Here is a 72,089-nt window from a genome sequence, read left to right on the forward strand (position 1 = left end):
GATCATCAAATCGAAACCCTCTAATTTAGTGCAGGATAGAATGAACTTTCTGTCCAAATTTATATAAAAGTAAAAAATGGTCGAATTTCTAATATTTAAGAGTTAGTTGATTTATAATATTTAAGAGTTAGTTGAGCATAAATATTGTATAATAATCAAGGACTATTTATTGCCTAGGTTTATCAAATAATGACGTGTCACATTACGATTGGCTAAAAACGATTAAGAATAGTCTATGAATAATAACTACTCATTGTGGCTTATTATATTATATAGATATAACTATAAGATGATTTGACCAGATTTGATTTCCCACTCTACTTATATGTGGAAGATTTATTCATCAATTCTAAAAAAAAGATACATATGGCTTTGATTATCGTATTACAATTTTTAGTCACACACGGCAACTTAGCTCATGCTTGCCCTTTGAGTCTTGTTCTTCATCTAAAATCAAGCAATAGTGTTACATTTCAATTTTTGTGCGCACTATACTAGAAAAAGAATTGATCGTAGTGTGTAAATTTGATCGTTGAAATGGAAGATATAGATCTCTAATCATAAGGGAGCTTAGATTGTAGTTTATCGGGGGTTAGATGAGACGGATACTTGAGAGGGAGGGTCTCCAAGTTTGAGTCCTTCTACCTTTATTCATTATAGTCAATTTATTTTTAACATCGAGCATACCCCGCCCCGGATTAGGTGCACTTGGTTACTAATTCTTTGTACCCCGGATTAAGTTTACAAAAACAATGAAAGGGCAAGGGCACTCACAGTCACAATCGGATCACACTATTTTTAAGTATACAACAAAGGGTATAGTTGCCATTTCAATTGTGTATCTGGAAGATATTGTGGTAACATGCATTGACAAGGAAGAGCTGACCGAATCAAGATCTAAGAACCCTCAAATACTTACTAGGCATGGAAGTAGCAAGATAAAAAAAAAGGATTGATAAAACAGATAAAGCTACAGATATCTGAAAGTGATACTCTTGGTTGACAAGTTACGATATCAATGTCTAGTTGGGAAGCTCATATATTTATCTCACATTCGACGAAATATTTATTTTGCATTATGAATCGTCAGTTAATTGATGCATTATCCCTCAGAAGCCCGTCTCCTATCTATTTACATTATTATTCACTATCTCAAGGGACGTCCATGCGAGTGTATCCACTTTACTAACACTGATTGGACATCATACGTTAACGACATCAAGTCTACATCAACATATTACACATTTGTGTGGTGGAATTTGATGACTTGTGTTAGAAATTTTTGCCCACGAGAAATAATGAATATATTATAAATGATTACTAAATAGAATATTGGTTTACTTTATTAGCATCATATGATTAGTGGGTTAAGCTCTGGATATCAGAACCGATACCAACTATCATCCGTAGCCTCCGTATTAAACTAAGTCACGTGTTGGGCACCTGAGTTCGGGCGGTGAGCTAAAACATGATCGATGACTGATACATGCCTGGATAGTTGTATCTAAAGTCATATATGTGGAACACTAGTGAAGGTTGATCACAACGTGTAAGCATTCTGCACTTGTGGTAAGTGCACGATCAGGACAGACTATTGTTGTAGATGTGTCGTTTAAGTACTATTATGACACACTAACCGGGGTCGCTATGATGGTCACAGTGAGATTTGATCTATATCTTGAAGTGATCGTGGACACTGGATCATATTACTACGCTCTTCAACTCATTCGCTAAAAGGCTACTATCATGCTTCACAGCTTATGTCTTGAGAGTTTCGGAGCATGATTCGAGTGAGAAGTGGTTGACAGATACAGAATCCAGCGTTCCTAAAAGAAGATCAATGTTCACTCTCCTTAGGTTTAATTCCAGAACCGATAGATTGCCAACACGTCTGAAGTCTGTACGTTCGGAAGAATCTTTCGCTGGGGAAGCAACAATGCTTAGGGTATATAAGTATCAAGAAAGGTATAACGGATTAATTGACCTTTCTCAATACGGGTTGAACCTGAAGGATCTTGATCACAAACTGACTAGATCAGTGGACACTCGTCACGATGATTAAATATAATTCTAGTATAAAGGAGAGTTCAGTCTTGGCATACATAGGTAGAGTCTGACCAAGATTAGACAAATCGATATGATAAAGAGAAATGAATTTTTTCATCTTTTCATCGGTTTTTTTAAGCTTCTATAACTAGGTCCATAGTCCCCAATTCGTCTTCGATAAGACGAATAAAGAACCTCTAATATAATGTGTTTCATTATTTTTTTTAGGGAGGGCTTTATAAGTAGCCAATGATACAAGATCGGATATTTACAAATATGGGGGGCTGGACAAATATAAGTATATATTTCTAGAACCACACAAACACACCCCAGAAATAATTAAATGTGGGCATTGCGCCCGTCGGGATTCGATCTCGCATCCTCCCCTTGGGAGGAGAGTGGTGTTACCACTTGACCCAAGCAAGCTTGGGTTAATGTGTTTCATTATTATAGATCTCACAAGCTGTAAATGTGATTGACAGCATTAAATTCAGAAAACGGGTATTTGCTGAATTAATGAAGTATTTATAGTAGAATTGTTTGTTTATTGTTTGATCAAGAAAATAATCAATTGACCCATTATTTATTTATTGTTTGATCAAGTAAATAATTATTTAATTACTTATTTGTTTATTGTTGGACCAAGTAAATAAATTATTAATTGGGTTTTGAGCAATTGGGCCTTGCACAAAATGAGGAAGTCGAATTTTTGGGATTTGAGCACAAGGAATTGCGTCACTCCCTCTTGGCCGTGTGTCAAAATTCGTCCATCATAATATTGGTACTTACCAATATTTTCTCTTTAGATGTTTAAATAAAGAAGAGAGAGAAATACTTAAAATGAAATAAGATATTGTATTTTATTCTCTCTCATGAATATTTAGATAAAATAATATTTAAAATGAAATAAGGTATTGTCATTTATTCTCTCTCATGAATATTATGAGAGAATAATATTTAAAAGGAAATAAGATGTTGTCCTTGTTAGTTATAAATACACCTTAAATAACCTATTACTTGCGGAAAAGAATAATTACGCTAACATGAGCTAATTATTAACATGATTATCAAAAAAAATCTAGATTAGTTAATTAATTAATCATAAGAAACTTCATCAAGCAACCATATTAGATAAAAAAAAAAGACAAATTTAAGAAAACTTACTGTTTTTGGCTCATGAACCGAAAGCTTTCACAATCCGTCTTCGTCTTGAACGTACAAGCCTCCACACGATAAGATCTGGAACTCCTCCTTTAAGGACTCAATGTGATGACACCAAACTCTTCCGAAACGTAATCTCCGAGGAAGATAAGACAAAAGAGTGGGCTTCGTTATATCTCACTAGATCTAGAAACGGGGTGTTTCCGATCTTTCTCTCTTATTTCTAAGAATGCAATTGAAGCAATTCCGAGGGGAAGGAGTGTAGGAATTATGTCGGCATTCTCAAGGGAGAGAGGTCACGAAATTACTTGGCAATTAGGTTAAATTTTGTTTTACATCAGCCCTCTATTTATAGCAGTTTAAAAGGTATCTTTATATAATATTCCATAATATTCTAAAAGATATCATTTCTTTTTATTGTGTTCACACTAGTGGATTAAATCTCAGCCATTGGATCTCAAAAAATATTCTCCTAGATTTTATCCTAAATATCCTCCTAATATTTAGCCTAAATATTAGGAGAGAATATAGGAAAATATATCTCTAATTTATTCTCCTATATTTTAGGAACAGAAAAACAAAAGAAATACTGGTTACCACACCAGTGCAAAAAACGTCCAACACCGTAGGGGGGTATGCGATTTTTTTGCTTTGTCAAGGCCCAATAGATTAAGCCCATTAAACACTTATTTACTTGTCCAACAATAAATAATAAGTTTATTTACTTGATCTAGCAACAAATAAACAACATTGCCATAAATATTTATTTAATTCCCAAAGTATTCTTTTCGGAATTTAATGCTGTCAATCGCTATTAAAGTAAGTGAGATTATAATAATAATATATGTTATTATATTAACGTTCTTATCCGCCTTTATCGAAGCCAAATCGGGGACGATGGACCTAGTAGTAGAAGCTTAACAAATCCAATCAGAAAGACGAAAAAAGTTATTTTTTTTTTCGATCGATTCGTCTAATCTTAGTCAATACGCCACCGTGTAAGCTAAGACTGAACTCTCTTTTTATACTAGAATTATATTTACTCATCGTATCAAGTGTCCACTGATTTAGTCAATATGTGATCATGGCCCTCCAGGTTCTGCTCGTATCGAGATAGGTCAATTTGTTCTGTTATACATTTCTCGTTACATATAAGCCCTAAGCATCGTTGCTTCCCCAGCGAAAGATTCAACCGAACGTAAGCAAAATTCGGAAGTGTGCACAATCAATCGGTTCTGGAATCAACTTTTAGGTGAGAGAACATTAACCTTCTTTCAGGAAGGCTGGATTCCGGATATGTAAACCACTTTCTTCTACAAGCATGTCTCGAATTCCCAAAACATCCATTATTTAACTTTCATTGGCCTTTAATGTGATGAATCAAATAACCCGGTAACACGACCTGGAAGCCTATGATCACTTCAGGATTAAGATCAAGCGTCACTGTGACCATCATTTGTCACCTTGGATAGTGTGTCGTAACGGTCCTTAAACGACACATCTACAGACAAGGCCTGTCCGGGTCGTACACTTAGCACAAGTGCAGAATACTCCCACTAAGTGAACAACCTTCACTTGTGTTCCACATATATGACTTTAGATAAGGCTTTCCAGGCACATATTAGTCATCGACCAAGTTTTAGTTCACCGCCCGATCTCGGATGCCCAGCATGCGATTCAGTTTGATACGGAGACTATGGATGATAGTTGTTATTGATTCTGAATGTTGAAGACCTCAACCCACTAATCATATGATGCTAATAAAGTAACTTCTTATCTTATTTAGTAACCATCATCTTCTAGTGGGAATATTCCTAACAATATCCCACTTTGACAAGAGAAGATAAGTTACCATGAGCCAATTTATTCGTAGCCATCGTCAAGATAGTTTCAGAAGTTTTGACCCAGGATTGAGATTCCCATGGGTTCTCAATTTTATCATACTCCACAAGTTATGAGATTCCCATGGGTTCTCAATTTTATCATACTCCACAAGTTATGTCGATTCGACTTATATCCCAAATATATATCCACAGTCCATGTTAACATGCAAGTATTCTTGACTTACCTCTTAAGGTCAAATCATTTTGTTCTTAGTAAATCAATTTACTTTAGAACATTCTAACACTTTGCATCTTTTAGACTATACACCAGACTTCATATATAAAGATACAAAGTTACTCTATTCGTTGGTGTACATCTATTGGTGCCTTCAACAATTTGCACCATTGCATGCTCAGATCTCATCACCACTAACCATAGTGTGATTAAATATGCTTCAATAAGAACTTATTGACTTCTTCCATTACTTAGTTATTTATTGTGCATCCTTGTTGGTCAAGTCATATTAAATATACATGACTTTAAGGATTTACAATTAAATAATTAAGTATCTCACTATTTCCATAATATTAGAGTGTTTTAAAACACTCGTTAATATTCTCGGAAATTTGGCGTTGTCAAAAAGGCTAATTTATAGTCCACTTATTGACAATGTCCTTAGCCTTAACTTTGAGCTCATACCTTATCACAATAAGTATGTTTGAGACATTTATGGAACGAGCTTGTCGTTTCTAAACCTCAAGTTTCATAAATTGTTTTAGCTCAGTCAATCGTGTCATCATTAAGTCTATTACACAACGGTAATACCTTTCTCAATGACACGTGTATAATAATAACACATATCGATCATTCCAAGAATATCGATTATAACAAAAATCCAAGAGTCATCATGATTATTTGTTTGTTTTTAAAGATCTACCTTTAATAAAAGGTAGAGTAGTATCTAACTTCTTAGATCCAAAGTCAACCGAACATGTTCCTCAAAGGACAGTTCATCTTATTTTAAATAAGATCCCAAATGAACTGGTTCGTGGTATCAAACAAAAGAGCTACATCGTTGCCAATGTCTCTTCTCAAGGGCTCAATCCCTTAAGTATCAATCCGCTTGTTCGAACACATTCATTGTTCAATTTATAAATCTCTCAAATCCTTCAAGCTAATAGCTTGACAGGTTGATCTACTAAATAAGGGTTTATTGACTTAAAACAAGTTAGCTTGATCTTCATTATTAAAGATCAATACTTTCATTTAATGAAAGATTTTGCTGAGGATTAAAGACAAGGATCCATTAATGGATGCTTTCTACTTAATGACAAGTAATGCATACTTCCATTTATGTACGATTTAATAGCTTATTAGATTCATTTAAGAATCTCATCATAAATTATGCATAGAATCTTGTGAAGGATTAAGCTATTTTAAATTCGTTCAATAGCGGCAATATTCTAATTAAAGATGCTCCCACTTATTAATTGATTATTTATGGCAAGTCAATAATTAATTACACTTCCATTCATATTATTGTCATGATAGCAATATTAATCCATATCAAAGGATTCCATCATAAATGATGGTAACAGTCCTGTGAAAGACATTGCTTTCATTATATTGTTCAATAATGGTGAGATTCTTATGAAGATGCTCCCATTAAATTCAATGAACAGTCGTGGCTTGGATCCTTTAAAGGATGCTCCCACTCAATAATATGATTCTAGTGACTAGGATCCAACAAATGATGCTCCCACTTAATCAATTCTAGTGACTAGGTTCCATTCAAGGAAGCTCCCACTTAGTTATTGAACTAGAGTGTCTAGGTTCTTATAAAGATCCTCCCACTCAATCGATGTATTATCAACACTAACTTTAAAGTTGTCTTATCTTATTATCTCTTAATCACACAAATCATTTGTCGATATGAGATAATTATTTAAACACTACCAGAGTTCTAACTAGTTCTTATTATTTCATAAAACATATTTATAATAGAAATTTTAATAAAGAAATAAAAACTAATTAAAATTCTAACAGAGATTATTAACTCCGATAATATAATATTGTGCACCTATATAGTTAATGAACGGAAACACGGTCCTTCATATTCTATATTTAATTAAGTCTTAAGCATATATGCATATTCAAATCAATTTTAGGATATCATGAATTTTTCGGCACATTACCAGCATTCTTCTTGTTCTTTTCAAGCTCGGCTATGTACAAAGGACAGTTCCTCTTCCAATGGCCTTCAGTGTTACAGTGGTGGCATTTGCTCACTATTCCACGCTTCTTCTCTTTTCCTTTTTCACTTCTCTTGAAGTTTCTCCTTTCCTTGTTAGCGGGAGCTTTCCCCTTCGAAGTACTAGGATGTACCTTTGATGACCCAGCTCCAGAAGACATGTTCTCCTTGGATTTCGGCAAAGAACTTTTGTCAGCATACAGAGCTGGTCCTTTGTTCTTTCCTTGATGAGTGACAGACTCGAAAGTCTGTAACTCATTCAATAGCTAAGGTAGTCCATACGTCAACTTATTCATGATATAGTTTGACGTGAACTGTATGAAATCACTCGAAAGAGAATTTAGGATAATTCCCACCTGAGTGACCTCATCCATCGAAACCCCATGGAGTTCAGCTTCTGTGAAGTAATTAGTCATTTTCATGACATGATCCCTCACAGGAGTTCCCGCAATCATCCTAGTGCTAGTGCACTTACGGGTGAGTTCAATACGGGCTTGCTCGCTTTGCATCCCAAACATTTCCTGTAGTGAGTCAAGGATCTCCACATCAGTCTCCTTACCTTCCAACTTTGTTTGCAACGCATCAGATATGCTTGCGAGCATGTAGGCTATGGCTTTATTGTTAGCCACAGTCCACCTGTCAAAATCATCCTTCTATGAGCGGGATGCATTTGATGTCGGAAAAGGAGGTCTCTCTTCAGTGAGGATAAAGCAAATGCTTTCACTCACCAACACAATATTGAGGTTAGACTTCCATTTTTGGAAGTTCTCACCAATCAGGACGTCTTTCGACAACAAGGCCATAATAGGGTTCGACATGATTACTAAAATACAAAAGCATATATATATATATATATATATATATATATATATATATATATATATATATATATATTAGCAATATGAAAAGAAACAAGTTATCAATAAGATTTAGGAAAATAAAAACATAACGTCACCAAGCACGGGATAAAATACTAAAGAAAAGAACCTAGTTTTTATATTCCATGGTAATCAACCAATAGCCACAGTCCGTCCCACTATGGTGGCGTAACGGAGTGCACCTAGTGAAAAATCGAGAACCAACTCAGATTAGTGAACAATCGTAGTCCATGACACATCATAACTATGTTCACTAGCTACCAATTACTTAGGAATCTTTGACCACATGAGCAACCACCGGTTGATTCACGCATGAGTCAACCCAACATTTCAGCAGAAAGAGTATCACCCGAATGCAGTGACTTAGCCCTTAGCCAGTACACGCCGAACTCAACTCCCCCACCTATCGCTAGAGACACAACCTTGTTATCGGAATCAGAAAAGCCTGTCCTTAAGAGCAGATCACCATGTCTAAAAGACAGCCGATCAAGCAGGGATCTTTCATCCTCACGGTGTTGTGGAAATGTTGGAGGTCTACGACTCAATATACTTTCAATATTATTTTTTTTATCTCCTAACATTCACTTTCATCTAGGTGATCCACTCGAATTAGGTAATCATATTAAAAACTCGAGTGTTTCTAAGCTACCCTTAAAAACAATTAAGTTTCGATATAGCTTTAGTGATTAGGAGTATCGTGACATCTAGTCTTGATTATCCTAATAGTATTCTTTCACAGAACAAGCTTCCAGCGAGGAGGGAAGACTTAGTCTTTTATTAACCCCCAAGCTTAGCCTCTTATCGGCTTGGTGACAAAGCTTCTCCGATCCGTTCAACTTATTTATTAAAAACTGTCCCAATCATATTAGATAAGTTACATATAATAAATGAAAGCCCATGATAACCCACAAATCAATTTTTCAAGGTATATCATACATCGCTAAACAATTAATTAAACAAGCATGACAAAGCACTAATTGATTCGGATTGATCGTATCCTAATTGATTCTTATAAATCTAACTTGATGAACTCAATCACATTAGTTCATGGATTCTTGTTGAGCGCTTTCTATGTCACAAATGAAAAATAAATCAATGCCAAAGATTATTTATTTTTCCATAGTTGTCAAAAAATAATATAATGATTAAGGCCTAATCCAATTGGCCTTTGAAAAAAATAAATCGATGTCCTTGATAATTTATTTTTCATGTTTTTAATAAAATTTATTAGGGCCCAGCCCACGTAATTAATTTAAGTAAAACATCAAAAAATTAATTTTTTTTATAAAAATCGGTTTGGGCCCAATCGGACTAATGGGCTTTGATCCGGTCGAATCTTTGAGCCCACTTGCCAAGTTAGGGCTCAACAAGTTAACTCGGATCAAGAGCCAAGGGGGCAAAAAATCAGAGACTCCTATCTAAGGGGTAGGCGGAATTTTGTGATAAAGATGTCACAAAATTTGTCTTCTTCGTCAAAGGTGGATCTCTGGAACTCCGATGGGGCTGTGCTTCGGACCATCATCTCATCTCGTAGTGGGTAGCAGCCCTTCGAATTTCACGATGATCGGATTACATCAAGTATTTTAAATAAAATTACAAAATACCTATACCCTTTGAATTTCGGGTTTAACAATAATTTTAGAAAAGCGAGAATCAAAAATCTACGATCAACCACGAATCATAATTCACATATTATATTATACTGAATTGAATGAATAACATATCATAATATAAATTCATAAAAACCATATTAAAATTGTTATAGAATAGAATATTACATAATTATGATAGAATATTATGTAGTTATTAGGATAATATTACGTAGTTATTATAGAATATTTTGTTACCAATTACGTTACTATTTTTGTGCATAAATACCCGTAACTATGAATCAGAAAGTCACAACATTCATTCTCCAATTCTCTCTGATCACATGGTATCAGAGCATTCTCAAAATTCGTAGCCTCACAAACTCAGAGCCTTCTAAATTTCCAAGAAAATTCGAAATTTCTATACCCAATTTCTAGGGTTTCAAAACTCATTTCAAAATCCATTGTTCTCAATTGTTTTTTTGTCTCACCACCCACCCAGAAACATCCCAAACACAATTTCGACCAATTCTGTGCCAAAACCTGTCCATTCCACCGACCCACGCGCCCCCACGTGCCGCCCCAGTCGCTGCAAAAAAAAACTCTTCGACGTTCCGCCTAGCTGCACATGGCTGAGAAAAAGGCTGTTGGTGTACCGGAAATCATGCCCATCCTGTCGAAGATCACCGACCACAAATTGACTTTTTCTAATTACCTCGATTGGAGCAAAACCTTCCGGTTATTTCTCCGGAGTATCAACAAAGATGATCATCTAACCGATACAGCTTCAAGTGACGAGTCAAAGCAAGCATGGCTTCGGGAAGATGCTCGTCTTTTCCTCCAAATCCGTAACTCCATTGGTAGTGAGGTAATTGGTCTTTTTAATCACTACAAGTTCCTCAAAGAATTAATGGACTATTTGGATTTTCTTTATTCTGGAAAAAAGGAATATCTCTCGCATGTTCGATGTATGCAAAGCCTTCTATAGGGCTGAAAAACAGGACCAATCTCTCACCACCTATTTTATGGAGTTCAAGAAGATCTACAAAGAGCTCAACATGTTGTTGTCCTTTAGTGCCGACGTGAAAGTTCAACTACAGCAGGGAGAGCAAATGGCCATTATGAGTTTTCTTGCGGGACTGCCTTCGACCTTTGACACTGCAAGGTCTCAGATAATCTCTGGTTCTGACATTTCCTCTCTCCAAGAGGTGTTCAGCCGCATTCTTCGCACGGAGGGAACCCCGTCTAATCCTGTCAGTGGAGCTCTACTGTCCCGAAACACGCATAGCTCAAGCCGCCCCTCTTATTACAAACCTGGAACTCCAAGGAATTCAGATTTTCGTCCAACAGACACTGCCCCTGTCACTTGTAACTACTGCAAGAAACCAGGTCATACGATCCTAGAGTGCCGAAAGCTTCAGTACAAGAATCAAAAGAACCCATCTGCTCATGCTGCATCCTCTGATAACAATTTGGTCCGTGTCCCTGCTGATGAGTATGCCAAATTTTTCGAGTATCAAGAATCACTAAGGACTTCAAAACCCTCTATCGCTGCCATTGCTGAATCAGGTAATCCGAGTGCATGTCTTCTTTCCTTATCCTCCATATGGGTCATTGATTCTGGTGCCACAAATCCTATGACAGGTAATTCAAAACTCTTCTCCACCCTTACACCTCATGCTTCCGCTTCCACGGTTACCTTAGCCGATGGATCCCCATCCAATGTTATTGGTTCTGGCACTATCACACATACTACTTATTTGTTGCTATCTCAAGTCTTGCACTTACCCAACCTATCATTTAATCTCTTGTATGTTAGCCAACTCACAAAAATGTTAAATTGCTCAATCTCATTTTTCCCCAACTCTTGTGTTTTTCAGGATCTCATGAAGAAACAGACTATTGGTAAAGGACATGAATCTGGAGGCCTCTACATTCTCGACACACCCAAATCCATTGCTTACCCCAACGTCACGTCTGCCCTTGAAGAACATTTTCATTTTGGTCACCCTTCCCTTCCTCTTCTCAAGCTTCTTTGTCCTCAATTTCGCTTAGTTTCTTCTTTAGATTGTGAGTCATGTCAGTTTGCTAAACATCATCGCCTTAGTTCTAGTCCTAGGATCAATAAGCGATCTAGCGCTCCGTTTGAATTAGTTCATTTAGATGTTTGGGGTCCATGTCCTATTATGTCCAAACCAGGTTTTCGATACTTTGTCACTTTTGTGGATGATTTTTCTCGTGTAACTTGGTTATTTTTAATGAAAACGCGTTCTGTATTATTCTCATTATTTTGCTCTTTTTGTGCTGAGATCCGTACTCAATTCAATATCACTATTAGCACCTTCCGTAGTGATAATGCCAAAGAGTACATGTCTAGTCAATTCCAAAATTACATGACCCAACATGGCATGCTTCATGAAACATCATGTGTTGATACTCCGTCCCAAAATGGAGTTGCTGAACGCAAAAATCGACACCTTCTTGAAATTGCACGAGCTTTGTTATTTCAAACAGGTGTTCCAAAGTATTTTAGGGTTCATGCCATATCTACTGCATGTATTCTTATCAACTATATGCCATCATCTGTTCTTCAAGGTGCGATTCCTTACAAAACATTATTCCCTCAAAAGCCTTTGTTTCCCGTTAATCCAAAAATCTTCGGTAGTACATGTTTTGTTCGGGATGTTTGTCCAGGTCTCACAAAATTAGATCCAAAATCCTTAAAATGTGTGTTTTTGGGATACTCTCGTCTTCAAAAAGGGTATCGATGCTAATGTCCTGATCTACAAAGGTATCTTGTGTCTATCGATGTCACATTTCTAGAACACTTACCATACTTTACATCTGAGAAACCAACCTTGCCAACGCTCAAGGACGATGATCTTTTAGTCTATTCCATTACTTCACCAGACGTTCCATCTCCCTCAATGGTACCACCTCCTTTAGCACCTGACTCCACAGATACCATAGCACCTGACTCAACAGACATTATAGCACCTGACTCCATAAACACTACTGAATCTGCTCCTAGTGTTGCACCTTCTACTCCTCCGATCAAGATCTACACTCGTCGTGTCCGTCCGATACCACACACGCTCATTGATCCTCCAGAGACATGTCATACACCGGGTCCTTCGTCATCAGATCCACCTCCGATCGATGATCTTCCCATTGCATTACGCAAAGGTAAACGACAGTGTACTTACCCCATCTCTTCCTCTATCTCATATAATCTTTTGTCATCCTCCTCATATGCCTTTGTTTCATCCCTCGGCTCTATCACCATTCCTAAAACTTTTCGTGAGGCATTAGATCATCCAGGTTGGCAAAAAAACAATGACAGAGGAAATGAATGCCTTAGATGACAATGGTACTTGTGAGTTGGTTACTCTTCCTTCAGGGAAACGAGCAATTGGATGTAAATGGGTCTCTACAGTCAAAATGAATCCAGATGGCACGCTTGCTCGATTGAAGGCCCGCTCAGTCGCTAAAGGCTCTGCCCATACATACGGCGTTGATTATTTTGATACCTTCTCTCTTGTTGCCAAGCTGACATCCGTCCGACTCTTCATCTACTTGGCAGCAACTTATGACTGGCACCTTCACCAACTTGACATAAAAATGCATTTCTACAGGAGACCTACATGAAGAAGTGTATATGGAGCAACCTCTTGGTTTTGTTGCTCAGGGGGAGTGTGGTCATGTCTGTCATCTTCGAAAAGTGTTGTATGGACTGAAACAAAGCCCTCATGCTTGGTTCGGAAGGTTTAGCCATGCCCTTGAAGAGTTTGGGCTTCAAAAGAGCAAATCTGACCATTCTGTATTTTTCAGGAGCACAAAAGATGGTGTCATTCTCCTAGTTATTTATGTTGACGACATAGTAATTACGGGAAGTGATACTACCGACATTTCATCTCTCAAAGCATTCCTCCACACTTAGTTCCAAACAAAAGACTTGGGCACGCTAAAATACTTCTTGGGTGTTGAAGTATCGAGAAGCAAAAAAGGTATATAGTTATCGCAAAGGAAGTATGTACTTGATTTGCTTTCCGAAACAAGAAAATTACGTGTCAGACCATGCAGTGCCCCAATGACTCCCAACTACATCACCGTTACTCGTCCAGAGATTGCATACTCCGTCAGCATAGTAAGTCAATTCTTGGCGTCCCCGACAGTTGATCATTGGGCAGCATTGGAACAAATCTTGTGTTACTTGAAAGGAGCACCAGGACGTGGAATCCTATACTAAAATCATACTCGAATTGAATGCTTCACAGATGCAGACTATGGAGGGTCTAAGATTGACAGAATATCAACTACTGGATATTGCGTATTTTCAGAGGAAACTTAGTCTCATGGAAGAGAAAGAAGCAACATGTCGTATCAAGATCAAGTGCGGAGTCGGAATACAGAGCGATGGCCCAAGGAACATGCGAGATAATGTGGATACATCAGCTATTGACTGAATTAAGCTTAAACGTCACTTTGCCAGCGACATTATGGTGCGACAACCAAGCTGCCATCCATATCGCATCCAATCTAGTTTTCCTCGAGAGAACAAAACATATAGAGATCGACTGTCACTTTGTTCGCGAAAAGATTCAACAAGGCTCGATTTTCACCTCATATGTAAAATAGGTGATCAAATAGGAGACATTTTCACTAAGGCACTTAATGGGGCTCGGGTCGAATATCTTCGTAACAAGCTGGGCCAGATTAACATATTTCCTCCAACTTGAGGGGGAGTTTTATAGAATAGAATATTACATAATTATGATAGAATATTATGTAGTTATTAGGAGATTATTACGTAGTCATTAGAGAATATTTTGTTACCAATTACGTTACTATTTTTGTGTATAAGTACCCGTAACTATGAATGAGAAAGTCACAACCATCATTCTCCACTTCTCTCTAATAAAAAATTAATTACTAGAACGAATCGATTAATTAAGTAATCAACTACTTCTGATACCACATGTTCGTGATTAATGTAACTTAAATAACCTATTAAATGCGGAAAAGAATAATTACGCTAACATGAGCTAATTATTAACATGGTTATTAAATAAAATCTAGATTACTTAATTAATTAATCATAAGAAACTTCATCAAGCAATTATATCAGATAAAAGACAAGTTTAAGAAAACTTACAGTTTTTGGCTCACGAACCGAAAGCTTTCACAATCCGTCATCGTATTGAACGTACAAGCCTCCACATGATCAGATCTGGAAGTCCTCCTACGTAATCTCCGAGGAAGATAAGACAAAATAGTGGGATTCGTTATATCTCACTATATCTGGAAACGGGGTGTTTTTGATCTTTCTCTCTTATTTCTAAGAATGGAATTGAAGCAATTCCGAGGGGAAGGAGTAGAGGAATTAGGTCGGCACACTCAAGGGAGACAGGCCACGAAATTCCTTGGCAATTAGGTTAAATTTTGTTTCACATCAACCCTCTATTTATAGCAGTTTAAAAGGTATCTTTATAGAATATTCCAGAATATTCTAAAAGATATTATTTCCTTTTATTATGTTCCGCTAGTGGATTAAATCTCAACCATTGGATCTCAACAAGTGAATCCTATTTTTTCTCTCATCCTTCGGATCAGTATCTAGGATTTTATTTTATACAACAGTATAAAATATTTTGCTGTTGAGAAAATCTAGGAAAAAATATTCTCCTAGATTTTCTCCTAAATATTCTCCTAATATTTAGCCTAACTATTAGGAGAGAATATAGGAAAATATATCTCATATTTATTCTCCTATATTTTAGGAACAGAAAAACAGAAAAAATACCGGTTACCACACCAGTGCAAAAAACATCCACACCGTATGGGGGTAGGCGTTTTTTTTTTGCTTTTTCAAGGCCCAATAGATTTAAGCCCATTAAACACTTATTTACTCGTCCAACAATAAATAATAAGTTTATTTACTTGATCTAGCAACAAATAAACAGCATTGACATAAATACTTATTTAATTCCCAAAGTACTCTTTTTGGAATTCAATGATGTTCATCACTATTACAGCAAGTGAGATGATAATAATAATACATGCTATTATATTAACGTTCTTATCCGCCTTTATCGAAGCTGAATCGGGGACGATGGACCTAGTAGTAGAAGCTTAACAAATCCGATCAAAAAGACGAAAGAAGTCATTTCTTTTTTTCGATCGATTCGTCTAATCTTAGTCAATACTCCACTGTGTAAGCTAAGACTGAACTCTCCTTTAATACTAGAATTATATTTACTCATCGTAACGAGTGTCCACTGATTTAGTCAATACGTGATCATGACCCTCCAGGTTCTGCCAGTATCGAGATAGGTCAATTTGTTCCGTTATACCTTTCTCGTTATATATAAGCGCCCTAAGCATCGTTGCTTCCCCAGTGAAAGATTCAACCGAACGTAAGCCAACTTCGGAAGTGTGCACAATCAATCGGTTCTGGAATCAACCTTTAGGTGAGAGAACATTAACCTTCTTTCAGGAAGTCTAGATTCCATATCTGTAAACCACTTTCTTCTACAATCATGTTCCGAGTTCCAAAAACATCAATTTATTCAACCTTCATTGGCCTTTAACGTGATGAATCAAAGAACCCGATAACACGACCTAGAAGACCATGATCACTTCAGGATTAAGATCAAGCGTCACTGTGACAATCATTTGTGACCTTGGCTAGTGTGTCGTAACGATCCTTAAACGACACATCTACATGCAAGGTCTGTCTAGGTCGTACACTTACCACAAGTGCATAATGCTCCCACTAAGTGATCAACCTTCACTTGTGTTCCACATATATGACTTTAGATAACGCTTTCCAGTCACATATCAGTCATCGACCAAGTTTTAGTTCACCACCCGATCTCGGATGCCGAACATGCGATTCAGTTTGGTACGGAGACTATGGATGATAGTTGTTATTGATTCTGAATGTTATCAGACCTCAACCCACTAATCATATGATGCTAATAAAAGTAACTTCTTATCTTATTTAGTAATCATCATCTTCTAGTGGGCAATATTCCTAACAGTCCTTTATAATCTCTCATGAATATTAGGAGAGAATAATATTTGAAAGGAAATAAGATATTTCCTTTATTCTCTCATAATTAAATATTCTCTATTTAAACAGAAAATAAAATCTCATAGATATTGATCTGATGGCTAAGAGAGAAAGTGAGATTCATGAGATGAGATCCAATGGTTAGGCTTTTATTCACTAGTGTGAACATAATAAAAGGAAATAATATATTTTGGAAACTATCAAGAATATATCTTTTGCACTACTATAAATAGGGGTTCATAAGAAGATAAAAACAAGTCTTTGGAAGAGCAAATTTTTGTCCATCTCTCTAGCTGTGGCTGTCCCCCCCCCCCACTTGGAATTACTCAATTCCATTTCCATTCTTAGAATATAAGAGTGAGATCTTTAAATAACATTGTTTCTTGATCGAGTGAGATTAAATAATGTGGTCACAAGCCATTTTTCTATATTCGTCCGGAGATTACGTCTCGGAAGACTACGGTGTCATCAAGAGGAGTATAAGGATCTGAAAACTTGAAGAAGAAGCTCAAGGCGTTTGAAGATGGATTGTGAAAGCTTGAAGTTTCAGTTCGTGAGCCCAATCCATAAGTGCTCTTCGAAATTTATTCTATGTTCTTATTGGTTGCTTGACATGTTTGAATGCTTTCATTATTTCATTAATAAGTAAATCTAGATCTCGTTTGATAACCATAATATTAATTAGCTCTTATTAGTGTAATTAATTAATTCTACAACTTATATGGTTATCAAGGTGAGCACATCACTATACAAGTGTTTTGAGAACGATTGTTCGTGTCTCATACTTGCTTCGTTTACCAAACAAATAGTGTCGGAGCGATTGTTCGTGTCCGATACTAACTGTGATTAACCAACAAGTGGTATGAGAGCGATTGTTCGTGTCTGATACCCTACGTGTTTCACCAACAAGTGGTATTAGAGCGATTGTTCGTGTCTAATACCTACTTACTTTTTCCAACAAGGACTTTTGAGGTCCTTCTAGTTTTTCGGTGGTAGGTGAAGTAGACATATCTCCATATCGCTCAAGGTTAGCCCCAAAGATCACAACAGAAATTTTGAGCTGGGCTCGAAGAAATCCGAAAAAAGCCTGGGTAGAACTCGAGGTATTGTATCCCCAGGTCAAATTGACAACAAACTCAAAGAAATCTAGAGAGATAAGCTCTGACAAACGAGAGAGAGAGAGAGAGAGAGAGAGAGAGAGAGAGAGAGAGAGAGAATGAAAAGTTGCCTTTGAGATTTGTCTTCGAAACCGTCTACAATTGAAGAGTGGAAGAATGAGAAAACTAACTGGCTATTTATTGACATTGAATGAATAACTAATCAAATCAGTCAGTTTGAATTCCCCGCTAGAGGGGGAATCTCAACAGTTTCGTTGAGAAAGCCGAAAAGTTGGGCCAACAACCCTCCTTCAATACGCGTTCAACACAACACGTGTCCTAATGTTCTCAAGTACCTAGCGTTAGTTCGAAATTCAAAATTGGTAAACTCATTTTTTATTCCGAAAATCATATATATATATATATATATATATATATATATATTTTAGAATTGACTAAAATTTACTTAAGTTGATTAAATAAATATATTTATTAAATACACTGAGGGACTAATTGTGGGTGTATGATTTAAATTATTGTATTATTTTCATATTGTTGAGCTCGTCAACTCCTAGTTAGTGATTGAGCTCGACCCCAGTTGTAATCAATCTTTATTTCGTTTATTCTTTATTTTCAATCTTTCATTTTCAATTTCTAGTTTATTTCAATTCTTATGCGACGAATTCTTGAGATCCACACTAATATAAATAAATACGATACATTAATATATTATATAGTTTCGTGATTGTTGAGGGACCAGATCCGACATCAACAACCCAAGTAAATGGAAAATAATGGTGGAGAGTTACACGTTAAATAGGATAACAACCCAAAAGTCACAACAAGAAAAGGGAAATAAATTACTAAAATAACAAAAAATAGTCTATTGGTCTTTCCACTTCACCAAGCTAGTGTGATGGTAGAGATGTACTCATCATTCCCTTCGAGTTGAGAATGATTTGTCTTCAAATCAATTTTTTTTTTCACCTTTTAGCACATTTGCTTTTGGTCTTGGAGAACTCCATTTGGGGACAATGGTGACAAAGTGATGTCGCGGTGATTGTGGCGAAAAATGTACTCGTTGGTGAAGCCGTTGTGAGATACCTTTCGATCGAATTGCCATGGTCGTCGTCCAAGTAGTAAATGTCCCACCTCCATCGGAACTACGTCGCAAAGAATCTTGTCTTCATACATTTCGATTTTAAGCGGAACGAGAACTTGTTGAATAACTTTCACACCTCTGTTTATCGTTAAGCCAATGGAGCTTGTATGGTCGTGGGTGGTTGGTCATCGGAAAATCGAGCTTGTCAACCAATGTAGCAGTATCCACGTTGGTACAACTACCGTTATCAATGATCAAACTACGTACCTCGTCCTTGATGAAGCACCTATTTAAAAGATTGTTTTTCATTGAGCGTCGTCGTCTTCCTTAGCGAGCACGCTTAGGACCGACGATCACAAGTGTGAGAATTTTTTGGGGATTTCATCGGCCGGGTCTTCTTAGTTCTCTTCTTGTTCTTCCATCGACTCTTTATTGGTGGCATACTCTCCATTTTCTGTCAAGATCATGGTGCGCTTGTTTGGACATTGGATAGCGATGTGCCCTCGGCCTTGGCATTTGAAGCACCTCATGTTACTATTTTTTGACATGTCGACGCCGTTCTTGTCTTATACATCATGAGTGAGCGGCGTGGACGGTGGTGGAACCACTATTTTGGAGGAGCTTGATCATTTATCTTATCGCTGTTGGTAGGGCATCTTCCAAGGAGTCTTTTCGGCAATCTTGAAGGATCGGTTGTTTCCTCTTCTTAATTGTTTCTCGATGGTATTTGTCATGTGGACCGTTTCTTCAAGCTCTACGTAGTGGTGGAGCTTTACTTCGTTCGCGATGTTGATATTGAGCTTGGCTAGAAATCGAGTCATTGTTTGCTCTCGGTCCTCCTTGAAGTTTTGTATAAATTTCTCGGTGGTAATGGCTTGACACAAATATTTTTCTCATGATTGACTTCATTTGGTCCCATGCGTCGATGGTGGGCTCACGATTCTTCCTTCTATATAAGATCATTTGATCCCACCAAACCAAAGCATAGTCATAAAACTCAAGGGACGCGAGTTTGACTTTGCTTATCTCGGAACAACGTCGTTCGTCAAAAATCACATCGACTTTTCTCTCCCAATCAAGGTAGGAGTCGAGATCATTCTTCCCATGGAAGGGAGGAACCTTCACTCGGATGTAGGATGGCTTCTTCGAGGATGGTGAATCTCATATTCATATCTAGAATCAAGCCTTGGAGCAAATCAAAATTCCTTAGCTCTTTGTTGTTGTTTCCGTCGTGAGACATTCTTTTTTTTTCTGCTATTTTTTCTTCTTTTTTTCTATTCTCTTTTTTTTTTCTATTCTCTTTTAATCTATTAGCTTGATATAAAATGAAGAAGAAGAAGAAGAAAAGAAAGGTCAAAACTAAAATAAAATAAATAAAAATAGAACCAAAATTAAACCTTGATAGAACTAAGCTCTGATAGCACTTGATGTGAACTCGTCGGAGGAATTCGTCGGAGTTCCAATTTGAGCAGACCATCTATCGGAAGGTTCGGATATAGACAAAGTTTTCGTGGTCGAAACCTTCGAATTAAGATGGATCGAATGATGCTACAATGGATTCCGGATTTCTCGTCGATAAATTGGACGAACTTCACAAGAACTCAAGCATAAATTCTTGATAAGTTCTAAAATTAAGAGAATCCTCTCTAAACCACACACTTTTTTTTATATCTTTTTATAATCTCTACAAAATTGGAGCTTGCAATCCTATTTATAGAGAAGAAATCATTCTCTAAAAAAAAAACCATAAAACCTTTAACATATTCCAATTCAATTGTCATAATTTCAACTGAATGAAAAAAAACCCAAAACCAAAAAAAAAAATGAAAAAGGTAAATGGAAAATAATGGTGGAGGGTTATATTCAATAGGATAACAACTCAAAAGTCACAACAAGAAAAATGAAATAAATTACTAAAATAACAAAAATTAGTCCATTGGTCTTTCCTCTTCACCAAGCTAGTGTGATGGTAGAGATATATACTCATAAGTTCATCATTCCGGAGGAATCGTCGGATTTGTTGCCATTATAGGGTTCCGACCCTATAGGGACATCTCTTTCGAGAGAAAGACAATCGCCCCCGGAGTCATGGCATACGTACTTGGACTCCTCCGCGGTATGTTGCGTCACAAATGTGATGCAAAAAACCGCATCAACAAGAATAATGGAAGACAACTAATCTATCTATAATCCAAACCAAAACACGACAAAATATAAATAAAGTATAAATGACTAAAATAAAAATTGAAAGACTTAAACATAAAAGCAAAAATCAACCACGATTGTCGGAAGAGTTAGAGAGACGAAGATGAAAATCACCATGGGAAGGCAATTATTCACATGCCACACCACAGGCCCAAACACCGCCTCACCATCGACCACTACATAGCCCGCCCGCAATGTCCCACGCCACACACCAACGTGATGTCGATCCTCTCTGCATCAATGACCACAGTGTTGTTCGCCACTCCCCCGTGGCCGACAACGTCTAATTACACTGCCACCTCCACTCCTCTGGTCGCACTGAGGGCGTCATATTTTGTCCTTTAAATCTTTTCCTTTTTCTCCTTTATGGATTTTTTATTAATCTAAATATGCAATGTATAATTTAGTTTTGATATTACATACAGTATTGTATTTTTTTTTTTTTAATTTTGGTAAACTATTGTCTTGTAGAATGAATTTTTTTCATTTACCTTTTGCTCAATTATTGGTCCACTATTCCACTCAAGTTCTCAACACCGTTTGAAAATAAAAGAAAAATCCTTAGTACACATTGAGTACGATATGAACTAATATGTTGTCCATTTGAATTTGTCCAGGGTTTTACGCATCTTATTCATGTGCCCCGCAAAGATGCGACTTGATTTGTATATTCCTTCTACGTTTCTTTCAATTTGTATCTAACATTTTTTTTTCCTCTTTATTACAAATCACACCTACAAAAATTAATTAACAATAATAGTACCTCTTTGGTAGGTTGCAATTCAAATTTACAAAAACAGAAATATAAAAAAATAAAAAAATTACGAACAAGATCTCAGACGTTTTATAAATGAGCAGTGTAACAAAATAGTCAAAATGAAACTATGAAATTTGTTTTTAGTCTATGTTTGATAATTTTTAGGGATATAGTCAAATGGCTTATGTGGAAATAATTAAGGTCTGATTTGCTTTTATTTATTAACAAATTCGTCACTCTCTCTCTTATTTTTTTTCAAATATTTTTTTTTGCATCAAAATTTCAAAAATTCGTATCTTCTCATACGAACTCGAAATTGAGTGATTCCAAATCATACGTATTCGTGACGCCGAGATTTTCAAAAATAGATCCATTGTGTTTGATGAAAAATCATGTTTAATACCATAGATGTAGAAAAATCACGTTACTAACTTAAATATGGAAATAACTGAAATTTATCAAAAAATAAATAAATAGAAACGTAAATATGATGCATTAAACATAATTTTTCATCAAACACAATGAGTCTATTTTTGAAGATCTCGACGCCACGAATTTGTAGGATTTGAAATCAGTCAATTTCGAGTTCGTATGAGAAATATATGAATTTTTGAAGTTTTGATGAGGAAAAAAATTATTTGAAAAAAATAGGAGAGAGAAAATGACGAATTTGTTAATAAATAAGGGCAAATAAGATCTTAATTATTGACACATAAGCCATTTGGCTATATCACTAAAAATTATCAAACGTAGGCTAGATTCAAAATCACTAACCTACTACTCAGTAGTTACAAATCTATTTAAAAGTTGTATCAAGAGTTCTAACGAATCATCTCTTAGTCATTTTTAATGGCCCGTTGTTGACGTAAAAGTGGGTGAGAAATTTCATAATTAGGTGTGATATTGCATAAGATTCAAAATTTATAAGTTGATGGTCTCAATCTGTTTACTATGTGTATTTCTAATGTTTAGGATAAAAATACTTTAAATACACACTATGAAATAAAGTACGAAATAACAAAAAACACTTATTTACCCATAGAAAATACTTCATGAAATATCCCAAAATAGCCAAAACTGATTACAAAAGTTGGTAAAACTTGAGCTAGATGTTCTTGGTTGATGAAACAATGAATTATTTTATTTTATTTTTTAAGTACATGGAGAATAATATAGTTATAGGTCCAGAGAAATGTTGGATAAAAATAAGCTCATATATTAGAGTTAGACATAAATGTCATTGAGTAGTTTTAAAGATATCTTGCTATATACATTAAAGATACACATAAAAAGGAATAGTTGACACTACTTATAAACCTATTTCATATGATAAATATCACACCTAATTTTAATAGCTGCATAAATACTTAATTTTTTTTTTATTTTATACACTTAAATACTACTTCTTTCACGGAAAATATACTGGATGTCACGTTTTAGGACCATCATTAATAAAAATTCCGCTAAATGACACGTGGATACTAAATAAAAAAAATGAGTATTTACGTGTATAAACCCAAAAAAAGAGTATTTATGCCACATTTAATCTAATAATAATAATAAGTATTATTATTTTCAATTGAAAACTGAATATAATTGTGCACATTGAGTTTATGATTGTTTTGTTAATAATGATTATAGATTTTCATTATTACGTTTATGGTTGATATATAATTAATGAACTATTAGTGATCATTTCATTACAAAAATTATTTTGTGAACTTCTTTCTGCATTTATCGTTACCGTTAAAAGCTGCAAAAATATAAATAGGAACTATATACTTATGTTTTTAGATTTATATACCCAATTTTATAAAATTTAGCATCCACGTGTCATATAACAGAATTTCTACTAACAGTAGCCCTAAAACATAATATTCGGTATTTTTCCGTTGACAAAAAAATAGTATTTAAGCTCAAATATATCAACTTAATTTGTAATTATTTGAAACTCTAAGACACAGAGTGTCAAAAAACGACATCATATCGCGTCACAAGTAAACTCGTCAACAAATTTACCATCCCATCCCTCCCTCAACGCAACGGCTAGTTCTCATATGACCGTTTGGAATCTTAAACATGCCCATGAAGATCTCAGAAACTCCGAACCCAAACCCAAAAAAACACCCAAACGCACAAAATCCCATTGAATTTCAGACATCAACTCCAAAACACACAGAAAATCTAGAATCTTCACATCGTTCCAATTCAGCGGATCAGATCATCCAAACACATCAAGGATGGTCAACTCTCACACGGCAACAACAACGTACTACTCGTCGCTCCACGAATCGATTGCCTCGATCTGCAAGAACATCCTTCCCTTCGGCTCTGTGAAGCGGCGATTAACAGCGACAGAGCGGAGGCTCTCGAAGCTTCAGTCAGACAATCTGAAGTGGCAGCAAGATTCTTTCCACCGGATTCTCAATCTGATGGGGCTTCACCGGGAGGGAATCTTGGCCGCCGGCGAGGTCTCGGCTTTCCGGTCGCATCTCCTCGAGACTCTCATTGCTTCTCCGCCGGAGCAAGAGCAGACTGCGATTTTGCGGGACAAGTTGCTATTTTTGCAGGTAGGGGTTTTCTTTTTTCCTTTCTTTCTTATCTGGTGCTTTTTGAGCTGAAGTTTTGAGCTTGGATAAATGTCTGGAATCTTATCTCGGGACTAATTTTCTTGATAGTTTTAGAATTATGGAATATCTGTAATTTAGCACGTTTCCAGGTCACTTTATCGCTTTCTAAGTGGTGATTCGCATATGGGTACTGGTTAATATTTACCAAAATTGTTTTCATGGGAGCTATAAATAAACCATGTAAAATATAAAATTGTATTGATTTTGGGAGTGGAATTTTTTTTAATTTTTTTTACAATTTTTTTACTGAGTTTGGATTAATTTAATATCTGATGTGTTCATAATTATGGATTAAGAACTCAAAGTTTTGTTGTAAGTAGTACATAAGGTAAAATTAAATTCACTTGGTCTTTAGTTATGGTTTTAAGAGCTGAACTCTGCTGAATTAAGCTTGGATTTAAAATCGCAGCACTAATCACTGATGGTTGTAAATTCTAGAATGAGAGTTCAAAGAGCTGTTGTAATTAGCTCATTAGTTCTCAATTTTTTTTTTTTAGTTTTCCTCGACTATATATATATAAGACCTATTGAATCCTTATCCATAATACTTCATTAGGAGCTATTCTATTATCCAAAATATTCATCTCTAAGTGGTCAAATTCCTGTGTCCTGTTTTGTTATCGTTTTGTGAGTTCACATTCTTTATTGAAATGAGCTTTTTGATGACGTAGGAAATCTCAAGATAAATTATTTTTCAAGTTTTTCAAGTTAACTAGAACCGTTTCTAAGTGGTGAAGTGATAACTACTTGATTAAGGAGATATTCTTATGCGATAAAACAAGTTTTTGTAGAGAAGTTTTCGTAGATTTTAGACTGAGTTGTACTTCTGCAGAAACGAGCATAATTTACCAACTAACATAAATGAATTTTTTATTAGGAGCTGTTATATGCGAAATGTATTTCTTTAGAGGAGTACCATTCTTCAAAAAGGCCGTTGCTTCAACGTCTCTCTGTTCAAGGAGCCGAGATCGAAGTGAGGGATGTGATTGTCGGAGATCTACCGAAGGACCCGAAAGAGAATTCGGAAGAGGTATGGTCAGTCATTGACTTGAAGGACGAGAACCTTCCAACGAGCAAAGGAAGCTCTAAGAACAAGTCGTGGAGGCCGAGCTCCGCGATCAAAGGCGCAACCTCGGTTTTAGGGTTCGTCTCGTCTTACAAGCCCGGAAAAATCAGAGAAGAGAAGAGCATATTTGATTTGGAGGCAGCGAGGCTCGCTGCTTCGTCGAATCGCGAGACGGGCTCGTTTCTCATGCCTGAGAGCTTCACTCCGGCGAGGGAGAAGAAGGTGGTAGCAGATAATAATACCTCGGCGGACAAGGGAAAGAGAAAACCTTTCAAGTCGCTCTTCCACAAAGAGCATAATAGTCCGGTCTCTGTTGATTCGGCGGCGAAATCAGCGAAGAGGCATTGGGGGTTCAAGAAATGGAACAAGAACGAATCGGAGGACGAGACCGCTCCGTTGCCTCTCGATGAAAAATCCGACTCCGTTGATTATTTGGCACAAAGTCCGATCGGCGAAGGTCCGGACACAAAGTCGATCAAGAGGAAGCTGCACAACGATGGTGCTCCATCGGATTTCTTCATCGACAAGGTATCTCACTAAATTCCATAGCTTTTATTTTTTTATTTTCTGAGTTGAAAAACTGAATATGTGCTTATTATGTTTGTTTGAATTTCTTTTGACGAGGTTTTGGGTGACAAGATTAAGAAGGAACTGACCCGGATTGAATCGGAACTCAGCACCACAAATCCCAACCTCAAGTTCTCGTACAAAATCTCCCTTTTGATTTTTCGATACTTTATAAATTTTCTTCTGTGTTTTCACACTGACTTTTTTTGTTCTTGGGACAGTGATGACCAAATTGAAGCAATCTCCACCAAGCTTCCGGTGGACAAGACAGAGCTCAATAACTTCTTCCCCAAGTAAACAAACAACTTTATATATTTCAATGTCAACTTTGCATAGAATTTGAGAAGGCGATGATAAGTGTTTTACATTGTGTCTTTCTTTTTTTCTTTTCTTTAAGGTCATGGTGTGACAGATATGGAGATGTGGTTCTTGACGTGGTGAAGAAGGAGTTCAAGGACCATGTTGGAGAAATGGAGAGTCTGAGGAATGAAACGAGAGAAAGGCGAAACAGCAACTCGAAGAGATGGACTACATTCGATGAAGACGATAACGAGAACTTTCACCCGAATCTTTTCTCTAAGAACAACAACGCTCTCTTTGTTGAGCACAGCGACAACAAAAGTCATGGAAGTAGAAAGGTGAGATCTGAATCGACTCTGATTCAGGACCAAAATCCATTTTGGACCCCAAGGCATGCTTAGTAGTCTTTTGGAGAGAAGAAAAACAGTGTTGGTATTGTACAAGAACGATTCAGTTCTTCATGCACTTCGAGTTTTTGTGTCTTTGTGTTGTAAAAAAGCTATCACCAGACTGAGTTTATTGGTCCTAGATAAATGTTAATGGTATATTTTGTCCAAAAGCTAGAGGGTGATAAAACCTTACTCCAGTAGTGGAAGTGAAAATGCTCTACTTATAGTATCCTGCTACTATCGTTTACTTGCAAAAATAATAAATAAACAAAAAAACAACGAGGAAGGGCAGGGGGTAAATAAAACCGAAGACATAGTAACGACTTTTGAACCTTAACTACAACATAATCAATATAGTTTTAAGAATACTATGTATTTCCCTACAGAAATGCTAACCATCCCGAATATTTATTCCGGTTGATTGTACTACTTAACGTGTACTTGCTGACGTGGCTTTTTTTTTGGTGTATTTATTAAAAGAATGCTAAAAGACACCGTTTCAATAATTGTAATATAGATGCTCACCATTCTTTTCTCGTTCCTTCTTCCCAGTTTGTTCATTCTCTCTCTCTATCTCTCTCTGTCTCTCTCTCTCTTTTCTTTTCTTTTTTTACAACATCTCAGTTTGTTCATTCTTAATGAATAAAACTTCACACGAAAAATATTATTGAATCTCTTAAAGAAAAAATTGTTTACTTCAAAAAAATACTCCGATTTTTATATTTTAAGTTTAAACAACGAACCAAATTTTTTTGAAATGTTTACTGGTAATCCTGGCGATAAATTCTGGTTCAAACAAATTGTGCTAGTTTTATTTGGTATAGCCGTGGCGGTTCTATGTTTTGCTATCTTATTTTTATTTTTATTTTTTTTAATCAAAGTGTCTCATAGGCATATCAGCCACGACCAAATCAATAAAGTTGAACATTTAGCCAGTAAACATGAGTCATTAAAGTTTAGAGAACATTTGGCAAGGTTGTGGGCAGCAAAATTACAAACTCTAGGTTGGGAACACAAACAAAATACTGGAAAACTGTGACAAGGTCTGCAATGTCCTCTAAAATAAGCCATGCCCCCCCCGTGTTTGGAGAGGCATTTTTCGTTGAAGAGTTTCATCGCCGTGTAACAGTCCGATTGAATCAGCATGGAGGCCACCGGACAAGATCTTGTCTAGGGCTAATTAGGCCAATATCTCACCATCCTTTTGAAAAATAGTCAAATTTTCATTTCATTAAAAAAAATAACTTACCAGGCCAAGGCAAATTAAATTAACTGAAAAAACTGTCATTTTTTAATAATTTACTTAAAATAACGAATTCATAGTGAGGCTTGCTCCTTAGAAGTAGCTAAGAATTATTGGGCTAATGATGAAAGGTTAAAGATATTAACCTTTTTCGCACTCATATATGACACTTTTATTGCTTCAACTAAGATAACTAATTAGTTCTAATATTTTGTTTCTTTTTTTGTTAGTCAAATAATTAAGGGATTTGTACGTAACTAGCCCGTTGATAAAGGGAAGTTTTAAAAAAATAAGGTTTGTTTTGTTTGTTTATACTGAAAAATCAATTGGAAAAAGATAATATGGGAATTAAGGTATAAATTTGGCTACTACCTTGTTTTTAGATAGTTTGGCAAAAATTATAATTTACCCTTATAAAGGGGTTAGTTAATTACAAATCTCTATTTTAAATGGACATTTTTTTATTAAAAAAAATATGAATAAAAATTTATAAATGGAAATGCTCCCAAAAAAAAAAAAAATTAAATCCGGCTGAATAGCCTACAAACTGAACTTGTGTACAAAAGTTCTAAAAACCGATTAGTGACAAGAAAAAAAGAAAAGAAGGTTACTTGTATATGCCACAACTTTTTATTTATTTATACACATATATCACCATTTACACCAGGGGGAGAAGATCTCTTTACATTTACATTAGTGTATACATTGAAGTCAAACAGGTATCTCCGAGTTAGAGACAGAACAGTCTGTTAGACCCTCACGAACATCTCTACGACAAAGCGGGCATACTCTGCAGAGAAAATTCCAAACAGTTGCAAAAGCAAAGGAATCAGAGACAAACAAGATAAAGCTAACGTGACAGCTTCACTCAGTGTTAATCATTTGAAAGCACTTTAAAGAAGAAGAAAAAGATTACTAATACCCATGAATTTCCTTCAGCCACTTATCCACACACGACATATGGTATTCGTGGTGGCAAGGAAGGACTCTGATTTTGTCGCCCTCTTCGTATTCGGCGAGGCAAATGTAACACCTGTTCAAATGATTATCGAGTTTAATTTTGCGTCGGAATTGAGGTGTAATGTGGTTTCGAGAGGCTTACTCTGCAATATCCTCGCAGCCCTTTCCCTTGGAAATCTTCGAGTGGCTTTTGAGAGGGAATGAATCGACGAGGGAAGATGGGGCAGGGCTCGATACCATAGATAGGGAAAGAGCCACGGGTTGCCGGTGAATTTCATCCCAAACCTGTAGCTTGTAATAGATTGCGACAATAAATAAACAACTAAGTGAGGTTTTTTGTGTTAGTCAGAGGACTATGGATGAAGAACTATAAGATTCTTTATGCGGTAACAACTCGAAATCAAATGCAAAATGAAACCCTTAATTGACGCAAAGAGGTTAGGGAGCAAAACAGAAGCAAGTACTAATTAGACAAAACTAGGGCACAATATTTAAATGGAAATAAGTATCTGAAGAAGTACCAATGAAGCAGTGTACGGTGGTGAACCAAATAAAGTGGAAACCAATTCCACAGGGTTTTTGGCTTTCTGAGAGTTTTAAGAATTTCTATTAAAGAGAAAAAGCTTCGGTAAAAACTTACTTATTTTCCCATGGTACATTCTGATAATATCCTTCGACTTTTATTGATTATATTATGCTTATAATTATTAGGTCGGCTTAGGTGTTTATTTTCCTTGGGCAGTGGCTATAAAAGGAAAGGGTGAGGGTTTAGAAAGAGCATTCAGTCAAATAGAGAGGTTTGGGATTTTCCCCATGGAGAGCGCTGGATCTCTCGAAAGGCCTGTAACTATATGTAAACACCATTTATGAATACAAATCTAGTCTATTACTAAAATTACTTCTCTGATTAGAAGGGGAATCTATCACATTCGCGTAGATAATATAACATAATAACCCTAAGAAGATAAAATTTATATATATACATATATATATATGATGGATGAATAATTACCTCAAATAACGCCTCAGCAAGCATGACAATTCTCGATATACTTGAGCGAGAACTAGACTCTTCACTTATCAACAATGACTCACACGAGCACGTACCATCCAGATGGATTCCCGAAGGACAAAACATAGTAGTCCTTCTACCACTCTCGCCGAACCCGCTTCGAAGCCTTTCCCAGACCTGCAACCAATTTCAAACCATGAGTTTCAGACATCCATAACACTCTCCAAAGGCTAATAATGAAAGCAGACATAGAAGCCACCTCGGATCTCGACTGCCGTTGGTACCCAGAATCCGATCCGTCCACGTCATCAAATAAGTCCCCGCTGAGACCGAATACCCACCCGTTACGAGATCCCACGCCGTCGGGGCGGTCGTCCATTGAGAAAACATAGGTCGGAGAATCGGGAACTCTCCCGGAACTTCGCCTCGAAAACGCGTCCCAAATCATCCTCCTTCCGCTCCGCCTCACCTCTCCGTTGTTTCCTCCGGCGTTGCTATTGCTGTTCGACAAAACATTCGAAGAAATGCTCAGAACATCGACCTGGGAGACAAGAAAGCCCAAACCCGACGGCGCTACTTCTTCAGTGGTCTCGCCTCCAAACGGGCGAATCTGAGCAGAAGAACGAGAGTCTGAACCTAAACTTCCAATGGCTGTTTGTTCCACGGCGCGATTCTCGGCCGGAGCTGAATCACCACCAAGTCCATTCACCAGATTTGGATTAGCCGATAAATCCAACGGAAGAGTATCATCCAAAGATTGTCTCTGTTTAAACAAAGTACTAGACGAACTAGCCCTATGGTTACAACCCCTAGAAGACTCATCATCATCACCATCACTAACCCTCGAGTTGCTATTTCGATTTCTTCTAAAACCACCCTCAAAACAGTTACTCAAACTTGTTCCCTCGCCGGTGTTCAAATCCGAAGATAATTCCAGCCTCGGGTCCTGAACTTCATGACTAATTTCATAATGCTCTTCCATCTACAAGTATTTGATGATCAACGATAATTATATAAATAAATACACACAAATCGGTCTCATTCAATCAATTTCTCGAGCCTCGTATGTTTTTATTTTTTCAGTCTCTCGATTAACCTAAACGTGGTAAACTCAACAGAGTGATAAACTAGACATACGAGATATAACTAGGTTTAGTTTATCAATCGCATCCTGTGTTCATCAGGGAAAAATTATACCCGAAATTTTTCATTCGCATGGAACAAATTAACAAAAACTTAACTATCGGACTTGACCAAATTGAAGAATTAAAAAAAAAAAAAATTACAGAGATAAACTAGACATATGATAGATACTAGGTTCAGTTTCTCAATCGAATCGTGTTTTCGTCAGAAAAAGGCCAGAAATTCCTCATTCGCATTGAACAAATTAAAAAAAAAACTAAACTATCGGACTGGAACAAATTGAAGAATTCGAAAAAAAAAAAAAAAAAAACCTGAATTGCGACGCGAGAAGAAGATGCGCCACAGAGAAGTATAGACGACAGAGAAGAAGAGCAGTTGACTCGAGGCCGATGACTACGCGATCGCAATCTACTATTGCCCAAACCCATTTTTACTGTTAGAGAGTGACTGTCTGAGGAAGTGAAGAAGAAGAAGAAGAAGATTTGTGATGATGAGGTAAGGAAAGTATAAAAGATGGGAGGAGAAATGAGTCCATCAACTATCTAAACAGACCGACTTATATTTTATTTATCTATGAAACTGGAAAATATTTGAATGTGATAATTCGTATAAATGTTTGTTTCATAGTTTATTCACTCATAGTGTTTTTTTTTTTTTTTTTGAAAAATAGAAATTTATTATTAATCACAAACATTCTTGATTAATTACAGACTCTATCGAAGGACGAAAATGCTCCAACCAAATGAGTTTATCATCTATGGAAACTGGGCCGGACCTATATGATAAGCCAAATAAACCTAGGCTTAAGGCCCAAAAAAATTAAAAAAAAATAAGGCCCACATATTTTGTATTTAATAAGCATAATTTTTATCTGATAAAGCCTACATAGTTGAATATTCAACAAACACACAAAATTGACATTTTAAAATAATGAAATAAAAGCCAATTAAATATCTTAAAAGCTGAAAAAGTTGTGTACTTGGGGCTTTTTCCTCTTCTTTTGCCGTTATACACACAAAGACAAAGTTGGATTTTTTTTTTTCTTGCTGAAACAAACCAAAGTTCCTCTGTGTACTTGGAGTTTTTTCCTCTTCTCTTGCCATTACACACGCACACACAAAACTAGCTTCTTTCTTTTTTTCCACCTTCTCAATGAGTGACATGAGCTTCATCAAAGACTTAAAATTTAAGGTAAATTTTGATTCATAGAGTTTTATTTAGAGGAAATGGCGGCACAAGTCCCTTAAGTTTAAGGAAACATCTAACAAAATCCTCATTCTTTATTTTGAACGGTAAAAATCCTTAATGTTGAAAATTGTAATTCCCGTTGGTCCCTACCGCTATGTTACGTTAAATATGTAACGGTATCAACATTTTAACATTTCATTTGTAAAATAAATAAAAAAGAAATGACTTAAACATTTAAAACAATTCAAAATAAAAACAAAACATATATACACGACGGGAAATATGAAAATCCCAAATCGACAAAGCCAAAAATCCCTAAATCCCAAAATCCCAATTTGAAATCCCAAATCGACAAACCCTAGACCAAAATTCCATCTTCTTTTGGTTCAATGGGTGATGAACAATCTTCGTCGTCGTTCTATGGCCATTCACAGCGCACGTCGAGGCGAGGAACCAGTCCCAGTCAAAACCCGGTAGCTCATGGTCGTATTGTGAATGGATTGTGCATGTGTGGGGTCGCGGTGGTGCAAAGGACGTCGTGGACTGATTTAAACCCAGGTAGAAGGTTCCTTAGTTGTTACAAGAAAAGAGTAAGGATCTGTGAATTGTTTTAGGTATGTGAATTTCGTGGTGATAGTTTAAGGTAAAGTTAGGTCTGATTGTTTGTGGTTATGGTTTTAGGATGCTGGTGGATCCTCAAGCTTTCTGTGGATTGACCCAGAAGGCGTGGATAGGTCAACACAAGAAACACTGCTGAGAAGAATTAAGCAGCTTGAGTTCGAGAATCGGCAATTAAGAGATCAAGTTTCAAGTTTGATGGAGTTTAGCAGCTCTATTCAAGTTGTGGCTACAAAAACAGGAAATAAAATGTTGTACATAAAGCTATTAGTGTTTGTGATACTCTGTGTACTGATCAGTTGTATTTGTGCTTGATGATTTGTGTATCGTTTAGGGTATTTTGCTGAATATGCCTCAATTGTAACTGAGAACTGATTTGGCCAAATTGAGGCATCAATTGTATCTGTTTTGAGATGTTGTATCATTAACTGAGTTGAGGTTTGGCAAATTTGTGTATCTGTTTTGAGATGTTTATCTGTTTTTGAGATGTTGTATCTGTTTTGAGGCATCAAAATGACAATTCATTTGAATCAGTACAAACCTGTACACAGAGCCAAAGATTTGGATCAATACAAAATGGACTAATAATTTGCAGCATTACAAAATGGACTGATAATTTACCTCAGTACAAAAGGGACTAATAATTTGCAGCATTACAAAATGGACCATTAATTTGCATCAAAATGTCAAACTAGTGTCTAATTGTTACACTGCTTCATTACAAAATGAGCTGCAGCTATATCAAACTCTACACAAAATGAGCTGCAGCTATATCAAACTCTACACAGAATGAGTTGCAGCTATATCAAACTTGAGACCGAGCTATATCAAACTTGAGACCGAGCTTTTTGCTTCTCTCTTCTTGCTCTTCTCTTGATTGTCTCTGGTAAAGGACTATCAGCAACAGGTCTGCCTTTCTTTTTTGGTATCTTAACATGTCAAAAGTCATTGTTAATTAAATGGTGCAACAATTAAACAACCTATGAAGATATATTTATACCTGACTTGATGCTGGATTAGAACATGTTCTCTTAGAATGCCCTTCTTGACCACAATTGCTGCAGTGATTCTTCTGTCCTTTCCTAGTGTGCTTTGTTGCAGTTGAATATTCAGGAAATGGCCCAAACCCAGGAGCTGGCTCGTCATTGCTCTTCTTCCTTTGTTTCTTAGGTCTTCCAGGCAAGGTAATTTCAGGTGGTGGCAGAATAATGTTCAAACCAGGTTCTGGCCACTTGTCAGGACTTGTCATGGGCTCAATTACTTGACTGTAACACTCATTGTGAGCCTCACGTCTATACCAGGTATCAACATAGTCATATTCCTTGTGTTTGGATGCCCAAATACATGCCAAGGCATGTGGACATGGTATGCCAAACATTTGAAAAACTCTACAGGTACATACCTTAAGCCTCAAGTCAACTACAAATGACTGTGAGCTTTGGAAAGTTACCTGGAATTTGATTGACAACATGAGATCATTTACAGCATTAGTTGATTTAATACAACAAACTGAGTTGAGGTTTGGAAAATTACCTGGAATTTGGAATTGCCAGCATGAGTTGATTGACAGAACCTTGCCACATTCTTGTACTTCCCAATAATGTCCACAATCCTAGGTCCAACAGGAGCCTTCCATTTCTGAGCTGCATCCCTCTTTGTGGCAAACCTACACATTAGCCAAAATATGATCTTCTCTAACAAAGTGACAATTGGTTTGTCCCTGGCCATTAGGATTGCAATGTTGAAGCTCTCACATAAATTGTTCAAGATCATGTCACTCTTAACATTCAGTCTGAACTGCGACCTGCTCCACTCCTTGGGATTCACTTGCCTAAGCCACTCATATGCCTTCACCTTCTCAGCTTTGAGCTCATCCATTCTCAGCTTGAACTCCTCTTCTGTACTTGCTCTAGCACAATTCCACAGCATTTGCTTGAGCAGCAAGCCATTGTGTTGCATTTAACTTGGCTCTATTAAACACTGGATAGGAAACATTCGTGAAATGACCTGCAGCTGCTAGTTCTTTGAAGTTATGATAGTCCATATTAGGGTTCAACCTAAAGTAATCAATAAACTCAGCAGACAACCACTTACTATTGACTAGTTTATTATAAAAAACTAGTCCACAGTCATGTTCATCTGTTAGAGTATTGATTCTCATAGTCCTGTTATCTGAATTCTGGACCTTAGCATACAATGTCCATTTACATCCTTCTCCTCTGCACCTAGCCTTAATTCTGGTTTGATCATTGTGCACGTACTTAAAACTCCTATGCTGCTTAATGAACACTTCTCTTAACGTTGATCTCAGAATCTCAACACTTGGGAAAAGCATACCTAATTTGAACTTGAACTCGGCTAGATTCACGCGAGGATTAAATGCCATCCTCGATGGTTGTTCATCATCTTCATCTTCGTCGTAGAGGCTCTCAAGCTCACTCTCTGACCTAATGCCATCAGATTCTTCGTCTTCACCACCCACGCCTTCTTCACATGCTTGGTTTACCGACGCCCACCATTGTTGAGGGTGCTTTGGGTGTGAATCCTCGTCATTGTCTTCCTGGCCAACATAGGCCTCTTCGGCGAACTCAAACTCCTCATTTCGGTGCTCGACTCCGATTTGGGGTTCCTCTATTTGTTGTGCCTCGATTTCTTCCCTCGTCGGTTCTTCCATTTGCTGAAGTTTTCAAATCCTCTTGTTTGAATTTTTTAACTGTTTTACTGATTTCTTTTTTAAGTGTTTTGTTTTTATTTTGAATTGTTTTAAATGTTTAAGTCATTTATTTTTTACTTATTTTACAAAGAAATGTTAAAATGTTGATACCGTTACATATTTAACGTAACATAGCGGTAGGGACCAACGGGAATTACAATTTTCAACATTAAGGATTTTTACCGTTCAAAATAAAGAATGGGGATTTTGTTAGATGTTTCCTTAAACTTAAGGGACTTTTGCCGCCATTTCCTCTTTTATTCATTAATGTTTTATTTTCATAGTTACCAAATTGTTTTTATCTCAAAATTAGTGATCACTGGAGAAGTTTAGAGACAACAAGTACATTGAATCCAAGATGGGGAAAGCAAAAAAGAGAAAATAGTAGGCATTTTGCTCATTCTTACTATCTTAGAAAACTACCAAATGGGGAAAAGCATGATAGAAGATGGTTGATTTATTCAAAAGATCTTGATAAAGTATATTGTTTTTGTTGCAAATTGTTTAACATTCATAACAAGAATCAATTTGGTTATGAAGGGACAAATGATTGGAGAAATCTTAGTAAAAAATTGAAAAGTCACGAGATAAGCAACGATCACATAAAAAGCATGAGTTCTTGGTTTGAATTAGAACAAAGATTAGCAAAAAAATAAGTCAATTGATAAACATGCTCAAGAAATAATAAATAAGGAGAAGGAACATTGGAGGAATGTTTTGGTAAGAATAATTGCAATCGTGAAAAATTTAGCTAAGAATAATTTAGCATTTCGTGGAACGAATGAAAAGATTTATCAAGAAAATAATGGGAACTTCTTGAGTCTTGTTGAAATGATAGCGGAATTTGATCCTATAATGCAAGAACATGTTCGACGTATTCAAAGTGGTGATATTCATAATCATTATTTAGGACATAGGATTCAAAATGAGCTTATTCAAATGTTAGCTTTTGAAGTTAAAAGCCAAATTTTGAAGACTATAAAAAACGCAAAATATTTCTCGGTCATACTTGATTGTACTCCGGATTCAAATCACATAGCAAAAATGTCTATCGTTTTAAGGTGCGTATGTATGAAAAAAAAATCCAATAGCCATAGAGGAATATTTTTTGGGATTTTTACAAGTTGATGATACTTCCGGTGAAGGTCTTTTTGGTACACTTGTACAAGAAATTGAAAATCTAGGATGTGACATACATGATATAAGAGGGCAAGGTTATGATAACGGATCTAATATGAAAGGAGAACATCAAGGTATTCAAAAAAGATTATTAGATATAAATCCTCGAGCATTTTATACACCTTGTGGTTGTCATAGTCTTAATTTAGTACTTTCTGATGTTGCAAACTCTTGTGTTAAGGCTATTTCATTTTTTGGGGTTCTTCAACGCATATATTCATTGTTTTCTTCTTCTACCAAGCGTTGGAAAATGTTAAAAGATAACATATCCGATTTGACCGTTAAATCATTGTCGCAAACTTGTTGGAAAAGTCGTATTGATAGTGTTAAGGCAATTAGATACCAAGCTCCAAAAATTAGAGATGCATTGCTTGAGTTAGGAGAAACTTGTGACGATCCTAAAATAAAGAGTGAAGCCAAATGTCTAGCGGAGCATGAATTAGAAAATTTTGAATTTTTGCTTGGCCTGACTATTTGGTATGATATATTGTTTGCTATCAATGTTGCAAGTAAAAGCTTACAAAGTGAGAGTATGCATATTGAGATTGCTATAGATCAATTGAGATCTTATCACATATTTTCAAAATTATAGAGAAAATGAGTTTACAAATGCCATTATTTCGGCAAAAGAGATTGCAAATGAGATGGAAATTGAATCCAAATTTCGAAAAAAAACGTGTGATTCATAGGAAAAAACAATTTGGAGAAAGTGTTGATTGTGGTGAAAAACTAACCCCCGAAGAGTCATTTCGAATCGAATATTTTTTCTTCATCGTTGATCAAGTTATATCTTCACTTACCAATAGATTTGAGAAATTTGAAACATATGCAAATATTTTTGGATTTCTTTTCAATTTCAAAAAGCTAAAATCATTGGATGAATGTACTTTGAAAAAAATTTCATTGAATCTTGAAGATGTGTTAAAATGTAATGGAGTTTCTGACATTGATGGGTTAGATTTGTTTTGTGAATTAAAAGTGATAAGAGAAATTTTGGTGAGGGAAAACAGTACTCCAATTGAAACACTTGATTATTTTTAAAATGTGGATTGTTTTCCAAATGCATGCATTGCTTATAGGATATTACTAACTATTCCTGTAACCGTGGCTTCCGCCGAAAGGAGTTTTTCAAAGTTGAAATTAATAAAATCTTATTTGAGATCAACTATGCAAGAACGGTTGAACGGGTTAGCTATGTTGTCAATTGAAAAAAATATGTTATCCGAGCTTGAATTCAAAGATCTAATTAATATGTTTGCATCACAAAAGGTTAGAAAAGTTCTATTTTTATAAATATTTATTTGCTAAATATTTTGTTTGTATGTTTATCTATTTGTTAGGTATTTGTATCGAAAAATGGACAAGTTGAAGACGCGTGCTCACAAAGATCTTAATAGACATTTTCTCTTTTTTTTTTCTTTTAAGTTAAGAAGATAATATTAAAAATTGTTGTTAAAAAATTGATACTATTACTTTTGAATTTTATATTTATTTATTTTTATAAGGCCTTATTTTAATGTTTCGCTTAAGGCCTCGACAATCATTTGGCCGGCCATGTATGGAAAGAACGTAAGTTGCTAACCCATAGGCTGCCATGTTGGCTTCCCTATAAATTGAGACAACTTTACTCCTGGAAAGTTAGAGAATAAACTAGATACATCAGACAAAATGGAACCAAACTCATTATTGAATAAAGATTTCCTCTCCAAAGCTTGCACCACCGTCTTAGCATCTGACTCCACAAAGTGGATAGGCAGAAACACGTCCAAAGCCCAAGATAAGCCGTAGCGGAGAGCGAGAGCTTCAGCTTCTTTGACCGTGAATTTTCCTGGGAGATTTTGAGCCAATGCAGCCATGACCAGTCCAGAAGAGTTGAGAATAATAGCTCCAATTCCAACAAAGTTATAAGATTTTGGAATTGAGGCATAGACGTTGAGCTTGTAGAGGTCGCAACTTGGGGGTACCCATCTTGCGTGGGAGCGGTCCTGTTTGGGGTCAGGATCGCTCGGCAAACTAACAGAAGATGAGCATTGGGTAGCCTGAAATTCAAGAAGAAAATTTGACGTCCACGAAGTAATCTGGTAAGGGTCATTCTTAATGTTTTCAAAGATCATTTTATTCCTTGCATTCCATATAGACCAAGACATACAAAGGAACAAAGAGAAGTCTTTTTTATTAAGAGAAGAGTGGACCGAGTGTATGATGTCATTAAAGTTAAGATTATAAAGCGACTTGAAACTTAGCTTAATGGTAGAGGTCCTCCAAATTTTTTTTGCGAATTTGCAATGAATGAGGATGTGACCTACTGTTTCCCAGGGTCCAGGGCATATATTGCATTTTGGTGATTGAATGATCTTACGTCTGTAAAGTCCAGTGGCAGTGGGTATGACATTATAATATGCTCGCCAAATAAAAGATTTCACCTTATTGGGAACTGTTATAGAAAGACATAAATAAATTAAAACATGATATTTTGTGAAATTTGAGAAAAAGATTATCGTAATATGATTCCAATAGGCATAAGAACAAGAAAAGATGATATTGTGGGGCGGAAATTTAAAACAGTAAAAAAAATGAATTCAGTCACTAAATATGTATTTGGTGTAGAACATCACTTAACTAAAAATATAAAAAATTTATTAGCACGGTTTGTAATAAAACATTCATCAAAAAATGTAATAAAAAACTCTTTCAATATCTAAGTTACTGGCACTAAAAAATAGCGTCGGTATTAATTTTATCTTGGGGGGTTCTCTGTTGGAAAAAGAGAAGAAAACTATTGGACGGAATAAAAAGTTCCAAACTGGGTTATACTAATCCTATTTTACAGAGATCAAAATAAAGCAGATCTGGTTTTAAAAATTTAGAATTGATGTACCTTGAGTATGCCATAATGTATTCCACCATAAGTGAGTTGAGGAGGAGTCCGATGTGGATGCCTCTTGAGGTCTATGACTGGCTAACTTGTAACCTGATTTAACTTGGTAGTTTCCGTCGACCGTGTAGTGCTAAATTAATCGGTCACTATTATCCCTTAGACTTACGGGAATAGCTTGAATTCGTGGACATCTAACTCACTGAATAGATGATGAAGCATAAGTGCATTCCATTCTTTATTATCCAAAAGCAAGTGGGATACACTTAGGTTTAACCCTTCAGGTATACAACCAATAGGTCTAAACGTAGGTGAGGTTGGTATCCATGGATCTGCTGCGATATTGATACGCATACCATTTCCTATCTTCCATCGGAGACCTTGTAATAATTCATTTCCCCACATGATGCCACGCCAAACTATGGAAGGGTGATGGCCAATTGATGCTGATTTGAGGTTGGTATATGGGAAGTACCTGGATTTGAAGATTTTTGCGAGGAGAGATTGGGGATTGTCCAGAATTCTCCAAGCTTGTTTTGCCAGTAAAGCTTGCAGTTGAAACCTTCGAAAGAACGAAAACGTAATCCACCATCTAACTTTGATCGGCATATGGATTTCCAGTTTTTCCAGTGTACTTTATTTCCTTTGGATGTAAAGCCCCAATAAAACTTAGCCTGATTCAATATAAGAGCATATAGACTCCAGTAATTTGAAGCAACTCATGTAGTAAATGAGGATTGATTGTATCACTGCTTTTAGCAAAATTTCTTTCCCTGAAAGTTGTATCGAGACAGTTATCAAGATTAAAAATAGTATAAATGTATGTAATCAAAGATTCAATATATGCAAAATGCAAAAATAATACCAAATTAATGTATCAATGCATTCCAATATTGATAAGAAAAATGTTTTAGTTTAAATGTAGAGTTAAATGTGACAAACCGAAAAGAAAATTACCAAGTAGCAATTATAACCAGTTATAAACTTGATCAGAGCCTGTTATCAGAGTCCAAAATCAAATCCTATCAAATTGAAATTAACAGATCTAGAACCATTATATCAAAGCTAAAGGAAAAATTGATATCAGACATTTACTAATTTATGACGAATAAAACAATATATACATATACTACTAATAAGCCTAATACCAGTAACAACTTCAATGACCCATAAACATTTTTCTATCTAATGATTTGTCACAACACATATTTTAGTTTCAAAATCATTATTAAAATCAAACACAAACTCTGTGTAATGAATACAGTGAGTATAGTTGAGAATGGGCTCGAAGGCATATATTTCTAGAATATTAAACTATACAAGTTGCCAAGTAGAAAGGTGGCCAACAGTTTTGAATAACCACGTAAATTACTCCACAGTGCAAACAATCACTCATAGTTGAGGTGTCAATTCTTTCAATATAAAATATTATAATAATTGAGTTGCGGATTAATTTCTTTCAATTTCTGGGTGATACGCGTAGATTTGATAATGGGATAATTAAGTCATTAGCCTAATTAAATCACTCCTCTATAAAAAATAGTTAAAATATCATTTAATAATTAAGAAAGTAGTTTATCAAATCGAATTAAATTCAAATAAATGTTCTAATTGAATTTATTTCAGTATGATCGTAATAAATTCAATTACTTGTTTTAGTTAATTTAATTTACATCGGCTTATTAAGCTATTTTTTAATAATATAAAATTTTGATTAAAATGAAAAAAAAAATAATGTAAGTTAATAGAATGATTATTTTGAAAAATTATTCTTGTCAATATATAATAATAATATTTTCTTTAAAATAATTGTGTACCTTATTTTTGTGTTAATTGATTCAACAGGGAAACGTTATAAATAAAACACAAAAATAGAGAATCGTGTGTTTCTACACATTTATTTATTAAATACACTACCTAATATATTTAGGGCGTTGTAGATTCGTAGTAAAAAATAAATTATAAAATTAGGTATGTAGCCAACGTTTGTAAACATTTAGAAAAATAGCCAATGAAAAATATATTTGACTTAAATATCGTCATATTAAACATGCTATAATTAACAAAAGTATATAAATAATTTAAAAAATTCGACAATTAATGAGAAGTTTTATGGGCTCCGAATTTCTAAAATAATTTCAACCTACTTTCTTAATTAATAATAAAATTTTCACAAATTTAGTTTCTTAGCTTTTCTCTATAAACCCACAAACCCAAACTAATCTTTCATTAAATTTCAATTTATTTCGAAAATGAGCCTTTTCACAGTGTCCACCTCAGCTATCACCACCAAAGCAAATGAGCATTTTTTTGAATGATGTCGACATTAGTACCGAAGATGTCAATATTTAAAGCCTAAATATATTATAAAAATGGTAAGATTAAATATATAATAAAAACAATTGTTCTTCTTCTCCAACAACCAGACTCATAAGCTGAGTTTCAAAAAAATTGAATGTTGCAGAAAGTCGCCGAAAATCTCAACGTCCGCCAAAATATTGTGAAAATCAGCCTGAGCTCGTCTAAAAGTCGTCGATAGAGGTCGAAAGTCGTTGAATGTCGCCGATTCTGGGTCATCTTCAAACAATGGATCCGAAAATCGTCAATAACAGTTCGTTTCGTCCGATTCTCTGTGTATATGGCCAAAATTAATTTGGATTTTCTCTGTATAAGAGACGAAAAGGAGTGGTCGTATTTGATGGAATCGACAAGCCGTGGTTGCCGAATTTCCAACGACATAATGACGAAAAATGACATATGGTGATATGATCCTCCGAGCAAGGAAACAAAGGTACTTTAAAGCTTTAATTCCAAATTCAAGGGCTGAAGACTTCAACAAAGAATTTCATGGCTTAAGCCAAGACGAATGGAAAAAGTATAAAGCTTCCCATGGGATGATCTGCATCTTTTGAGTCAAAATGATTACCTTATCAACGGGAGATGATATTTTGAAGCAAAAACATTATTGCCTTGATCAAATCCAAAAGAGAGTGACTATTGTGTTACCATCATTATTTCAGCTCCATTTAGTGACGTTTAATGGCCTGAAAATGAAAGGTTACTATTATTGTGTGTTTTAATTATTTAAGTGGGTTTAAATGGCTTTTAATTCTGATTGTGTTTAATGGTTGTTAATGGGTTTTAATGTGCAAAAATGTGTTCCGATTACCTATGGGTTCTTAATCATGGTTTAATGGTTGTTAGTGGATTTTAATGTGTGACTTTTGGTTTTCCTAGCATGAAGGATTGTTGCATGCCTATAAATTCCTATTCATTTTAATTAGAAAATGATCCAGATTTTGATTAAAAAACAATGAGAGTCTTCTCTTGAATTGTATATGAACTTTTATCGAACTTATCAAGAAGAGTCTTGTGGCATTCAAACTGACTTATCAATCGGTCTTTCGCATCCGATCGTGGCGTCATTCAATCCTCGACTTATCAAACGAGCTTTCACCATCGTTTGTGGTGTCTTCATTATTCCAAGATTCGTGTCTCTTAAGGCGTTGGGTCGCGGAGTCACCAAACTTGTGGAGAAAATGATCCTTCAGCTGGAAGTCGTGTTTCTCGCATCGAGCATCGCGTCATTTGGTATCAGAGTGCAGATTTCTCCCAGGTTTTTACGACTAATTGTTGATAGTTATAATTAAAAGAAAATGGATTTTGATAAGCTTTTGAGTGAAATGAAGGATATGGTTTCAAAAGAAACGACAAAGCTTGTGAAGAGATTAGAACAAATTGAAGAAAAATTACAACCCAAGAAGTCTGATTCAAAAGAAAAGGAGATCATAGTGGATTTTTTTTTATGGAAAACATCTACACCATGTTTGAACAACCGACTCAACAACAAGATAAGGAAGAACATTCTCAATATGCCGAAGTTGTTGAAGAAAAGGAAAATCCTTTTGAAGAGGAGTTGGTGACTACGCTGATTGATGAGTCTATTCTCGTGAAATTAGAAGGTCCATACTTGGCATCTCTTGATTTTGAAGATACCAAGAATCCGAAAGATGAAGTAATTTCGTTTGAATCGAAGAAGGTCAAGATTTTCTCTCCCATCTCTGAATTCAGCAAAATGCAAGATTTGAGGACAAATTTTCTCCAAGAAAGGGAGTATGACATACTCCGAGCTAGGAAACAAAGGTAGTTTAAAGCTTTAATTCCAAATTCAAGGGCTGAAGACTTCAACGAAGAATTTCATGGTTTAAGCCAAGACGAATGGAAAAAGTATAAAGGTTCCCATAGGCTGATCTGCACTTTTGGAGTCGAAATGATTACCTTATCAATGAGAGATGATATTTTTAAGCAAAAATTTTATTGCCTTGATCAAATTCCAAAAGGGAGTGAGTATTGTTACCATCATTATTTCAGCTCCATTTAATGCCTTTTAATGGCCTGAAACTGAAAGGTTACTATTATTGTGTGTTTTAATTATTTTAGTGGGTTTAAATGATTTTTAATTCAGATTGTGTTTAATGGTTGATAGTGGGTTTTAATGTGTACTTATGGGTTCTTAATCATGGTTTAATGGTTGTTAGTGGGTTTTAATGTGTGATACTATGGTTTGATTGCTTATGGGTTCTTAATCATGGTTTAATGGTTGTTAGTGGGTTTTAATGTGTGACTTTTGGTTTTCCTAACATGAAGGTTTGCTTCATGACTATAAATTCCTCTTCATTTTAATGAGAAAATGATCCAGATTTTGATTAAAAAAAAAAAAAAAATTAGAGTCTTCTCTTGAGTTCTATATGAACTTTTTTTTCGAACGTATCAAGACAAGTCTTGTGGCGTTCAAACTTCAAACTGACTTATCAATCGATCTTTCGCATTCGATCTGGTGTCATTCAATCCCTGACTTATCAAACGAGCTTTCACCTTCGTTTTTGGCGTCTTCATTATTCCAAGGTTTGTGTCTTTATAGACGTTGGGTTGTGGAGTCCCCAAACTTGTGGAGAAAACGATCCTTCCGCTGAAAATCGTTTCCTCGCAACGAGTTTTGCGTCATATAGATACTTGTTGACCGTTCGCTAGCCGAAAATGGCGCCGCCATCAAATGTCGAGGAAAATCGCCAATATTTGAAACCTGTAACAGACAATATATATAGAGAGAATAAAGTACTGTTATAAAAAATGAGTTGTAAGTTATTGTAAGAACTAATTTTGAAATAAGGTAAGCTGTAATCATGATACAACTGGGTACTAGATAGGATAATCTATTGGGCTGGAATGAAGAAATGGATTCAGACCATTTATTGGGTTGGGGTTTATACCATAATATTATCACAACTCTACTTTCTTTTAATTCAGTAGAGATTATTCCTAAATTATAACTTTCTCAATACTTTAGGATTAAAATCGAATAAGTCAAAATTAATCTAAAAGTATGATTTCCATATATGTATGTATAAGTACAAAAATACCTTTCATGAAATATCTTTTTATTTTCTTTCGTATTTGATGTTGTTATTTACTTAATGGTCACAAAAACAAAGTTATAGATCATTTTTCGTATGGTATGTGAAGTTAAAAAAAAAATTGGAAAAATTTAAAATCTAAAAAAAAAAAGAAATTTGTTTGAAGATTTTTATTGACATGAATGTCAATAAATCTTCAAACGATTCTGGAAAATTCTCTGAAGATTTATTGACATCGTTGTCAATAAATTTTATGAATGTCAATAATCTTCAACAGACCAAATTATCTGAAGATTTATTGACTTCCAGAAAATTTATTGACATCGATGTTAATAAATCTTCAAAGAATTTTCCAGAATCGTTTGAAGATTTATTGGTATTGATGCCAATAAAAAGATAAAATGTCAATAAATGTTCAAACGAATTTCTAGATTCTTAAAACCAATTTTTTTTTTTTTTTTTTTTTTTTTTTTTTTTTTTTCAGATTTCCCAAATTATTAGGTATATACGAGGCTAGGGAGTGGAATCGTGAAACATGTTGATATGGACATAAATGGCTCTCTTTCTCTCTCACTTTCTCTCTCTATCTCCCTCTCTTTCTCTTTGCCTCCACATCAATTCTTCTTCTTCTTCTCCGTCATGATTTTTTCTTCTTCTTCTTCTTCTTCTTCTTCTTCTTCTTCTTCTTCTTCTTCTTCTTCTTCTTCTTCTTCTTCTTCTTCTTCTCTATTCAAAATGACAAAGAAACACCAAACCCGAAGCTAAACGGTAAAGTTCAAGCCATGACAAATAAATCTAAATCATCACACTACAACATTTACAACATTTACCGACGATTTTAGTCGTCGGTAATAACCCTAAAATCGTCGCTAAATGTATTTAGCGACGATATTAGCGACGATAAAAATCGTCGCTAATTCGCCGTGCCTAAATATATTTAGCGACGATTTAATCGTCGGTAAATATTTAGCGACGATATTAGCGACGATAAAATCGTCCGTAAATGTTGTGACCAGAAGTTTTTTTTCATTTTGAAACAGACAATTAGCGACTAATTTGTCGTCGCTAATTACCGCGGGAAAAAATCCCGCGTCAATTAGCGACGACAAAGTCGTCGCTAAATGTTGTGACGAGAAGTTTTTTTCGTTGTGAAACAGAGTTTTAGCGACGATTCTGTCGTCGCTAATTCACGCGGGAATTTTTCCCGCGCCAATTAGCGACGACAAAGTCGTCGCTAAAACGTTGTGTGAATGATATTTAGCGACGATTTTATCGTCGCTAATTATTATTATTATAATTTTTTTTTTCGTCGTTAATTATTTATTTTTTACGGTTTTTTGGTTGCGAAATTCTAAAATGAAAAATCATATAAAAACTAAATTATATTATCCAAATCAACAACTATATAAAATCCGGTTACGTACGTTTTCGGTTATCGAGAAATATGTGAATAATAAATACACAAAACAACTAATAAACCACTAGTCGCGACGTTTGCTTTGTCGTCCCGCCACTCGTTTTCCCCCTCCTCGACGAGAAACGCTCTTCTGCTGGCGCTGAAGTTCTGCAGGCTGCGGCGTCGGAGTAGACTGACTTGGTCCGTCGGGCGTCGTCTGCTGGCTGGCGTCGGGAGTCCTTTGCTGGCCGCCCGTCGGAGTGCGGACGTCGGGCGTCGGAGTGTGGACGTCGGCCGTCGGAGTCTGCTGGCTGTGGGATGACGGAGCCTGCTGCGAACTCTGCGGAAATTGGGACATGAACGAGCTAAGGTTGAGGCTTGGCACCTGACTCTGTATTGTCTCGGCGAATGCGGCGAGGGTCGATGCCAACACCTCCTGCGAGACATATCCTGGTTGCGACGTCCCAGCCTCCGAACCGTAGACTTCGGCGACTTCAGCCGCCATCCGTGCTCCCTGTGGCACCAAACGTCCGACGCCGGTCAAGTGATCAGTCCGCGAACCCATAATATCGCGGATCGCCTGCTGCTCTAGAACGGAAATATCAACGTCCGCTCCTTGGTGCTCAGCCTCCGCTCGCAACGTGTTGAACCTAGCGACCAGTCGATCCTGATATAATTAACTAGTTAGTATATATTAATCGAAAAATAAGAAAAATAAATGTAAACTTACATAACGTGCGGAGGCTTCAGGAGTCAGCCATTCAGACTTGTCGGACTGATGTTGGCGCTTGTAGTTCGCAAACAAGCTCTCGAATGCGCCTGTCTCGACGCTCTTCTGCATGTAAACAAAACTTCAAGTGTTAGATAATTTTAACGATTTGATGTATCATATAAACATAAAACTTACGTTTTTCATGCGGTGGGTCGAGAACCCAATCTTCCCCTGTCGAGTCTTCGTCTTCTTCTTCGCGCGATTCGCCTTATTCTTCGCTTGTATAGCCTGTTGTAATATAAGTAAACGTACACGTAAATAACAAATCGTTTAATAAACATTCGTGTAACGTAAATGATTCGATATTACCTTAAATTCATCGCTCGTATATCGTTGTATCAGCGTCTCCCATTCGGTGTCGAGCTTAACGGTCTTCGGTTTCAGCGACCGCGCCACCTGTACGCTGCTCTTGCAGTCGATGTCGAACCACGACCGCAATGTATGCCTCCAATCGCGAAGACGAGTCTTCGCGTCTCGAATGATTGCCGCATCGACAATCGCCTTCTTCTTCCCGGTTGCATCACCATCGACTCGAATGTCGTACTTGTCTCGAATCGCTGCTCGGATCTCGGCCTCCTTCGCCGGCCCCACGTTCGCATTCGTCCACCTTGGGACCGTAGGCGAGATCTTGTCTCGGACGACCAACCCGAGCGTGTTCGCGAACGTTGCGAGATCCGGATCCATCTCGCGCTCTGGCTGCAAGAACGACTGAAAGTCCTCGTTATAAATAACGACTTCCTTCACCCCGGGGCGCCGTGCACGCTCAGATCGAAGCCCGACCGTCGGCCCACGCACGGCCGGTTCGATATCCTCGTCTTCTTCTTCGACGCCATCACGTACGGGCGCCGACTGGCAATAATTCGGGAGACGAGCTAAGAAGTCATCCCCGCCTCCGCTGCCTCCAGCTCCTGTAGCCGCAGCCATCTGAAATTAAAAAAAAAAATTATTTGGTTATGCATTCTTAATGATTTAAATCAGTTAATTTAGTAAGTAAATGAAAAACGTTATATACTATCAATCATCGTCGTCTGACAAATCATCTTCTTCCATCAAATCTTCGTCCTCAGTTTCTTCATCATCGATAAACTCTTCTTCTTCAATATTCTCCAACAAGTTCACTGCGTCGTTGCTCACGGGCTCTGGTATCGCAGACTGATGACGCGTTGACAGTGAATCTAAATCTAACGGTTCTACTGACAACTGAACTGAAGACGAAGATTGACCAAGAATGAGGTCAATATCAGGAAGATCCCACACATTTCGATGATTACACTCTTCGACGATTCGCCAATCAGGACCATTCAAGTTATCTTCCAAGTAGAAAACTTGTTTCGCTTGAGTTGCCAAAATAAATGGCTCGTCTTTGTACCATTCTTTTGCCACATACACGCTTGTCAAGTTATTGTCGTTGCGTGTCCTTTTCCTCGGATCTTGATCACCGAACCAACAACATTGAAATAAGACGACGCGACAATTGTTCTGATACGTCAAGACAATGACGTTTTCTACTTGACCGTAGAAGTCGTGACCTCCTTCACTTGGTACACATACCCCGCTATTCTGAGTTGTTCTTCTGCTATCACGTTGACGAGAGATAAATTTAACCCCGTTCACTACACAACACGGATACGTCTGTGGTGCGAAATGTGGTCCCAATGCCAATGCATATAATTCGGAGGTAACGGATAATCCGTCTTGGCTCATGCGAAATACCTACATACAACCATTAACGAGTCGGTTAGTAATTATCTCATATTTTTTGAGTTTGGTAGTGAAATACCTTTTCCCAAAACCACTTTGGGAACTCAAGTCGATGCGCTTCTTCAACATCTGGCCGACCTTCTAATTCCATGAGATCTATGTGTTCACTGAAATAAAATTCATGTTCATTTAATACATCACTTCGTATAAATATAATTCAAGTTCATTTATTTCACTCATTTACCTCATGAAATCGTCAATTTCGGGACAATTTCGTAAAATGTACCACTCAGCGAGCAATCGTATATTCTCATCTAAGCGTATCGTGGTCATCTTCCCGTAAGGCCGACAACTTGATGACTGAAACACCGATAACTCCCGTTCGACACCTTCGAAGTTAGACGCGACGTCTGTTCGTTGGGGCATGTTGAAACGATTCTCAACGCCTTCTAGATACCTTGAGCAGAATGTCAATGCTTCATCTACAACATAGGCTTCGGCAATTGAACCCTCTGGTCTAGCTCGATTACGCACAAAGTTCTTGAGCGTTCCAAGGTATCTCTCAAATGGGTACATCCACCGCATATGAACTGGACCTCCGTTAATTGCCTCCTCCGGTAGATGCATTACCAAATGAACCATGATTGTGAAGAAATCAGGCGGGAAAATTCGTTCCAACTTACACAATATAAGCTTCACATCCTCTTGCGCCTTCTCAATGTCTGAAATTACCAGCGTTCTAGAGCAAATAAGTCTGAAGAAGTTGCAGAGCTCTATTATGGCATCTCGAATTGTTCGCTCCAGAAAAGGACGAATAGCAGGAGCCAATAGGCGCTGCATAATCACGTGACAATCGTGAGACTTCAAACCCGTCAACCTCCCATCCGCGGTAACATTCTTCTTCAAATTCCCCGCAAAACCATCGGGAAATCTGACAGATCTCAAGAACTCAGTAAACCGCTTCCGTTCTGAAGGTGTCAGAGTGTATGACGAAGGCGGTTTCATCCATCTATCTCCTTCTTGGTATAAATGAAGCTCGTGCCTTATGTTCCAGTCCGCCAAAGTCAACCGCGCCTTATCTGTGTCTTTCGTCTTCCCCTCGATGTTTAGCAAGGTACCCAGAAGATTGTCGCATACATTCTTTTCTATATGCATTACATCGAGGTTATGCTTCAGCGTAAGACTCGACCAATACGGCAACTCGAAGAAAATACTTTTCTTTGTCCAATTCAGCTCACTCGCATCGCGCTTTCGTTTCTTCCCGCCGAAGTCAGGGTGCTTCCCCGGGGTTGCATCTCCCACTAATCGCAATTGTCGAAGTATATCGCTCGCTGATTTTCTCACTGATGGTGGTCGTTTCTCATTTCGTACCTTGTACAGTTTGCTCTTCCTCATCGGGTGTAACAACGGCAAGAATCGACGATGATCGCAGTAAACAATCTTGTTTCGAGCCTTGAAAGATGGTGTGTCGTTGTTACACGTCGGACAAGCAAGGTACCCTTGACCACTCCATCCCGACAAACTGCTTCTCGCTGGAAAATCATTCACCGTCCATAGAAGTACGGAAAACAACCTGAATAGCTCACCGGTCGAACCATCTCTCAACACAACACCGGTTTCCCACAATTCCTTCAGCTCATCAATCAGCGGTCGTAAGAAAACATCCATGTCTTTACCCGGCGCACTACGACCTGGTATAAGCAATGTTAACATCAAGTATGATGTTTTCATGCACAACCATGGCGGTAAATTGTACGCAGTCAAGACTACCGGCCACATACTGTACGATAAACTCATGTCACCAAATGGGTTGAAACCATCGGCGGCAAGTCCAAGCCGGACGTTCCTCGGTTCTGTCGCAAACATGGGATATTTTCGGTCGATCTCCTTCCACGTTGCTCCGTCAGCAGGATGTCGCAGTACACCATCCTCTTTAATGCGTTCATTCTCGTGCCACTGCATCTCTAGAGCTGTGTGCCGACTCGCGTACAGTCGCTTAAGTCGATCTTTCAGTGGAAAGTAGCACAACACTTTATGCGCTACTTTTTTTCCACCGTCTTTCATCAGCCACCGACTCTCATTACAAACTGGACACTCGTCTAGATTGGCGTTGTCCTTCCAAAACAACGCGCAATCGTGTTTGCAAACGTGAATCGACTCGTAACCCATACCAAATCGACGCAATTTCGCCTTTGCTTCATAATGTGACTCTGGAATCGTGTTGTCGATCGGATGAGATTTTTTCAGTACTTTCAGAAGCTGATCAAACGACTTATTCGTCCACTTGTTCATCACTTTCAAATGCATCAACGTGACAACAAATGAGAGTGACGAATACTCCGTACAACCCGGCCATAATTCTGTGTTCAGGTCGCTGAAAAGGTCATCGAACTGTCCACTCTGGTATTCTGCATTCGGGTCAATACTGTCATCGTCACCGTCTACGTCGTTGTGATCTAAGATATCGTGTACAGCATCAAACATCCCTCCTCCTCTGTACTCCGTCTGATACTGCATTATGTCATCTTCTTCCTCCCCGTGAAAGTTCCACCTCGTGTAATTCCTCTTAAATCCTCTGATAAAGAGATGATTCTCTATATCAGGAATTTTTTGCATCAACACGTTGTTACACCTCTTGCATGGACACTTAACTCGTCCTTCGACATTTACGTGTTGTCGGGCCATTGCCATGAACTCTGTCATGCCAGCCGCAAACTCAACGCTTAAACGTTGGTCCTCGATTATCCAATTCCTATTTGGATAACTCATTTTACCTATAGATTGAACATTTCAAAATTTAGTAGTTTTCGGATTTTATTTTATAATTTCACGATCGATCCTACCGAAATTTCGACAGAACCTCCCCTATAAACTTAACAACCCGGCATCAAGCCTTTAACTTTAAAACCTGCATAGAAACATCCTAAAACTAACAATAAATCCAACCTCAGTGGTTCGATTATTAAAATTCATAATCCATCACATTTTTAATCATTTCTAACAACAATTAAATACAATTCCATTTAATTTACATAAACTAACTAATTTTTTTTACATAATTTTACCAAATATAAAATTTATAACAAATATATAATTCATTTATAATTTATAAAATTTATAACAAATATTTATAATTCATTTATAATTTATAAAATTTATATTTGGTATAACAAATATATAATTCTAAAAATATAAATTATAACAAATTTATAAACTAAAAATATATAATTCATTTATAACTAATTTATACTTATATAATTCATTTATAACTAAAATTATAACTAAAAAATATATAACAAACATTTATAACTAAAATTATATAATTCATTTATAACTAATTTATAACAAATATATAACTAAAGTTTATAACTAATTTATACTTATATAATTCATTTATAACTAAAATTATAACTAAAAAATATATAACAAACATTTATAACTAAAATTATATAATTCATTTATAACTAATTTATAACAAATATATAACTAAAGTTTATAATCCTATAACTAATTAAAATAAATTTATAACTAAAGTTTATAATCCTATATATATTAATCATATACAACTAATATATAACTAATATATACATAAATTTATAACTAATATATATTAATCCTATAACTAACTAACTAATATATATATATATATATATATAGTTTTTAAAAAAAAAAACTTACCGATCAAGATCAAGAGGGAGAGCGCGCGCGGCCAGAGAAGGGGAGCGGCGGAGGAGCGGCGGAGGATGAGCTGTAATGGGAGAGAGAGGGACTTTAGGAGAGAGATGTGAGGAGAGAGAGAGAAGTAGTGAGGAGAGAGACTTACCGGCGAGGCACACGGCGGAGGAGCGTCGGCGACACACGGCGGACGAGGCACACAGCGGAGGAGGGAGAAAGTAGAGAGAGAAAGTAGAATTTAGGGTTTCTGAGCGAATGGGGAAGCTGGGTCGCGTTTCTGGTATTTAAAGACCTTTACCGACGATTTTTTCGTCGCTAAATGATTTCGGTTCGTCGCTAAATGAACTTACGTTAACCAGACATTTAGCGACGATGAAATCGTCGCTATTAGTAAATTTCATACGTTTAGCGACGATTTTATCGTCGCTAAATCATTTCGTTTTAATTTAATGGGAGGGATTTTTCCCTCTTTAAAATTCGTCATAAATTGGATGACCTTTAGCGACGATTATTTCGTCGCTAATTGTATAGCGACGATAAAACAATCTTTAGCGACGATTTTATCGTCGCTAAATGTTTTCGTCTTAATTAAATTGGAGGGATTTTTCCCTCATTAAAATTCGAAATTAATTCAACATTTTTAGCGACGAAATTGTCGTCGCTAAATGAATTCAGAAATAATTAGCGACGAATTTATCGTCGCTAATTATTTTCCCGCGAACTTAGCGACGACAAAAAAGAATTAGCGACGATTAAGTCGTCGCTAATTATCTTTGCCGCCAAACTTCAATATTTTTCGCACCAAAGAATTAGCAACGATTTTATCGTCGCTAAAAGGGTTATTAGCGACGATTAAGTCGTCGCTAATAGTTTCGTCGCTAAATGTGGTATTTCTTGTAGTGTCACCGGTAAATGCAGAAAGGCTCGAAACGAGATTGATTTTGGATGTGTAGTTGTTGATTTTTGTTTAGTTTGCTTGAATTTTTTTTTTTTTTCCAGATTTTCCAGGTTTTCAAAAGAAAAACCATAATATCGACAATGTTAATAAATCAAGTAGATTATTGACGATAATGTAAATAAACTAGACATACGAAATATAAAAGAAAAAACATATTTCATTGAAGGTAGTTTTGTACCAACAAATATAAAGAAGTCATATTTTTGGATTAATTTTGACATATTGAATTTTGGTCCAAAAGTATTGAGGAAATCAAAGTTTAGGAATAATCCAAATTAAATATATATAGTTCACTTATATGCTCTCCAACTATAAGGGGCTTGACCTTTGGGATGGGTTTGTGTGTGGGATCCCCATTTTTTGGAGCTTTTGTGGAGTTAAAATTAGTTAGGAGGCTCGGAAACCCCTTGGCGGGGCTGATTTTGGGCCCACGAGATGGTCTTGATATAGGCCCGTGGAGCGGCCGTGAGCCCGCATAATGGGCTCTATTTAAGCCCGCACAGCGGTTCTGAAGTGAGCCTGCAAAGCAACTTTGAAGTGAGCCTACATAGTGGGCTTGATTTAGGCTCGCGGAGCGACCTTGATGTGAGCCCGCAGAGCGGAGTTTATTTAGGCCCGCGCTCATATATGTTCGCTGTGTCGTGGATGTTTAGTGTTATGATTATTCTGGTAAATTCTCATCGTAACACTTATCATCAATAATTTTTAAATCAGAATATTAATAGAAAAACAAAAATTAGCAATTTTGATACACAATATTATACACATATTTGTTCATATATGTAAATATGATATAATTCACAGAAATCTTTAACTGTGCTTTTAGGAAATTGTAGAGCATGACATATCTCCTTTGCTAGGACCCGAGAAGGTTGTAAATAACAGTCTGGTAAGTGTGAATTATGTAAAACGACTTAGCATGTATTTTACAGAAAAAAAAAATTATTAATTAATGTTCACAGGCATCATTGAAGAGATTGCAAGATGATTGGAGTTATGCAATCGGTAACGTTAAAATTCTGACTGCAACACAGGTGTCACAGGTTAGTGAAGAAGAAGTTGTACCAGAGAAAGAAGCACTGAAAAGAGTCTACTACAAACGACTAAAAAAGAATGGAGAGCCAGTAAATACCCCATTTGTTGTCAATGAAAGACCCAAACGTGAGTGTAAAAAGGAAGCAGCTATGAAGACGTCATCTATCACCGAGATGCGGGTGAGCAATAGAGGAACAATCCTAGCAGTCAACCGTCTTTTCCTCTCAACATAGACAGTCTAGATTATGATATGTCTTCAAAACAATCTTTTTGGTTTCTATTTTTATTTACAAAAATTTAACGATATAAGCCATATAAACATAAGTGTTTGCGTTTTAGCCAACGTTTTGTAAATTTTTCGTAAATAGCGAAAAACTGTTGGAAATATATCGTAAATAACCATATTTACTATAAATTTACTCTGCGTTTTTATTTTTATTTTTATAGCGTAAATAGATTTATGTGGCTATTTACAAAAAATTAACGAAACGTTGTCTATTTCAAAATTCTAACTTTTCATATGGTTAGATAGCGCACTACACCCTTTTACTTATGGTTGTTGTTATACCTATTTTGGCCTTTGGATTGTAGCTTCTTTAAGTTGGCTATCAATATCATTCAGAATTAATCTCTTTTGGTATTTGGATGGCTTTTTATCAATGAAAAACATTAATCTCATCAAATAATATTCTCGTATGGTCTTTGAATTGTTGATCCTTAAAACCATAAATTGACATATTTTTGTGTAAATAATCGCAAATCTATGATTACAAATACCATAAGAAAGTTATTTACTTATATTTACTACAATTTCAGTCACATTTAGCAACAATAAATCAATAAGGATAGTGTTAACAGTGAATAACAATCTGTAGTATCATTAATAAAGGTGATTCAAATGAATGTTAATCTGAGTCTAAGAAAATAAAAGCCAATAGATAATTGGATATGCTGAAATAACACCATAGTTTCAGATAGATGAGTAAGAAATGTGTAAAACCTATAAAAGATAGACAACAAAAATCCAACATAGCAAAGACCATACAAATAAAAGTAATAAAGTAACAAATACACTACGCCTCGCATCCTCTTTTATTGTGTCGCGCCTGACCACAATTGTTACATCATTGTTGATATGGGTTTAATTTTTCGAACTTAGAACATAACTTTTTTTTTTTTTTTTTTTTTTTTTTTTCTCTAGGCCTCCCAGTTGGACATTTATAAATGAGCGGGACTACTAATTCAACATCCGGTGGTAGCTCCCATTGTGAGAGCACGTTTTCGTTCGCTTCATCTACAATATATATATATATATATATATATATATATATATATATATATATATATATATATATATGCAACCCGTTGGGCCATGGGGTTGTGGGCTTCAAATTAGTCTTCCTCTAAGCAGTTGTGGGCTGGGCGGCTTCAACGTCGGCCTGAGTTCCACCTAAGCCGCAGTTCCAGGTGAATGCGTATGAGCCATTGCATCATCCGTTGGCACAACATTCTATGGCCAATGCGCCGCGTGTGATAAGGGCGGCGACGATGATGGCCAGCGGCAACGCTGGTTGGATCCAATTGACTTGATGTTTTTGAAGATACTACCGTGAGAGTCCCAGCTACGAACATGAACATGAAGAGTAAGGACGCCATTCTTATAAAGAGAGAGAGAGAGAGAGAGAGAGAGAGAGAGAGAGAGAGAGAGATGAATAAATGAAGAATTTTCTATATGTATTGTTATACCACTATTTTTTGTACGGAAAAAACGACACCCAACATGTCAAAAACGACCACTAGAAAAGACAAAATTGCAAGAGGGCTCAAATTCAAGCCCACCCTGCGGGCTCATTCCAAGGCCGCTCCGCGGGCTCACTCCAATGCCGCTATGCGGGCTGACTTCAAGGCCGCTCCGCATGCCTAAATCAAGCCCACCTCACGGGCTCACTTCAAGGCCGCAAAGTGGATTCCGAGCCACCGAGCTAATTTTAGCTCCACAAAAGCCTCCAAAAATGTGGATCCCATACACAAACCCACCGTAGGGGCCAATACCCTTAGAAATACCCCTTCAAATGAAGAGGTAAATACATACAAACACGAGAGAGATGCCAAATGCTATAAAACTGGGTTCTCAACCCTATTCTCTCTACTTTCTCCCATCCTCTCCCAAAAACTCAACATATAGTAACATATTCATCTATTCACTTTCAAAATTTGGCTAATGTTGAGCATCGTAGCGCGCAAAGGAAAAACACCCTATGTGCACCTCTAGCTCACTTTCTCTACATTTTTTTAGGCAAACGAAGTCAAAGAGACCGACAATGGAGACATCTAGGATGGATACACGGCGAGGTGAAAACATCACAAATCCAAAGGACCCTCTAGAGAATAGTGACTTTTTTGTTCACTCCAAGCCTTCATTATTTTTACGAGGCCCATGGAAACGTGTCCGCACCACCACAAGTCCAAAGAACCCTCTTGTAGATAATGACTTTCGGATTCGCCCAAAGCCTTCACTATTTTTCCCGAGGCTCACGGAAACGTGACCATACCACCACAAAATAAAAAGACCCTCTAGAGGACAGTGACTTTTGGATTTGCTCCAAGCGTTCACTATTCTTCCGAGACCTATGAAAATGAGACCACACTAAATCACAAATCCTAGGACCCTCTTGATATAGCCACTTTTGGGTCCGCTCAAACTCTTCACTACTCTCTAGAGATTGAAAGAGACGTGACCCGATGACTCAAGATCAAGATGCCTTGCAAGCTCGCACACCGACACGTATCTCGTGAATGTTAATAAAAAACAGCATACCATGTATATATATAGAGAGAGAACATGTATATTTTAAATTAGTGGTCGCAATTAAATTTCAATGTGTTAAACCCTATTTTAAGGTATTAATTTTTTCTTAAAACCAGGTGATATGCTGACCGTGATATGCTTAGCTTAAATTAGTGATTAGTAAAAGTTTAAGCAATATTGAAATTAGTAACCATAAAAAAATCACGACACTGGGAATCATTGAAAGTTTATTCAAGCAAAATAAAATGTCAATAAAGCGTCTGCGACTATTCTAGTTAATATAGTGAGATTATTTGAACTCAAGTCATCTGAACAATATGGCATAGATTTGTTGTTGTCGCAGCAAGTGGAACAACTATTTAAAGCTTCGGGCGGTTCGACCCAAGACCGGACCAAGTGGCTCTTCACCCGATTCAATTGGGAAAACTTGAAAGTCACGAGTTGTCGCTCTTCTATCTCAAACCAAGTATCGCTTCGACGCTCAACATTAGTTTGATTGGTATGTGAGGGGGGGGGGGGGGGTCAATATTCGTTAGTTAATATTTAGGAAGATTGTATGCTCGATAGATGAAATAGAGTGCAGAGGGTCCTCGCCAGCGTTCTAGAAATCTAGAAACGAATAATCTTGAGAGAATAGGAGTGTGTGTGGAAGTATGTACCTTGCTCTCTCAGAGGAGGGGTATTTTTTTTTTTGCTTAGCGCACCACGCCGGATGCGTGCGTGCGCGCAGATGAGCCTGAACGCGAGGGGAGGGAGCCTAGTGAGGCATTTTTTTCCTCGTTTCCTTGCTTCCTCTTTTCCTCCTTCTTGGAGTAGAAGTAGCATTCCTCTCTTTGGAATCTTGCTTTTTTTCTTCCTCCCATGTGCCTATAAATAAAGGCACAAGCCTTATTTATTTTTCACAATTACACACACTGTCTCCCACTTTTCTGTCTTTCTCGACATGAGTGCGTGATGAAATTTCAATTCTCTTTCTCAACTAAAGATCTCAAGTTGGATTTCACTCACTTGATTTAAGATCCTGAGCATGTAAGGAGTGATATTTTTACGGTATTGGAGAAAATTCCTTTGCAAATGGAGAATGATTTAAGTGGGTTGGAGTAGTAGCTCAATGTGGGCGAGGATGACGTGGCTCTGTCCGTTGCCCAGCCTTTGGAGCAGGAAGACGTGCATGCGAAGAAGCGGACCGGCGCGACGCTTGAGGGAGAGGCGCGTCGCGCCTCATGATAGACTTGGTTACGCGCGTCGCACCTCGTGATAGACTTGGTGGCACACGTCGTGGGCCACATAAAGCTGAAGGGCGTGACACGCCGGAGGATGGTGTGCCACGCTTGACATCCGACTTAGATGTTTTGCGTGTGTCGGAAGGCAGCGCTCAGTTTGTCTCGCTAACCTCTGGTGGGGTCATATCAAACTCTGTTCCCGACGAGATCTTTGGGCCAGAGTATGAGAAACCTGGCGACGACTCTAAGACTTCGGGCAAGACTATTGCGGCTTTCTCGGCCGTCATAGTCTTGCCCGAAGTCTTTGAGTCGTCGTCAGGTTTCTCATATCATGGAGGGCGACCGTTCCTTCGTGGTGTCGAAGTGTGCTGGCTCTAAGGAGTCGAAGACTGAGGCTACTGTGCTTGGAAAAGACGGAGTGGTATCCGACCAAGGGCTTCGCTGCGCCGGGAGGTTTCAACTGCGTGGAGATCAACGTTAGAAGCTCAATCACACACCGTGCGTTCGTCGGTATCAAGGAGACTTACAACATTTTCTTCAATGATCACTTCTGATTGCTATTATATGTTCATCATTGATCTTGTTCTCTCTCTGAATCTTTGTGCAAAGTGTAGTATGCACCTTGAGAGCATCTGATTTTTTCCTGAGAAAATCCACCCACGAGTATCGAGAATTATCATCAACACATACAAATACATATTTCTTACCACCAATGCTTTCAACCTGCATAGGACCCATCAAATCCACGTGAATGAGTTCTAGTGGTCTCCTAGTGTTGATTTGTGTAGTGCTTCTATGAACTGTCTTTGACTACTTTCCCATTTGATAATCACCACACATAACGTTGAGGTCTCCTTTGAGTATAGGAAGTCCTCTGACAAGTCCTTTAGTAGCAACTTTATTCATGGTTCTCATGTTGAGATGCCCCATTCTTTTATGCCAAAGATCCATATCATTTGACTTGCTCATTGACATGTTGCACGAGATGTTGTTTGACCAGCTTCCAGAAGATAACAGTTGTTCGATGATCTCTCCCCTTCTAAGACACAGTGATTCTTCGCGTCGAACACTTGGCATTTTTCTTTAGTGAATAACACATGATTTTTGCATCACATAGTTGACTCATATTGATCAAGGTATCTTTTAATCCATCTACAAGAACATTCTTGAGTTGTGGAAACCCTTCTTTCTGTAGCATTCCTTTTCAAACAATTCTTCCTTTTGCTACATCACCAAAGGTTACATTCTGAGTCTTGCATGACTTGATAATGATAAGACAATCTTTGTCACCGGTCATGTGACCTGAACATCGACTATCAAAGTACCAGCTGCCTTCTTGCACTTCTGTAGATGAGATGTAGGCTACGAAGCACTAATGTTGCTTTACTCTCCATGCTTGCCTGGCTGGAGTTGACTTTCTGACCTTGTGAATTCTCATATCTGCAAGATACTTGAAAAAACAAGGTTTAACGTGACCAGTTTTGTTGCAATAGTCACATACCCACTTTTTCTTCTGTCTGCTATTTGTTGAGGTAGTTTATTGTTGAAGTAGCTTGAACATCTTATTGGGCACTTCATTCTTCGTATGTTCTCGAGCTTTCACAAATTTTGTTTGACTCTGTGATGTCTCACCATAAAAAAAACAAGTCCTCTATTGCTTCCAGTCCTTCGTTAAGAGGCCAGGATTGTCTTAAGATTGCTAGATCCTGAGTTGAGCATCTTCACATTCTTCTTCAGTTTTCTTCACTTTACCTACTTTACCAATATAGCAGAAGAATCAGTGAGCTTAGTTTTGTCAAATTTTAGGTCGGCTACCTTCATCTCATGAGCATTCTTTTCAATCTTCAGATCAGCAACATCCTGAATCGGTTTCTTGTTGTTGTCGATGACAATGACCCACTTGTCATATAGGAGAGATTAGTTCTTGATGATGTCTTCTTCAGTTACTTCAGCTTCTACATCACTACTCGAGTCTTCAGGACATTGTTCAACCAACTTCTAGACTGTTTCTGTAACAACATTAAACGCTAGATAATTAGATGTTTCATCATCTTGGTTGATGCTATCATAATCTTCATGACTCTAATTGGCCACAAGAGACTTGTTCTTCTTCAAGGTGTTGGCACATTCAGCCTGGTTATGACCAAATCCTTCGTATTCTCTGCATTGGATTCCTTTAAGCTTATCTCCACGCTTCTCTTGCCTATTGTCACCAAATCTATTCTTCTTTTGAAAATTGTTGTCTCTTCAATTTTGTGGATTAGAAGTTGAATTTTTGCCTTAATCTCCACTTCTTTTGTTGACTCTTCTTATGAATTTCCCAAAATTCTTTGCAATTTAGGCGAGCTGCTCTGTGAAGTCTTGGTCATCTTCAGCTTTTGTGAGCGCTTCTACTTTCAATGCTACTCCTTTGGCCTTCTTTTCTGGCTTCTTTTCTTTTAGATTCATCTCGTAAGTTCTGAGAGACTATATTAACTCATCAAGCTTCATCTTCTTTAGATCATGAGTTTCTTCTACAACTATGATCTTCATAGAAAATCTTTCTGAGATAGTTCTCAGCACCTTACTTATAAGCTTTGCATTATCAATAGGTTCTCCTAAAGAAAATGTTTCGTTAGATATATCATGAATTCTAGCACTGTATTCAGAGATATTTTCTTCTTCCTTCATCATAATGTTCTCAAACCTAGGTTTTAGCATTCGAAGTCGCAGCTCTCTGACCTTCTATGTGCTTTCATAAGCAACAAGCAATATATCACATGCTTCTTTAGCTATCTCACAGTTTGAGATTAGCTTGAACATGTTCTCATCCACGGCTGAGAATATAGCATTCAGGGCTTTGGAATTTCCATTAGCGGCTCTATGATGATCTTCTGACCACTTATCTTGGAAAGTGTTGTCAATGGTGCCCACAAGAAGAGTAGTAGTGTCTATTTATGTACATTCGATGTAATATAGTCTCACGAAGACTCTTGCTTGTAATTGCTTATTCATAAAATTGAGACGTTCATTCATTCTTCCTTGTCTATTTGAAGCTTTATGATAAAACATTAGTCTTTAGTCCATAAACAAACTTAACAACTTACGAAGAGACAAATGTAGATTTGCATGAACAAACTCTCCGTAGTTTGCTTAAAACGATATATTCACAATCTAAGGGTCAAAGGACTATTGACCTCAGTACGATTGTTAGGAGAATCTATGATGTCTGGTTATGGGGCATTGAGAGTTGGAGACTCTATAGTTCTTCTAGGTATCTTCCGAAGGTACTGAATTAGGTTGAATTCTTGAGTAGAAAATAAATTCATTTAAACCGAGAGATTTTCAGTGTCAACTCTTTAGTGGAGTCAGTTGACATTAAGCTAAACTTGGAAAAGGTTTGTGAACTTTTGAGTCCAAGTATTTAGCTCAAGCTTTGTTCATTTGGATCCATGAGGTCACTGTCACAAATCATATCGAGTAGGAATAGTTAAACTAGAAGCTAAATCAAAGGAAAAGAGAGACCAATTTTGTGCATAAATGTATCAAGATACTTGCCAAAAGAAAAAGAGGAAACAAATTTGCTCAAACAAGGAAAGGGAATTTGGTCAACAAGCAAGGAGAGAACAAAAGAGGAAACAAATCTAAGGCCTTCTAGAAGGCATGTTGGCCGTGTGACTCTAAGGGAATGAGAGCAAAATTTTTCTCATGAATATGTGATATTCTATAGAAAGAGGAAACTACCTTATTGAAGGTAATCTCTCCCCTATGAATAGAGGCCTCATTCTCATTTTTTATTCATCCAAAGTTTTAGAGATTGAGAGCTTCTCTCTCTAGACTTCGCCGACTTCTCCTCTCTCTCTCTAGTTTTCTTTATTTTTTGTTTTGGTACCTAGGTCCTCATTTGACCTAGTAATTTGAGACTTGTTCTCGAGTCGTCTTGTTTAAAAAGTGCCCACTCACTAATTCCTTTTCTCTCGAGTAATTCTTGTGATAGAAACTGTCGTGGTTGCTTGAGTTGCCGAGGAAAGAAGAGAGACGTGCTGCGACGGGAGACAAACACTTCAACCTTCCGAAGGCTCATCAACGTTCAAGCTTCTCAAAGGTTAGTAAATTATTTAATGCTCATAATATTTTTTATTTACATGTACTTGCTCTTTGTCTAGGTTAGTATAATCGTTTTACTCGTTCTAAAAGAAATTTTTTAAATTCTACCGCTTACTCGAAGCGTTAAACTTTTTCTTAAACCCTAGATCAATTCCAACAGAAAGAGCAATAACTTTTCCTTCTACATCAGCAACTATAGGAGGCTTCCATCCTTGTTCAACTGATTTCCAAGCTTTCTCATCGATTGCCTTCAGAAAAGTTTTCATCCAAGCCTTCCAATATGCATGGTTTGTACCTTCCAGGAGATGAGGTTGACCAATGTTGTGTCCCTCTTTCATGTTCATCTTACTACAAAAAATACGTCTGTAATCAAACAGGATCACACTAAGTGAATCGAGTGACATGCTCTGATACCAATTGAAATTACTTAACGTGATGTTAGATGGTTGTTCAACTAAGTTGTTGTTACTACTTGTTGAAAAACTGATTGATTTTAGTAGTATTACTAAGTTTAGTGATCAACCAACCATATAAACTGAAAGCAATAAATGATATACAAGATTGGTAACCCGTTTCGGTGATAAACCACCTACTCCGGGTGAAAAGCAATACACTAATAATCATCAAAGGTACATGAATATTAAGTTTGACTAAGCTCCCCTTCGTAAACACCTTTGTCTTTGACACCTTCTGAATTCTTTGCAACCTAAGCTCCTCTTAGGTTTGAGACTTACTCTCCTAATCTTTTCTCGAAGATTGACAACATATCAATATGCAGAACACGCTTTAAAAATTAGTAAGACGGTAAAAAAACTATGAGTTACTCAGAGTTTCTTGTCGATGAAGATCTTAGGGATAGATAGCCAAATTCAAAGTATATGGCTACATGAATTGCCAAACAGAAAAGGTCGAAGTCACTCAAACAATCCCTAGGTGGATTTTATATGATGGACTTCCTAATCTCTCACGAAATCTAATAAGTCGTATTCTCCAAACAATTTGATCTTATTCATCCTTTAATATCGGAACTAAATAATGTGGTTAGCTACTTTCTTTTGCGCGGGAAGAAAAGACATAAGTACCATGCACCTTTTAAGTTTCTCGAACAACTTCTTGACGCCTTGACTTGAACAATACTGTTACAATATATTTTGTCAATCAAACTATGCCATAGAAGATCCAACAGTGCCGTTAGGAGCGATTTAGGTTAAGCCGTGCATGGCGGTTTTGGTGAGCCGTTAGGGGCGTCTTACAGTGCGCTGTTAAGGGTGTCTTATGGTGTGCCATTAGGGGTGGCTTATGGTGTGCCGTAGGGGCGGCTTTGTTGGAATTGATCTACGGTTTAAGAAAAGTTTAACGCTTCGTTAAGCGGCGGAATTTTAAAAAATTTCTTTTTCAAGTAAAACGGTTTTTACTAACCTAGACAAAGAGCAAGCACATGTAAATAAAAACTATTATGAGCATAGAAGTTTACTAACCTTTCTTGAAGCTTGAACTTTGAGAAGCTTTTGGAAAGTTGCAACGCTCGTCTCCCTCGCAGCACGTGTCTCTTTCTTTCCTCGGCACCTCGAGCAACCATGAAAGTTTCTATCACTAAATCACTCGAAATAAAAGGAATTAGTGAGTGGGCACTTTTAAACACTACGACTTAAGAACGAGTCTTGAAGTCGCAGAGCTAAACTCTAGGTCAAATGAGGACCTAGGTGCCAAAACAAAAAATTCGAAAATTAACTAGAGAGAGAGAGAAGAGGGGCGGCCAAGTTCTAGAGAGAGAGTCTCTCAAATCTCTTAAACTTGGATGAATGAAATGTGTGGAATGAGGCTCCTAGTTGTGGCGGAGATTCCGGATGCGTAGGCGATTTCTAGTCGGAAATGCCGGACGCGTAGGCGATTTCTTGTCAGAAATGGTGGACGCGTCTAGGGTGCTAGACGCGTAGGTGATTTTCAGTCGAAAACCGTTAGAGCACTCGTGGGCTCAAGATTAATCGTTCGATCAAAAGAGGTGGCACTCGGGAGTCCCCGGAAAGCGCTTCAGAATCTCTGAGAACGAGAAATCGAGGAGAATCCGCTTCAGGCCAAGGATGGCATCCAGAGAAGCAGAGAGAAGTCTCAAGTTCCTTGAGAATGAATGGGATGGTCTTTCCCTCAATGAGAGGAGGTATTTATAGGTGTTTGAGGGCCTTAGGAGGTGTGTTTGTAGTCCATGTGGGACTAGGGGGCGTTTTCCCTTCAAGTGGAGGCGCACGCGGCGCACAACGCGTGGCGCGCGGGTCATCGGGCGCGGCGCGGGATGCGCGGCGCATGGGGCGCGCGGCGCGGGCGTGTCTTGGCGCGGAGCGCGGTCTGGCTGGCGCGGCGCGCGGCCTGCCCGGCGCGGCGCGCGGTCTTGCTGTGCGTGGCTGGCCGGCGTGGCGTGCTGCGCGCGCGATGCATGGCCCGTCTCGTCGGACTCTTGTGGGCCTTAGGGGTCTTCGGATACCACTCTTGGCATGCGAAAAATGAAGGTCTCTATGAGAGTGACTCGATGAGATGAGCAAGGCTCAACTCTACGAGAACGACTCGAGGAGGACGACTCGAGGAGAACGACTCGAGGCTCGACTCGAGGAGCGTGAGAGTTTGGCACAAGGACTTGCCAATCGACTCGTGACAGAAGGCTTGCCGCTCTTCAGGACCTCCGGCCTGACCATCGGCCCTTTGAACGGCGTGTCTTCTTGGCGTCTCAGGTTTTCCGAAAATGACCGACAACATTAGCCCCCCAAGTTCATCGCTCGGGAGGCCCCGGACGGTGAACTTTTAGTTGTTTCCGCCGGGTGTTTGAGGAAACTTTATCTCCCAGGGCTTCGTCGTCGCGAAGCCTTTGTGATTATAAAGGATATTTTCGTAATTGCATGTGCTTTCTTTCGCTTTTCCTTCTCTCTCAACACGATTGTGTGATCTATACGTGGAGGAGGATCCAAGCGGATGAGAGGCGTAGCTCAACGTGGGCGAGGCGGACACGTTTGCATCCATCGCTCTAGGCCCGGAGCAACGGGGACATGCATGCGCAAGTAGGGCGTGCATTCTTGTAGAGACGTGTCGGCGTGTCACGGCTTGTTGATCTTTTGGTGAAGTCACGCCCAAGTCTCTCTTCGAAGGCGTTTTGTTTGATGATGTCTTCGACCCGGGGTCCATGCAACTCGACGGTGATTAGCATGGAAATTATTGTCTAATTGCGACATGTTAGGGGAAGATCATGGCGTCCGTCTCAGCCAGCTTGGAAGGCGACTGCACTTTTGTGTTTCGCAAAGGCATGCTCATTCCGAGGTCTCGAAGACGGAAGTTGATGCCGCGGGCTAATGCTTCGAGAAGACGGAGTGGCACCTGGCGGAAGGCTCTGCCGCACCGGAGGGCTTCGACTGCTCGGGGATCAGTACTCAAAGTTCGATCATGCATCGAGCATAAGTCGGTCTCACGGGGCATCCGCCATTCCAGCTTTGGTGATGCTTCCCCGTCTGCATTCGGAAGATCGGCCCTTATTCCACAGGCGTGAGTGCGAGTCTCTGTTAAAGACGCGGGGGGATATCGTAACGAGTAGTGACGTGGACTTCTTTTGTCATGGCATTTTTTGACATCCAGAGGGTGAGTTTTCCTCTGTTAGTCTCTTCGCTTCGTTTTGCAATAGTCTTGCTTTGGCTAGCCTGTTCTTCAAATTGTTTCAGGTGCTTGCTCGAGGAGCGGGAATCGATTCGAGGAGAATGACTCGACTCGAGGAGCAAGGCTCGACTCGAGGAGAATGGCTCGACTCGAGGAAAATGACTCGACTCGAGGAGCAACACTCAACCCGAGGATATTGACTCGACTCGAAGAGCGAGACTCAACCCGAGGAGAGTGACTCGACTCGAGGAGCAAGACTCAACTCAAGGAGAATGACTCGACTCGAGGAGAATGACTTGACTCAAGGAGCGAAGCTTGACTCGAGGAGAATGACTCGACTCCAGGAGCGAAGCTCGACTCGAGGAGAATGACTCGACTCGAGTAGCGAGGCTCGACTCGAGGAGGATGACTTGACTCAAGGAGCGATGCTCGACTCGAGGAGAATGACTCGACTCAAGGAGCAAGGCTCGACTCGAGGAGAATGACATGATTCAAGGAGCGAAGCTCGACTCGAGGAGAATGACTCGACTCGAGGAGCGAGGCTCGACTTGAGGAGAATGTCTCAACTCAAGGAGCGAGGCTCGACTCGAGGAGAATGACTCGACTCGAGGAGCGAGGCTCGACTCGAGGAGAATGACTCGACTCACGGAGCGAAGCTTGACTCGAGGAGAATGACTCGACTCGAGGCTCGAGAGCGAAGCTCGACTCGAAGAGAATGACTCGACTCGAGGAGCGAGGCTCAACTCGAGGAGAATGACTTGACTCACGGAGCAAAGCTAGACTCAAGGAGAATGACTCGACTCGAGGAGCAAGGCTCGACTCGACGAGAATGACTTGATTCAAGGAGCGAAGCTCGACTCGAGGAGAATGACTCGAATCGAGGAGCGAGGCTCGACTCGAAGAGAATGACTCGACTCAAGGAGCGAAGCTCGACTCGAGGAGAGTGACTCGACTCGAGGAGCGAAGCTCGACTCGAGGAGAGTGACTCGACTCGAGGAGCGAAGCTCGACTCGAGGAGAATGACTCGACTCGAGGAGAATGACTCGACTCGAGGAGGATGACTCGACTCGAGGAGCGAGGCTCGACTCGAGGAGATTCTACACGACCTCGTTCGTCGCCTGGGACTCTTCCAGGAGGAGCTTGCTCAAGCGAAGTTTCAGCTAGCTCAAGCCGAGCGAAGTTCTTGCTCAGAGGCGGAGTTCACGAGTCTTTGTGAGCATCTTCAATTAGCTCGCGTGGAATGGGGAGTCTCCCAAGGCGAGTGTGATTGTGGTCAGTTGGCGGTGGCGAAGATGGCAGGACCTACGCCTTGTATGGATGTTCAGGTGTGCCTCGTGGCGGCTCCAAGTGCATTGCGATTAGTCATCATACGCAGCGCCTTGTGGCGACTCAGAACGCATCGTGAGAGACGGTCATGTGCATCGTTTAGGCGTCTTAGGCACGTCGCGAGGGATGGCCTAGATGTGCCATGTAGGCTTCCTAGGTGTGCTGTATAGGCATTTTAGATGTGCCATGTAGGCATCTTAAGTGCGCCATATAGGCGTCTTAGGTGCGTCGCGAGGGACGACTTGGTTGCGCCACGTAGGCGTCCTACGTGCGCCATGTAGGCGTCTTGGGTGCGCCATGTAGACGGCTTTGGCGCGCCATGTAGGCGTCTTTGGTGCGTCGCGAGGGACGGCTTTGGTGCGCCATGTAGGCGTCTTGGGTGCGCCGTGTAGGCAGCTTTGGTGCGCCATGTAGGCGTCTTAGGTGCACCATGTAGGCGTCTTTGGTGCGTCGTTAGGGACGGCTTTGCTGCGCCATGTAGGCGTCTTAAGTGCGCCATGTAGGCGTCTTGGGTGCGCCATGTAGGCGGCTTCGGTGCGCCATGTAGGCGTCTTAAGCGCGTCGCGAGGGACGACTTTAGCTTGCATCTCTGGGATGTCTTATGGCGCGCCACGGAGGCGTCTTAGCCTGCATTTCTGGGATGTCTTATGGCGCGCCGCGGAGGCGTCTTGAGCCTGCATCTTTGGGATGTCTTATGGCGCGCCGCGGAGGCGTCTTGAGCCTGCATCTCTGGGATGTCTTATGGCACGCCGCGGAGGCGTCTTGAGCCTGCATCTCTGGGATGTCTTATGGCGCGCCGTGGAGGCGTCTTCAGCCTGCATCTCTGGGATGTCTTATGGCGCGCCGCGGAGGCGTGTTCAGCCTGCATCTCTAGGATGTCTTATGGCGCACCGCGGAGGCGTCTTCAGCCTGCATCTCATGGATGTCTTACTGCGCGCCGGGAGGCGTCTTAGTTGAACGCTCGTTCCCGTTTATGTTCGGGTGTTTTGTTTTGGTGGAGCGTACTTTCTTTGGGTGGAGCATACTTTCTTGAGGATTTTGAGTGTACTTACCGTTGCGTATGTCACTAGCCCCCCGAGTTTTTGGGTTTATAAACGTTATCGAAAAACTTTGATAAAGCGGATTTTGAAAGAAAAACCTCGAACTTTATTAATATTGAAGAAATTTGAAATCCTAAAACATTGGCTCGTAGGCCTTATTGAATGTTGGAAAGCAAAGAAGTAAAATGGGGGGAAGCGCTGGCTACTGGTAGTACTGTCTCAAGTGTTCCGCATTCCACAGGCGACAGATCGGTGTCTAGTCCGTGTAGTATGTCCCCGTCATGTATGACTTGGCGGACTTTGTGGGGTCCCTCTTTGTTTGGGATGAGGACGTCGGCACCATGCACTTGGGTGTCATGCAGATGTCTTCGTGGACTTCGCGGAGGACCTTGGTCGACTCGACGCTATCTCTTATTTTGGAGATCGTGTTAACCGTCTTTCTAGCGGGTTTTCCATCGATTCCTTGGATGTAGCATATTATGGCTTGGGATTGATCTCCAGCCATGATGCCGATTCCATCCTTGGTAGGGAACTTCACCAGTAGGTGGTATGTAGAAGTAATAGCCCTTAGTCGGTTCAGTGTGGGCCGCCCAATGATTACATTGTAGGGCGACTCCTGATCAACCACTAGGAATGGGACCATGTGAACGACTTCGATACCTCCGGGAGTTCCGAATGTGACCGGCAGATCGATGATGCCTTCGGTCATGACTCTCTCCCCAGTAAACCCGAGTAGAGGCGTTTGGGTCGGAGTTGGGCGTAGCCCCCCGAGCTTCATGCGCTCTAAGGTGGACTTGAAAACTATGTCGGCAGCACTGCCGTTGTCGATGAGAACCCTTTTCACCAAGTTATTAGCCACTTGGGCTTTGAGCACTATCGCGTCATTGTGCGGATGCACAACTCGCTTGGCCTATTCGTTGGTGAAGTACATCGTCTCGTGAGGCACGGACGGAAGTTCTTCATAGGTGAGGTTGACGTGCATAACAGCGTCTTCTTGAGCCACGTCCCTTAGGAATTTTTTCCGTTGTCGGGCTGAATCTCCATCTTGTGGGCCACCCAGTATTGTGGTTACAATGTGGAGATGTGGATCGGCATCGGCAGTAGCCGTGGTTCGGTCGGCAGAAGCGGTTGTTCCTCCTCCTTTACCAGACTGTGGTCTGTTTGTGGTGGGGCCCACATCGCTGATCATGCGCAACACAAACTCTTTCAGCTCACCCCGTTGGATCAATGCCTCGGCCTACCTTTTAAGACTATAGCATTCGGAGGTCAAGTGACCGTATTCCTGATGGAACTCGCAATATTTAGATCAATCATGAGTCGCGGGATCTTTGCTCATTGGAGCCGGGAGAGTGATGGTGAGGGCTTTGATTATTGCCATCGAGGTAATCTTCGACTCCCATAAAGGTCTTGGGTCGAGTCATTAACTCGGCCATGGTAGAAGGGATACGGCCGACGATGGACTTAAGGAAGTCACTTGTGCACAAGCCTTCAATGATGGCAGTGATTGCGTCTTTGTCGTCAAAGCGGTCGACCTTATTCGATTCTTCAGTGAATCGTGCGAGGTATCGTCTAAGAGACTCGCCATTCTCTTGCCTGATTAACCACAGGTACATCTTGGTCTTCTTTTGGACCATAGATGTAGCGAAGCATGCTAGGAACATGTCCTTCAGGTCTTTGAACGATCGGATGCTTCCCGGCCTTAAGTTCTTGAACCACTCGAAGCCGGGTCCGGCGAGGGTAAGGCTAAAAGCTTGGCACATGGCGCCGGGGACGACACCCTACATCATCATCCAGGTTTCATAGTGCTGGATATGGTAAGCAGATCCGCTTTTCCATCATATGGAGCAAGGTTCGGGATTTTGAAGTTTCCCGTACATACCTCGGCCAATATCTGAACCGTGAAAGGCGAGGAATTCTCCTCAACGACCCCATAGGCACTTCCGCCTATTCCGTATTCTCGGAGATCTCGTACCTCATTTCGAAGATTGTGGATCAGAGTGATCACATCGAGACCGGTAGTCGGAGTAACTCCCTGTTCGGGAGGAGTTACCTGCCGCCTTTCATTTGACCCTTGACCCGTGCAGCGGTTCCCGTTAGTTGGGGCTGCTATGGGGATGTTTTGCCGAGAGCTTAGTCGCTCTCTTAGGTCATCGCCATGCTTGTTGCGTCGGGCAGTAAGATGATCCCTAAGATCCGGGCTCGCTGCACGGAGGCGCAGGCTTCGTCTAAGACGGCGCGCTCTTCGCGTGCCCTGACTTTCCGCAACATTCTCCCTTTGACCAAGTCGGTCATGGGCTGAACGTCGGGAGCTCCCGGCTTGGGAGGCCATAGGTGCATTCCCCATCTTGGGTGAAGGATCCGAAGGACCGGCTTCATTCAGAGCGGGGAGTTCCCCGTCCTTTGTGAGAGAAGTCTCGATATCCTCCGAATCATCAGCACCCTCGTAATCTGGGTCGCGGTCACGACTTTCCTCATTGAGGTTCTCGGGATCTCCATCGGGGATCACCGCGTTATGCGTGGGTTGCTTCGCAGCCAGTCGGCTGTGGTACCTCCCGTTCTTCGCCTTTAGTTGACGGATATTCTCCTCCAGCTCCATGATGCGGTCGTCCCTGCTATCTGGAGATGGAGATGGTGAGCGGGTCGAGCTCTTTTCATGGAGCGACTCTTTGTCACCATGCGCTCGGGAGCGCAAGAAGTACTTTTTGGTCCCAGTGACGTTATCGGGGTTGTTAACGCCCTCAGAACGTACGGGTGGTTGACTACTCATCTTTTCTCAAGTTCGAGAAAGTTGAGTTTGTAGAAGAAAAGAAAAAGATGAACAGAAGGGATTTCGGGCTGAACAGGTCGGGAAGTCCCCTCCTTCTAGCGCCAAAATGTTGTCGCACAAAAATGAACAACTATTGAATACCTCGGGCGGTTCGATCCAAGGCTGGACCAAGTGATCGCACCCGGGCCAAAAGTGTGAACTCGAAAGTCTCGAGCTAGGTTTTCTCCGATCAACCCACCTCTCGGAAGAGGGAAGGAGTGAGGAGGAGGAGTGACCGTGCCTTGTGTGTCGGCTGCCTACGTACCCGTGTGTGGGATCAGGTCAGAACGTAGTTCAAGCGTGTAAGACGCAATATGAAGCGCGGAGCCTCGGTGGAGAAGCGTACT

At 38.6% G+C, this 72,089-nt stretch overlaps 3 protein-coding genes and 1 pseudogene across 4 annotated transcripts; 2 read left to right on the forward strand and 2 right to left on the reverse strand.

Moving 5' to 3' along the window:
- The first annotated feature begins 10,377 nt into the window (after positions 1 to 10,377).
- Positions 10,378 to 11,658, forward strand: LOC149397744 (uncharacterized; annotated as a pseudogene).
- Positions 11,659 to 24,033: 12,375 nt separating this feature from the next.
- LOC149397745 (uncharacterized) lies at positions 24,034 to 27,223 on the forward strand. Its single transcript, XM_089615974.1, has 5 exons — positions 24,034 to 24,555; positions 25,493 to 26,209; positions 26,306 to 26,385; positions 26,470 to 26,541; positions 26,646 to 27,223. Exons 1-5 carry the CDS (start codon positions 24,226 to 24,228, stop codon positions 26,947 to 26,949), a joined length of 1,503 nt encoding a protein of 500 aa, XP_089472100.1. The 5' UTR covers positions 24,034 to 24,225; the 3' UTR covers positions 26,950 to 27,223.
- Positions 27,224 to 28,652: 1,429 nt separating this feature from the next.
- Positions 28,653 to 31,847, reverse strand: LOC149397746 (uncharacterized). 2 transcript variants are annotated; one of them, XM_089615934.1, is made up of 6 exons: positions 31,607 to 31,847; positions 30,412 to 31,134; positions 30,153 to 30,329; positions 29,283 to 29,425; positions 29,103 to 29,213; positions 28,653 to 28,970 (listed from the first exon to the last, which is right to left on the reverse strand). In XM_089615934.1, exons 1-6 carry the CDS (start codon positions 31,721 to 31,723, stop codon positions 28,892 to 28,894), a joined length of 1,350 nt encoding a protein of 449 aa, XP_089472060.1. In that variant the 5' UTR covers positions 31,724 to 31,847; the 3' UTR covers positions 28,653 to 28,891. The 2 variants fall into 2 exon arrangements, with proteins under 2 accessions (XP_089472060.1, XP_089472059.1); XM_089615933.1 differs by having other exon boundaries at positions 29,283 to 29,431.
- A 2,081-nt stretch (positions 31,848 to 33,928) lies between these two features.
- LOC149397747 (uncharacterized) lies at positions 33,929 to 35,775 on the reverse strand. The gene is made up of 6 exons (XM_089614336.1): positions 35,297 to 35,775; positions 35,095 to 35,158; positions 34,635 to 35,033; positions 34,504 to 34,551; positions 34,102 to 34,386; positions 33,929 to 34,030 (listed from the first exon to the last, which is right to left on the reverse strand). Exons 1-6 carry the CDS (start codon positions 35,773 to 35,775, stop codon positions 33,929 to 33,931), a joined length of 1,377 nt encoding a protein of 458 aa, XP_089470462.1.
- Between the last annotated feature and the right edge of the window lie 36,314 nt (positions 35,776 to 72,089).

The sequence above is a fragment of the Urtica dioica genome, chromosome 5, assembly GCF_054948205.1.
Source record: "Urtica dioica subsp. dioica isolate 48M chromosome 5, U.dioica_male_clone48M_v1_H2, whole genome shotgun sequence".
In the NCBI taxonomy this organism is placed as follows: domain Eukaryota; kingdom Viridiplantae; phylum Streptophyta; class Magnoliopsida; order Rosales; family Urticaceae; genus Urtica; species Urtica dioica.

Coding starts and splice junctions, on each gene's coding strand:
- LOC149397745 (XM_089615974.1), top strand. CDS start 24,226: ATGGTCAACTCTCACACGGCAACAACAACGTACTACTCGTCGCTCCAC. Junction 26,210..26,305: donor CGGATTTCTTCATCGACAAG/GTATCTCACTAA, acceptor TCTTTTGACGAG/GTTTTGGGTGACAAGATTAA. Junction 26,542..26,645: donor CTCAATAACTTCTTCCCCAA/GTAAACAAACAA, acceptor CTTTTCTTTAAG/GTCATGGTGTGACAGATATG.
- LOC149397746 (XM_089615933.1), bottom strand. CDS start 31,723: ATGGGTTTGGGCAATAGTAGATTGCGATCGCGTAGTCATCGGCCTCGA. Junction 31,135..31,606: donor CTTCTCGCGTCGCAATTCAG/GTTTTTTTTTTT, acceptor AAATACTTGTAG/ATGGAAGAGCATTATGAAAT. Junction 29,432..30,152: donor TTGCTGAGGCGTTATTTGAG/GTAATTATTCAT, acceptor ATCTATTACAAG/CTACAGGTTTGGGATGAAAT.
- LOC149397747 (XM_089614336.1), bottom strand. CDS start 35,775: ATGGAAGAACCGACGAGGGAAGAAATCGAGGCACAACAAATAGAGGAA. Junction 35,034..35,094: donor CTGCAGGTCATTTCACGAAT/GTTTCCTATCCA, acceptor TTGCTGCTCAAG/CAAATGCTGTGGAATTGTGC. Junction 34,387..34,503: donor TAGTTGACTTGAGGCTTAAG/GTATGTACCTGT, acceptor TATAGACGTGAG/GCTCACAATGAGTGTTACAG.